Here is a 72089-nt window from a genome sequence, read left to right on the forward strand (position 1 = left end):
AATTGGGGTCATCTGCAAGTCATGATCAATGTACCTATGAAGTGTCATGATCCTAGGCAAAAGCGTTCTTGAGTTATCATCTGAAAATCATTTTACTATTTCGGGTCACCGTGACCTTGACCTTTGACCTTGTGACCTCAAAATCCTAGGGTCATCTGCGAGTCATGATCAAGCTACCTATGAAGTTTCATGATCCTAGGCATATGCGTTCTTGAGATATCATCCGAAAATCACTTTACTATTGCGGGTCACCGTGACCTTGACCTTTGACCTAGTGACCTCAAAATCAATAGGGGTCATCTGTAAGTCATGATCAATCTACCCATGAAGTTTCATGATCCTAGGCGTATGCGTTCTGGAGTTATCATCCAGAAACCATTTTACTATTTCGGGTCACCGTGACCTTGACCTTTGACTTAGTGACCTCAAAATCAATAGGGGTCATCTGCGAGTCATGATCAATCTACACATGAAGTTTCATGATCCTAGGCGTATGCGTTCTTGAGTTATCATCCGGAAACCATTATACTATTTCGGGTCACCGTGACCTTGACCTTTGACCTAGTGACCTCAAAATCAATAGGGGTCATCTGCAAGTCATGATCAATGTACCTATGAAGTTTCATGATCCTAGGCCCAAGCGTTCTTGAGTCATCGTCTGACAACCACCTGGTGGACGGACCGACCGACAGACAGACCGACATGAGCAAAGCAATATACCCCCTCTTCTTCGAAGGGGGGCATAATAAAAAAAATCTTTGATTTCCTTGTTTGTTTCGCAAGATCAGAATGTCCGAACTTTTGTGCATCTGAAAAATGGGCCACAAATCATTCTGCTTGAACACATGGACAAAAACAAAAGAATTCAAATTTAATTATTTTGGCTCCCCTTTCGCTGTCCGTGCGTGTAGTAATATGGGAACATGCAAACTATGAAACATCGATCGTGGCTGTATTCTTCTGATATTTTTGTTAGAGTAAACTTCACCAAACAGTCATTACTATAAAAATCATCGCAAGACCTGAAATTGTTTACACAATGAACATTTCATGTCCACAATGTACTGACGATGGGACCAGCTGTGAATCATTTGAGCGTGAATAACCCGTGTACTTTCAATCGATGATTTCAGTGGTTTATAGCAATTAGTAGGAATTGTCATACCAACCACACTAATCGCTTCCTACGGTGTACTCCACCACGATAAAATCGTGGCAAGATACTTACGAGACTGATGATGGCAACAGGGTGTAATCCTCATGGAAATGGTGCTTTTCATGCATAATATTGTCTAAACATTTTTATTGCATGTTTTCATGGTGTAAAAACCCAGTGATGAAATTAAAAATAAAATTATATTGCGTGTCCAATTTCCATGTTCGTAGAAATATGATGGATAACATGTATAAAGCAACGAGAAGTATAGGGCTGTTACATCCTTATGATGTGATTTATTAACTATGACATTAACAAAACAGAATGCTCCGAGAATGGTGTATAACCAGGTTTTTTCCCCCACTTTTTGGGAAGATAGCCCATGACTTTGGAATTGGGAACTTTATCGGCATTTTCATGAAATTGGGAAAATAAATTCATTAGCCTTTTTTCCACAAGAAAAGTCCACAGATAAGAGAAATACTTAATTTGATATAAGTCTTTATTATCATTCTAATTAAAAGAACAAAATCATATAATACTTTGTTAGATATAATTGAATTAAAATTGAGATAAAATACTCATTAGGCCTAAATTAAAATTGAGTTTGTTTGCCCTTTACCGACCGACCCACTTTTTACCCCCCTACCCCAAAAATTTTATTGTGATTTCTGAAAACGTATTTTTTTATTTTCGTTTTTTTCGACGATCATAAAAGAGCCAACAGCAATATTTATTCGTGCACATATTTATATCCCTGTCTATTATTATCGCCCCTGACCGATCTAGGTCGCTCCGATGTTTGGAATTTCATACGCCCCAGAATAGACAGTAATGCAAGCGTCTATAACCAGAATCGCGATCGGCAGTGTTGCGTGAAAATGGCCGAACTACATCATACTTAACTATTGGTTCGCGAAAGTAGTCGGACATATACGAGTTTACGTTCGTTGTACACATGTTGTTAACGTGATCCAAGATGGCGGACAATTAAAAGAAATAACGATGCTCAGCGAGGACAAATGACTATCGAATTTACGACGCACATCATATAATTAGTATGGATTAATGAAAAGAGCGTGTCATTCTACGATGGAGCAGACGTTTGAGATACAAATAAAACTCATTATTTTTTTGGAAATGTATGAACTGAATGTCACAGAACAAGTGTTTGAAAATTGGAATGCAGTCTACTCGCAAAGAAAAATACATTAAACAGTTACAGGAGTATCGTTTGAAAATGCAAAATAAAAGACAAACATGATTTGATTTATATGCAAGTGGATCTGTGTTTAATCAGATTCATGTGCATATTCTGCTTTATTATGTTTGCCACTCTAAATAGTTTACTGTAATGGCATGTTAGTGAAATGGATATTTAAAGGTAAACTTATTTAATATATTAATGTCTCTTAGCTAAATACATCGACAACACTCAAGTATATATGTTTAAAGCGTTAATATATCCACAAACTGAAACTAACTCCCTTAATTGATATCCCCAAATCAAGTTTTCATGCTTATGTTAGTTGCAATAATACAACTCCCAGCGATTGACTCTCTGAGCTGTACGTATGTACTCATAAAAGCTCAGAGAATTCAAGAAGAAATAATGCTTTATAATAATGTTCAGTTTGCCCTTTTATGAATTTACTTTGCCATGCCGAGACTATGCACTAACCGATCAAACACTTAAAATTGAGGCCTGTAAAAATTTCAACTGGCCTGTGAATTGTTTCTCCTGGTAGGCAAGTCTGGCCTGTAAAATGTGACGGTCTTTCGCCATGTCTGAATTTTTCCATTAAAGGCTTTGGGCTGTCTTTCTACACTCCTTCAATGCTTGTTGCATGCTTATTAAGCACAATTTAAGGGAAAGGTTTAAGTTAAAAATAAAAGCTGTCTGGCTGTTAAATAGTTACAAATGCATTTGAGCAATTAACATCATATAATGAACAAATATTTGATGTAATAACACACAAGCATGCATTTGATATTAATATATGCAAGAAACAGCAAACAAGATAATGTGAAGCTACATAGGGCTTCGTACACTGCAACAGTGCTTTAATACCAGTGTTTTAAATATTAATAGACTATTAGTGTATTAAAAATATAATTTCTCAAATAAAATTAAATAATTTTCCTACCTACCTACCCACCTGTAAAATTTAGGGTCGGTAAAGGGCAAACCAACAATATTTTAATTGTGGCCTTAGACACTTCTTTCTAAAAAAAATTTTTTTTTTTTTGGAAATTGGGAATTTTTTGTCACATTTTGGGAAAAAATATACTTTTTGGGATTGGGAACATAGCCAAATTTCGGGTATAAAATCGGGCAAAAAAAACACCTGAGAACCCTAATGTCGAGGTTAAACAGGCAATCATAATGCATAATAGAAAATAGTATAATTATGTTGAAACCTTACACAAATTTAGTTAATTATTAATTTAAATATTAATGGAATGTGTTTTATTATTTGCAATGTGATATAACAAATATTTAACATCAGTTACTTAGAACTTCGATCTGAAAACAAACCTAAAATAACAATTTAATTTCACGTATTGGCATGTGTGATGACCCAAACAATACGATATAAAAAGTGTCATAATTGTTGGACTCCTTGAAATCTATTCCAACTCCTAGATTTCAAAAGTAAGGACTCCTTACTCAGATTAGTTAGTGTCGAACACTGTGGATAAACAAGTTTTTCCTTGCTTTGGCTGTGTCTTAGGGTCTTTAATTTATTTATCAGTTTTTAACCTTAAATCACTTCACCTGATACAGTCGATTGGTGTATAGCGGATTTTAGTGAGCAACGGATAGATTAAACGTTTTTTGCAAAATACCTTTATTTATGTTAAGATTTATAGTTTTCTATGAATTAGATACAAAAAGCCTATCATTGTTAAGTCGATTCATGTTTTTGTTGACGTGTGTCAATGTTTACAACTGTTTCTTTTTTTCAAAAGCAAAACAAGGTCACGTTATGTACGCACCGTTTTTATGATGACAGGAAAAGTGCAGACGTATTGGTTTCTTGAATTTTGCAGATTTTGTTTGGTAAACATAAAGTTCATTGATGTAATATTTTAGTATTATGTGTCCTTTACAATAGTAAGAATGCTCAGAAACCATATAAAATAAGCATGAAAGCTGCAACTCGGGATTTAGTGAATAACAGACATGTGGTGACCCATATTCAGAAATGTGAGATCGTCTCAAAATAAATATATACACAATTTAAGTTGTCAAATACACATACGGTTAGCGTATGGCTATGATATTTATAAGTGAAATCATTTTTAATGAAAACATAATCAAATTATAACGAAAAATCAATTTCTCTGACAACATATTTTTCACTATCAAATCTATATATATAACAAGGTATTCAACCCAAAATGACCCGAATATAGGATGCATCGCTTGAAACAGCCATTACCTTATCAATTGACCAGTCGCCAAATTATCGATCGCTCCGCCCACATAGTCACGTGGTCTAGTGATTAGAAAACTCCGACAAGCAGATCGCAATTATAGCGGATTACGTGAGGGAAATTCTATACTTGTAATGATGTATTATGCTCTTTTCTATAATATAAATTATTAAAGCCGCACACTTAACTAAACTGCTTTGTAAAACGTTAATACAATCATAAATACTTTAGAGAGAAATGGCGTAATCAAAATAAATGAGTTAACGGCAGACTGTCTATCAGAAACGTTTCTTATACATATTATATAGGGAGTTGATGAAAAATCTGTTGTAAAAATGAGCATTTATTTCATATTGATTTTGAACTTGTATTCAACCGTCTGACAGTGAACCCGGTGGCTAATTCATATATAATTTTGAAAATATTTTTATTAAATGCAAATGACATATCCATATCATGATGGGTTTTTTGTTTATTAAAAATGTTTAGATCTTTGTTTTATTGTGTTATTTTTAAAAAGACACCGATTTTTTTTATTTAGATATAAATTAAATTTTGATTGTAACCATAATTTAATACAGGCCTAATTTCGTGGTTTTATTAACAGACAGTCTAATATGCATTTTATTTCATTTATGTTAATGCGAACCTGTTACATTTCACTATCAAAAAATGAAATGTTGGTGTATTACGGTGCTGTTCACGAACATTCGAATTGAATACATTTAGCATATTATGCATTTGCTTATTTATAACAAGATGGCCCTTATATGTTAATTGAAATTTTCACATTTCTCCCCGTATCAATATATGTTGTATTAGAAATGTTGTTGTTGTATTATAAGCCGTACATTTTACACTTGAAGTCACTTTAAGCTGGCTAAGCCGCATTGAAATCACCTTTTTGTTGTTTTTACTTTAGTTAAAACAATATTTAAGTTAACAATTTATAATGATTTCCCTTGTTTATGATCCACAGAAAATAAATATATAATTGGAAATCATTTAAGTAATTAAATAGTTTTCTTTTCTTGTGTACAGTACCTAACAATGCCTTAATGTTCCTTCATTCTGAGATCCACGCAACATACTGTTATTTATTAATCATCCACAATTACGCTGAGATTAATAAGCACGTGTGGCAATTGTTATGTTGCCCAAACTGCTTAATAATATTGTGCATCAAACGGTATAACACGTTTTATAGAACACACACCTGGCGTGGTTAAACTATTTATTGTGTTTGTTTTCTCATTACTCATTCATATGTTCAAGAAATAAAGATAAAATAATAACCTTTTATAAAGTATGTATAGCACCTACAATTTTGAATAATGATCAAACAGTAATGATCATGCATTTGATATAAAATCTGTGTAAACTCTTAAAAATTACGTCAATTCCATATGTACAACACGCTTTGTTTGTCGGACAAAATGGCGGCCAGATAAGCAACCCATGCGAAAGACATCGGACCTCGGACATTTCTGATAAAATTTGCTGAGGTCCTGTACTATTCTCGACATTGTCGGACCTTGTGTCCGACCATAAATAAATTGTGTGTTTTGGTAAAACAATGAAAACGAAACTTGAATATTAACAAATACCGAGTTCAATGTTCAAAACCCAAATATGACCAGTATTGATGCTAATGTGATTCAGAATTTTATAAACACAAAGTCCGCCATTTTTTGCAAGCGCTTATGAAAAGTGAATTTTTGGGATGGGATCATTCCCATTTAACATGCGTAAATCAAGTGATGCAACGTGCGAGCATATTCATATTCAGTGGTAATATTTGATTTATAACAACCAATCAATGAGCGACTTTAATTTAATTTATAATTCATAAATTTACCTATTTTGTCTATAGTTTCAATGTGTCAATAATATCTCATTGTGTGCATTAATGCCGATATATTTTTTTATTTTAAAATACTACATGTACCGAGTTGCACGTCTATATATAGTTACGGCACATGGTCTGTTTTGACAATCACGCTTAAACCTTGCCATGCGTGGAACTCAACTCTGTCGGCAAAAATTTCGCGCTCTTATTAAAACACAGGCTTTACATGGCATCATGTGTAGTGAATGGTGCAGATGCGTACAAATAGACTTAAGGCCTAACAAAAAAATATGTTTGTTTCCACTGACATGGCCTTAAAAAATAGGGTAGGTAGGTTGGCAAATAATTTTATTTTTAAAAATATTTTTTTCTAGAAAATGTGGTACATGGTGCATCTTCTTCTCATTTTTTGTGTACAACTGTATGTACAATAAATTTGATGATTTATGTAATGTTATATGGCTTTATTTAAATGCTTTAATGAAATAAAAACTTGCTGTTCATTAATTTTGCATTTGTTGCTTTCCTTATTTCCGAGTTTAATGTTGACTTCTGGCAACGGCTTTAATATTTCATTTTATGACCAATAAAAGGCATAACTAAAGTCGCAGTAAGCTTGACCCTCAGCGTCTTTAGGGATTTAGTGTTGTTATACATTCTGTTCCTTTGGGATCATGGACTATATACTATATCATTTATAATTTATAATATATTAAATAGCCCAAAAGCCATGCTAGGGGGACCGCGAGTGGTGTTGCATGTAACATTATCACCATGAACAGCCCCAATCAAACTGGGTGTGCTATAATATTTCTTGGATGCAGTTTATGCTTCCAAAGGACCACATTTTCAGATTATATTATGTACTGGTGTCGTGGGGTCTATCTACCAGGGCTAGCGCTGTCCCAAAATTTCTTTGAGCCAACCAGGTTTTTGTTTTTCGATGCGCGAAAACTGGTTTTGAAATAATTATATATACATTTACTATCAACTTGTTTATATTTCTTTTAATGACAACAAGGGGCATATCACATATCATAATGTAACATACATATTTCAATATAGATATAGTTAGTATGGTACTTGTCAAAGTACAAACATAAGTTATTTTATAGATGTACATTTAATAGGGGTGTCGATTGTTCCAAATTTGAAATCCTGAAAATTAGGCCGGGGCACAGGTGGTTAGCGTGTGGTTATGATATTAATTAGTGAAAACATCATTTTGAATGATAAATAATCATATTATAACGAAAAATTAACTTTTCTGAAAAAAAAAATATTTACCTATCAAATATATATATAACAAGGTATGCAACTCAAAATCAGCCCAAAACGGGGTGCATCGCTTTGAACAGCCATATCTTCATAAATTTTGCAGCGATTTTCACGATCTCGGTCTTATTCAACGCAGAAATGAATTTCCTTTCTGGAAATGTATATGTCTTGCAATATTTTAACAAATGCTGGGTCAACTTTTAAGAAATAACACGATACACAACACGCATGACCCAGTTGACAGTGATCATGCTGTCTTTAAGACTGAAATCTTCACGGAGTAAAGGGCAACTTCCCTACAAAGTTCATGTAGTTCGATACCATAATTCAATAAAACGTATGAAAAAACATTATTACCGTTCTTGTCGTTACATTCTGCATCAAGACTAACTGTCCAGCGCCGTTTGAAACCTTTGTTTACATACATTTCAACTAACTGACATTTTAAACATACGAGTGATTTCATTGGTCCAATGCGGAAGTGTGTCTTTACAACTGGAGATTTCATTCATAAAGAATACATGATCACTGTCAACTGGGTCATGCGTGTTGTGTATCGTGTTATTTCTTAAAAGTTGACCCAGCATTTGTAAAAATATTGCAAGACATATACATTTCCAGAAAGGAAATTCATTTCTGCGTTGAATAAGACCGAGATCGTGAAAATCGCTGCACAATTGATGAAGATATGGCTGTTCAAAGCGATGCACCCCTTTTTGGGCTGATTTTGAGTTGCATACCTTGTTATATATATATTTGATAGTGAAATATTTTTTTTTTCAGAAAAGTTAATTTTTCGTTATAATATGATTATTTATCATTCAAAATGATGTTTTCACTAATTAATATCATAGCCACACGCTAACCACCTGTGGGCCGGGGGTCTTGGAACAGCAGCCGCAGGAATCCAACAGCAATAAAGGGCAGATCCCCCACCCAATCGAGAGCCCTTACTAATTTTTCTTTTTTATAGTCTTTCCAATTGTATTTTCAGGTGAATACAATTTAAAATATTATAAACCACACCGTCGGTATCACTGCATGTGCATTCGTCATTCTTTTCCTTCTAAAAAAAAAACTTCGAAAATAAATTATAATCGACGAAAAATAATGTATCCGAAAACGACAGTCTGAAAAATTGTACGCGTTTGCAACATTAGATAAAATGTGCATATTGTTTGACTGCAGACATTGCAAAACCTAGCAAATATACAATTTGGTTGACATATTGCTTAACAATAGCATTTTTGTGGTTAAAAAAAAACTTAATTATCACCTTTTAATTTCAAACGATAATCGGCAAAAAGGTGTAACATTGTCGAAATAGAAATAATTATTTAATTATCGTCCATTAATTCAGATCGACAGTCGGGAAAAAGGTGTTAAGTAATCAGCTTAGAAATAATTTATTTATTGGTACGCTTCTTTTGATTTGTTAATCTTTCAATACGACGTTTGCCATGGGCCGCTATATTGTTGGCAGACAACAAGATCAACTGACTGTGTATTCCAAGTCTACAGTGTCTGCGCATGAATGACCCAATATTATGTGCGAGCAAACTTATTGCTGATTGGCCAGCTACCATGTGCGATACAATAACAATAAAAATGATATGCCGATAACGTAGACAAGTTTATTGAGCGTCGCCGAAAAATACGCGATCCGATTTTTTTCGAATTTTGGGCTAAAAAAGATTAGGAACGGCGGCCAAAAATTAGGTAGGGTCGGGCCACCGGAAACAAACAATTATTTTTGTTACGCTTAAATAATATTATCACGTGGCTGTAGAAAAATGTGTAATTCAGTTCTAACAAGAGTTCCGCGGTCGGAGATGACCGCATTGAAGCCGGATTTTTGATTTAAATGACAGGAAAGTACCTTTCGGGTTTTTGTCAATGCAATACTTAAATTACTGAAATATTGTTCAAAGGTCAAAATGAAATATAAGTACTTTTCAAGGCATGAGCAAACCTTGTGTTATGTTTTGAATGCATGCATATACATGAACAACAATAACATTTAAGGTCACAAATATGAACTTGAATTGACAATTAGGAAAGTTTGATCTCAATTTTTTTATTAGCAAATCAGTAACATATTGTTTGAAGTTTCCATCAATTTCATTATCAAATGTAAGAAAATAAACTTAGATGAAATAATACCTTCAAATGAATGACCTTGAAATGACCAGTGGTCATCTAAGTGTGCTTGCAAACCTTTACGTCAAGTTTGAGATTCTAGGTCCAAGCATACCAAAGTTATAACAATTTTAACATTTTAACATTGAAGGTCACAGTGACCTTGACCTTCAAATGAATGACATTGAAATGAGCAGTGGTGATCTTCTAGTACTGGCCAACCTTTATGTCAAGTTTGAAGACTCTAGGTACAAGCATACCAAAGTTATAACATGGAATAAGAACTTTAACATTTTTACCTACCAAAGTTATAAGAACTTTAACATTTTTACATTCAAGGTCACAGTGACCTTGACCTTAGAATGAATGACCTTGAAATGACCAGTGGTCATCTAAGTGTGCTTGCAAACCTTCATGTCAAGTTTGAAGACTCTATGTCCAAGCATACCAAAGTTATAACAATTTTAACATTTTAACATTTAAGGTCACAGTGACCTTGACCTTCAAATGAATGACATTGAAATGACCAGTGGTCATCTTCTAGTACTGGCCAATCTTTATTTCAAGTTTGAAGACTCTAGGTACAAGCATACCAAAGTTATAACATGAAATAAGAACTTTAACATTTTTACATTCAAGGTCACAGTGACCTTGACCTTCAAATGAATGACCTTGAAATGTCCAGTGGTTACTTACTAGTTCTGGCCAACCTTCATGTCAAGTTTCAAGACTCTAGGTCCAAGCATACCAAAGTTATAACAACTTTAACATTTTTACATTCAAGGTCACAGTGACCTTGACCTTCAAATGAATGACCTTGAAATGTCCAGTGGTTACTTACTAGTTCTGGCCAACCTTCATGTCAAGTTTCAAGACTCTAGGTCCAAGCATACCAAAGTTATAACAACTTTAACATTTTTATATTGAAGGTCACAGTGACCTTCACCTTCAAATGAATGACCTTGAAATGACCAGTGGTCATCTGTTAATCCTGGCCAACCTTCATGTCAAGTTTGAAGACTCTAGGTCCAAGCATACCAAAGTTATACCATGAAATAAGAACTTTAACATTTTTACATTCAAGGTCACAGTGACCTTGACCTTCAAATGAATGACCTTGAAATGACCAGTGGTTACTAACTAGTTATGGCCAACCTTCATGTCAAGTTTCAAGACTCTAGGTCCAAGCATACCAAAGTTATAACAACTTTAACATTTTTTATATTGAAGGTCACAGTGACCTTGACCTTCAAATGAATGACCTTGAAATGACCAGTGGTCATCTGTTAATCCTGGCCAACCTTCATGTCAAGTTTGAAGACTCTAGGTCCAAGCATACCAAAGTTATACCATGAAATAAGAACTTTAACATTTTCGAGCACGCCGCCACCCTGCCCGCCCGAAAAAAATCCGGCTAAAAATGGACATGATGAAATATACTGCTATTTAAATTAAATTGTTACCGCATGCAATTTGTAACGGGTATTGTTTTCACAACTTACTCGCCATAAGTTATTAATTGCTAACCATTTGCATTTAATTTCTCATAAGGAACAATGATTGTTTAAGTAATTGTTTATGGTAAAAAGGTGCGATGATACCCGACACCGTCTTTCATATACTGTTTAATTACCATTGGATATTGCGTAAATTTTAAAACTGTGATTTTGTGTAAATCAATCTGCGATAAACGCTAACTTCAAGACTGACGTCGATCAAAAATAATGATCGCCATTTATCCCTGCCCTTATGATACACATTCTCGTTACCGATTGGACGCTTTGGCGACTGAAAAGTTACCTTAGAAGTTTTCGTGGTGCATCTTTGTCAGCATACATGGCTGTGTAATGTGACTATTATTCGATATGAGACAACAATATGAGTGCGGATTATCGGACGTCCGAGTGCCTTCCGCCATTTGTTAAAAGGACGCAATACGGACGATTTTTGGCGTAATTTACGGCCGGTAGTGCTGACTAAACAGGCATAAATTTAATTGTTATTTTATTGTATTTAGAGTTGTTAAACATTGTGAACATCATAACGAAAAAAAATATACCATGTATTTTTATTGTTTGTTTAAAGCAGAATAAAGTCCGGTAAAATGCGGTGAGGTCCGGTACATTTTAAAAGTTATCGGACCTCATGTCCGGTAAGATTTTTTTGTCTTTCGCATGGGTTGCAGATAAGCGTTGCTGAGGGGTGTGTGAAAAATCGACATCTGATTGGCTGATCAAAAAATGTGGGCGGAGCGATCGATACTTTGGCGACTGGTCAATTGTGCAGCGATTTCCATGAACTTGGTCTTATTAACCCTTTCCCTGATAGACCTCTTATCTGATCAGCCACTCCAGGCCAATACCAGTCCTGCTGTTCTGATAACAGTAACTCCATATACAGCTGATAAGCCTGACTACACCATCTCAATAGGGTTATTGGGAAAATAATGGAAAAAAATTCTCTGCCACTCCAGGCCAATACCAGTCCTGCTGTTCTGATAACAGTTACTATATAAAGCTGATAAGCCTGACTACACCATCTCAATAGGGTTATTGGGAAAAATTCTCAACTGTTACACCTGTCTTGTTTAGGCTTAATTTTTACTTAGTTCCTTGCATTTCACATCATCTGTGTCAATGTAAATATTGTAGAGAAATAAATTCTCCTTCCAACCATATTCATTTTAAGTCTGTATTCAAATAAATAATACAAGGATATAACAAGTAATACAAGAGTGTGCGAATGCAACAAAAAATGCAGTGAGAACCCAACCTTAAAATATTGAATTGTATACTGAAACATCAGGCGATTAATCGTTTGATTTGTCAGCATTTTGTTTCATTTCAGACTCCATGCAGTTTAGCGATTATAATCTCTGTGCTTTATTACTCAAACTCGTTAGTTTCTGGACACATGTGCTAATAAAAATAGCCACCGCGATTGCGTTTTATGGCCGAAACAAGCACACAGTGTCTAGGACCCGTATTTTTTATCCCTAAATGTTAGATAAGCACGTGCACTAATAATTATCATGTTGGTCAGTACAAAAGGCTTACTGGAAACCACCGACTGCGTCTTTGTTTTATTGCTAAATCAAGCACCAAAAATCCAATATCCTGTGTATTACCAAACACAAACTTTAGATTAGCACGTGTCGTCTGTCAAAACAAGTAGTGTACATGTCAAATAACATCAAAGTAATTCTCGTACATGATGTCGGAAAGGGGACTTGCTTTAAACATTAACAATTACAATATTTTTTTCCATAAGATTTGCTAAAAACAAATGAGAACCAAACAAACAAACACAGACCACACGAAATATAAATAATTATGACAAATTAAATGAAGAAAAAACGGTTTATTTTCGAAAAATCGCTTTTACTTTCTCCCAATTTCCAGAAAATGACTTATACATGTTGCATGAAATCTAAATATAGATGACGTGGTTGTAAAAGAATATGAATTGTACACGTCACTTTGTGTGCAATCAGATACAGTACAATAATTGTTGCAATATTTAACGAACTAAAAGATGATGATGATACAGCGTTTTTGACTTTTATTTTATTCAGGGAAATGTCAAAATTATTTGCAGGGTTTTCATTAGGATTCTTTGTAGCAGGCTTTTGAGTTATTTGAGGAGGCCAACCTGCTAGGGGGGTCCGGGGGTATGCTCCCCCGTAAATTTTTTGAAATAAAGGTGCCAAATCGTGGCTTCTGAGCATTTTTGGGCACATATTTTATATGATTTTCCTCAGTTAAAATAGAGGATATTAATGTGAATTTTTAAGTCATCAGGTTACATCAACTCTCAGGGGTGTCAATTGTCCCAAATTTGAAATCCTGAAAATAAAATCTGGGTGCCGATAGGGAAGCACCTGCAATTTAGCTTATTTGAAACAAAGAAATCGCTTCTCCTGAGCTTTAAGACACCTGTATTTTTAAGAGATTCAAAACAGACAAAAAATACTTTGGCTAGCAAATATCACAATCTATTTTCATGTAGATGCATGGGTCTGAGGTGGAATGTCCCCGTCGGGGGCGAAGGGCCCGGGCCCTAGCTTAATGTATAATTTCTGTGCAGTACATAACATGCATTCTTTACAGTATTAATGAAAATCTGAATTAAACAAACACTGGACATTTTAACATTTTAATAAGTTGTAACTTCCAATAATGTCACAATGACTTTTCAAAATATATTACTAAACCAATTTAAATGACTATTCCACAAGTAGTCATTGCAAATAAGAAGAAACAGTACAAACTGTAAACATCTTTATCACCTGTCAAACAATAACATTCAATATAATTAACCTCTACTTAACACGATCCCATTTTACCAAGAGTATGTGACTAGCAATTCAAATAATATTACCAAAGGAGTAAGTTACCTTAAGAAAAATAAAGTCTGATAAACATCACAATAATTAAAACAATAATACTGAGGCATTTTATGAGCAAATACCTGAACATTTATAAGAAATACTGTGTTAAGAGTACACAATGACTGTCTTTTTCTGAAATAATTGATTATTTAGTTTATAAAGATTGTGTGCCTGTTGACATGAGAATAATTGTTTTTATTTGATTAACTTAGGCATTTTTTTGGAAAAAAATTGGGCATAGGTTGCCCCAGTTGATGCAATCTTAGGATTTAAATATTTTGCTGAGGAAGCTTCTTTGGGCCATTTTTTTCAAATACAAATTTGGACATAGCTTAACATTGCAGTGCCAATTCAATATATTTAGCATTTAAGGCAACCAAGTCCGACCTTAATCATGAAAAAATCAGGAGAGTTTGGTGCTCGAGAGTTTCATTTATCCTTATGAAAGACTCACCCTCCTGTAAAATGTGGTAACAAATAAATCCACTTACCGCTGGGAGGATTAAAACTCCTCGGAGAAACCAAACATCATCGAAATCTGTCCAAAATCGAATAAAAAACGAAATGTAAGTGTAGCAGGAAAGTGCATTTATCCGGAGGTGCCGGTAAATGATAAACGTTAACAAAACTGGAACAAGATAACTTCAACAGCGAACTATCGTTCTTACTCGAAACACAAACGAAAAAGTCGTTTATTTTTCTTTTTTTTGACATATCCAATTGTTGACTTTGTCACAGTTTGTGACCTTGAATCAAAGTCGAACAGTCTCGTTACCCGCTCCGCGATTGGACAATTATATCGATACGACCAATGAGAAAGCAGTTAACATATATCGGTTAAGGTTGTTTACTTCCGTTTCAGACAGTTAGTATATTAACGAATACTAAATACCTCGTCATCGTCGTGAAAATTTGCCGGTGTTTTTTTTTTTAATTTTCTTTCCGAATTTGAGCCGGCCTGAATAACATTTGAGGCGGTCAAATTGGCCGCCGGCCACCTCCTAATGAAAACCCTGCATTTGCCCTGATACTTAAATGGATATTCAATACAAAGCTTATACGTTGTTGTCTGCGCTATGTAGTTTTGGTGTATAAATAAATACACACACGCCTATTTTCGCGCGCTTTTTGTCCAAACAAAGACTTGAAAGGAAAATATCATGGGCATATAAATGTATTCATTTCTGGCTTCATTTCGTAACAGAACATTAACTGTACACGATGGGCGCACACCACATTAAGTTATTTACGCGTGTTTGAATACCCTTGTCCCGATTGGAAACCTATTTCATCAAATCTTTAAATAGAAACATATGCCGAAATTCATTTGATACTTTAGAAAAATGTCCGATGTTTGTTTATGACTTTTCTTGAGCACTTTTGTCGTCAATATCATCAATAAGAATTTGCATTTGAAAATGGACATTGGGATTATACGGGATTATCGAATAATGGATAGAGACGGACAAATTCTCATGTTTGCGGTAATCGATAGAGACGGTAATAAAGGCATGTATCGGGGAATCAATAGACTCGGGAATATACGCATCTATCAGGGAAAGGGTTAAACACAGAAATGAATTTCCTTTTTGGAAATGTGCATATATTGCAATATTTTTTTACAACTGCTGTGTCAAGTTTCAAGAAATAACACTATACACATCTGATAAAGACCTAAGCGATCCGGTAATGGCTGAATCAGTGTACCATAAAATTCGCGCTGTAAACAAATATTTTTTCAGAAATTTAAAACTGCTGGCATGTTTCAATAGTAAAGACATGTGTCTATCTAGGTTTAATGGTTCAATTACTGAATGCATGGTGTTTACGTTGAAATGAGACTCGAAGTCCTTAGCTATCCGTTAAACACCAATCAACTGTAATAAATCTAACATACTTTTAATATTCTCACTTTTACCTGCATTGACTGCGCACCTGTCGAAAATACCGAAAGGGGAGTTAGACAGTATAGATGGATGGATGGATGATGGATAGATAGATAAGTACCACAAGAATATGGGTGAGAGGGACTTGGAACATTCTTACGAAATGTAACTTTTCCAAATCATGATTCATGCTCCCCAAATATTGCAAATCCTGCTTCTATGCAGCTGTATTATTTCTGGTGTACAGCGATGGCAATAAAATAATTAAGTTTTATTTAAAAAATATTTTCATACAGACGAATAATCACTTAAGCAATCCACGAAAATTGCATTGATCCTCGAAAATATGTTGCTTAGTCAAGTAAATGTAACAAACAAGAGATTTTATCAAATAATACGCTTTGATTTCTATCGATTACCAGAATTATTCAGTTTCCGTTTTCTTGCTTTTTTCCCCATTGCTTCTAAATTTGGGAAACTTGGATAAATCACCCAAACAAACTGAAAATCACGTTGAATTTAATCTGATCGTCTGCTTTTTTGGATAGTTCCCGCCATGTGTCATAGCTGCTTCAGCCAGACACCGAAATAATCGAATAAAGGTTAATTACCACTATGATATTTTGACGCTGCAAATTTTGAAGATCAAGCTCAGAAGGCAGACACGAATTAAAGGCATAACAACATCAACAGAAAAATACAAACAACTTAAGTAGAGTCTTAGCCTGTTGGTATTTGACTGACATTTAATGTTCAAAATCAAAACACAAAATTATTGTAAACCCTTTATTTAGCAGCGTCGTAGCCACGCTGAAGCATGACGCGGTAGCTGCCTCGGATTATATTTAAGAACGCAACATTACATTTATATATTTCTCGGACAAACGTATATAAAAAAATGCCAGTTACTGCATACTCAGCGTTTCAAATGGAAGCACATAATAGCAAACTGCGTACTTTGTTTGTTGCGTATGTGTACATGTATATTATCATGTTCGTCTGAATCCGTGTGAACATAAAAAGCAGTCGCCGCTTCTTATATGAATTATCGCAGCAAGAAATTCTCAGAAACGTGATGGGTAATTTGTGCAAACTCCACTTTTTAGTAATATAATAGGTAGCACAACTATTAGGTCTCGGCTCGATCATATTTTCCCAAATGTAGTCCTTTTTAACAAGAAACACGTAATAAGCAATGAATATCGCATGCATTTGTAACTTATCTCAATGTAGATACTGATGATTTCTCAAGACACCAGCTAGAGCTAAATCCTACTCGTGTGAATCATAATAAAAACGTGTTAGTATTTTTTCTTCGAACCTAGGCTACTGCGTAGCTTTTTTTTATTGATTTTATGAACGCCTGCTTTTACCGTGTTCAGTTCCGATATTTTACAAAGCTCCGATGGTGAATCCTAAATAGAATCTAAAGTTGTAGATAAAATTTAAAGGTCACGCAAACCGAAAGTTTAAAGACGTCATATCCTGGCGTTCTTACGTCACATAACGTCGTTTCTATGACATAATTCAATATTGAGAACGATAGAAAACAAATGTCGCTTTATGGTAAAAGGATTTTAACCCCACAAGAACATATGGGGTTGTGGAAAAACATAGTCTGGGTACGATCATAATGTAAAAGTGTTATAATTAGATCTGCTGCTTGGAAACTGGAGTAGAAAATACAGTAAACAAAACAAATAAGAATTGCAATACATGTACTAGTATATTTGAAATTGAAAGTATTACACATGTTTCTTTTATTTTTAAACTGAAAATAACGAGGTGTTGATAAAAGATGGTCACATATCTCATAGCACACACTATAAATGACATCAAACCTATACATACAAATATGTAGTTTATTTACTAACATCGTTTGTCATTCACACTCTTTGTAAATAACGATATCTCAATGAACACATATGTACAATGTATAAGGTTCTTCACACTTAAAAGTATTGATAATCGGCAGTTTGTAGAATGAAATTTCGGTTGGTTTTACGAAACATCATTGGAAAAAGAGAGCTCAGTAAAAAAAACTCGCCATTTATGTTTGTATTGGCAAATTGCATTACTCTGAATTTCAGTGTCTTTTTATGTGTATTAACGTAAGTTAACCAGGTTTTTCAGACATTTTATTATAACGTTTAAAGTGACACACCTATTGTTTTCTTTCCGAAAATACAGAAAAGAATTAAACGATCGATCGATGATATATATTTATTTATTTGCAGTAATAGTATATTGAGTATCGATACAAATATAACTTACGTCAAACTTTCTTGAAAAAAAAATCAAAACACTTAAGTACCGTTAATTAGAGTGTAAATCACGATGTTTCAAATTTATAATGATATCATTTACACAGTTTTTACTGTTACTCCTGCTTACTTGTATATTCCCATGCTCCTTAAAGGGGATTATTTTGATTTGTAAAAATACATATTTTAAGACCACTATATTCAGTGATAATTTATTTTATTACAACTTAATTTTATAATATTGTCACTTTTTAAATGTAATACTGTATCGTCGTCGATTTGCTCGTTTTGTGCCTCGTGCCTTAAATCCATGTAGTATTGACAGTGCACGTTTTATGAAAAAGCCAAAATTGTTGTAAATGTCGACGTCGTTTGATTCTATAAACCACTGCTCAGAAAAATTATAAAAAAGACCGATCAAAGAAGACCAAAATAAGGATAAGCAAAACAACACTTTTCAACATAAACACATAATAGTTTTCATAATGTATTATTCATAGCCTGTCTCCAGAAATCGCAAGAAAGAAAAATGTTAAAAATCACATGTTTCCATGTAAAATAATAAGGAAAATAATGAATGTATGCATATTCAGATGAACACACATATTTACCAAAATAAAATTCAATCATGGACTGGATTAGTTTATTTGATAAATTGAGTGGTTGTGAAAAAAATATGAACCTAAAAAATTATAAGATAAACTCAAATATAGCGGAAAGAACATTGGTAATGTTGTAGAACTGTAAGCGGTACCTTTATCATATTATGTATGCATTGACCAAATAAAAAGATTGATATAATGCCATTATTTGCATTTTTGGAAATATAATTAATAAATTGAAGTAAAGTAATGGATATTCTTAAATGCATTCAAACACAATGCATTTATTACGTCTTTTCTCATCCAGAGGACAAATAACATCAGCCGGAAGCATCGTATAGTAGTCGGTGAAGGTTCCCAAACCTGGCCGTCCGGCCTGCGATAATGGAGCCGACACGAGCTGGACGACTTTATAGCAGACCGCAAGCACACCTTCCTGGGGGCTCGCATTCGACCCACTGTGGTACGTATAAGCGTATAGGTCGCCGTGGGGGAGTGGATATGGTGTTCGCCTAACGACCGCGAGGTTTCGGGTTCGTTCCTCAAATCTGGAAACAATCTTGTACAGTAGTGATCTCCACAAAAGACACCCAGTAGTAGTTCTACCAAGAACACGGACTTGATAACGTTTCAATAAGCCTCGATGCAATCGAGCTGTAATAAAAAGGTTAAAGCTATAAGCGTGTGGATATTAAGTGGAATTATTGCGATGGTGACCGCGGCGGAAGTGGTGGTAGAGATTACAATGCTGGTGGCGGTGGTGATGATAGTGATAGAAGTTGTGATAGTGTTTGTTGTAGAGACGGTGAGGATACTGGCGATAGATCTGGACTGGTCATGGTCGTAGTTTCATTGGTTGATTGATTTCAATTATAACGTCAACAAAACGACGATGAAAACAAGAAGTGGGTGGGTAATAATATTAAACTTACATTGTGTTTTACTCATGGCTTTATAGAATAAATTTTAAGAAGTATCGGTAAATCTTTAATTTTTAATAATAACTAAAAAAAGCATATTCGCTTCATTCAGTTTCTTACTTTAAATCTTATTAGACATTTTTAATTTATTGGATATCAAATATACGAAAAACCAGCTGCGACAGTTAGCCACAAGCCGTTTGAGATTCATATGTCAACCATTATTAAATCATTATTAAAATCGACTTCCAGAAATTGGAATACTGAACCCGTTTTCGCAAGCTTCTTAGGTTACATTGAAGCAAATTTCATGCATTCAAAGGTTATTTTGTGCGTAGGTCTATTATTATTAACATGTTTTAAATAAACAAGTAAATGAATAACATTCATTAAATGTATTTTATTATTTTTTAACCTGGAGAATTTTTGTTCTTAAAGATAATTTCACCTGATCTTTTTTTACCTCAGTCACAAATAAAGACCGATCACCGTCCAATCAGCGGACGACGTATTTTTACGCTCATCGGGCTGGCGCCCGAGTCTCACTTAAAATTTTACACGATGTCGGGCCCAGAAAGGAATCAAATTGAGATCGAAAAACAAAATCGGACTATCAATGTCCAATTATCTCCCGGCGATCGCCCGACATCAGATTCGTTGCACGGATATCGGAAAATTACGGTTTTCCCAGGGACGCCGGACGGAGCTTGTCATGATACACGTACAACGAATCCGATGTCGAACGATCGCCGATCTTCATTCGATCTCAACTCGATTCCTTTCCGGGTCCGAGGTCGGGTTAAATTTTTAAGTGAGTCTTAAAATTACTCCGGACGCCGCCATATGCTACAAAATGAAGCGACAGTGAGATCGGCCGGGCGCCAGCCCGATGATCGAAAAAATTTGTCGTCCGCTGATCGGACTCTATTTGTGACTGAGGTATTAAACTGTGTCATTCATCGGGCGGCAGACGGCTCTGACGTGTCAAGTCTTCCCGATGCCTAGGGATCGGACAATTCGGCCGGCGACCGCATTATTTGTGACTAAGGCAAACGTGCAGCTTAAGTAAAGATTTGTATACGGAGCTTTGTGATTCCATCCCCCTACCAACTCAAACATAGTACGGAGCTTTGTGATTCCGACCCTTTACCAACGCAAATATAGTACGGAGCTTTGTGATTCCGGCCCTCAACCAACTCAAACATAGTACGGAGCTTTGTGATTCCGGCCCTTTGCCAACTCAAACAAAGTACGGAGCTTTGTGATTTCGTCCCTCTACCAACTCAAACATAGTACGGAGCTTTGTGATTCCGACCCTATACCAACTAAAGCATAGTACGGAGCTTTGTGATTCCGACCCTCTACCAACTAAAGCATAGTACGGAGCTTTGTGATTCCGACCCTCTACCAACTCAAACATAGTACGGAGCTGTGTGATTTCGGCCCTTTACCAACCCAAACATAGTACGGAGCTTTGTGATTTCAGCCCTCTACCAACTCTAACATAGTACGGAGCTTTGTGATTCCGGCCCTTTACCAACTCAAACATAGTGCGAAGCTTTGTGATTCCAGCCCTCTACCAACTCAAACAAACTACGGAGCTTTGTGATTCCGATCCTTTACCAACTCAAACATAGTACGAAGCTTTGTTATTCGGCCCTTTACCATCTCAAACATAGTACGGAGCTTTGTGATTCCGGCCCTTAATCAACTCATACATAGTACAGAGCTTTGTTATTCGACCCTTTACCAACGCATACATAGTACGGAGCTTTGTGATTCTGGCCCTTAACCAACTCAAACATAGTACGGAGCTTTGTCATTCCGGCCCTCTACCAACTCAAACATAGAACGGTGCTTTGTGATTTCGGCCTTTTACCAACTCACACATAGTACGGAGCTTTGTGATTCCAACTATTTACCAACTCAAACATAGGCACATAGGCCCAACGACATTTTTCCACATTTTGATTTTGGCTGACGTCATAAAATATTATTAAATATTATTTCTTAATTTATAAAAGATCACGTTTTTTAATAGTTTTTCTTTAGCAAGTATCTAAACCTATCACCTACATCACTGCATATTTTAATACATGCTGATTGTATACCGCATTTTCGCATATTTAACATGCTGACGTCATACCCGTATATTAGATGTGTTCATGTTGTACAACGGTTTAATGTTATGTCCCCTATAGATTGGAAGTGTTCATGATGTACAACGGGTTGATGTAATGTCCCCTATACATGGAATGTGTTCATGTTGTACAACGGGTTGATGTAATGTCCCCTATATTGGATGTGTTCATGTAGTACAACGCCTTGATGTAATGTCCCCTATATTGGATGTGTTCATATTGTACACCGCGTTTAATGTAGTAATGTCCCCTATATAGGATGTGATCATGTTGTATAACGGGTTTAATGGACTGTCCCCTATAGTGGATGAGTTCATGTTGTACAACGCGTTGATGTAATGTCCCCTATATTGGATGTGTTCATGTTGTACAACGCGTTGATTTAATGTCCCCTTTTATTGGATGTGTTCATGTTATACAACGGGTTGACGCTATGTCCCCAATATCGATTGTATTCATATTCTACAACAGGTTGACGTAATGGCGCCTATATCAGTTGTTTTCATATTCTACAACAAGTTGATGCAATGTCCCCTATATCAGATGTATTCATATTCTACAACAGGCTGAAGTATTGTCCCCTATATCGGATGTGTTCATGTTTTTCAACAGGTTGACGTTATGTCCCCTTTATTGGATGTATTCATATTCTACAACAGGTTGACATAAGTCACCTATATCCGATGATTTCATGTCCTTCTACTGATTGAACATAGGCCCATATAAATTGTTTTCATAAACTCATATGGGTTAACGTAATAACCCTCACCCTTTACGACAAATGCGTTCATGTTTTACCATAGGCTGACGTCATACCCCCGTACGAAAGATTTGTCAACCGCGCAGATGGCTATGACGCCAAGACGCATCGTGACGACCGGAAGAGCGTCAACAAGATCGGTTACTCCTTTCATGATGAGGTAAAGCTTCTCTTCTCTTCGACTTTGTGCCCATCCTACGTTTTGTTTATATGAGCATCGCTGTGTAAAAACTGGGGTTTAATGCTTTTGCCAGAATACGCATTTCAGCTCGCACAAGCTAATTAGATGCGACAAATCCCGCTCTTATGATATGTTTCGTTCAATTGAGGTCTATTCTAAAATTAAATTTAAATTAGGCGGGACGTGTCGTTCCTGATTAGCACTTGCGTACTGCGATAAACATATTAACATATTTCATCAACTAAATGACAAGGAGCCGTTTTTCAGGCCATAAATGCCGTCGTCGTTTAATGCTTTCTCAGCAAAACTCAAAATCGTTATTTATTTCGCAGAAAAACAACACTTGTGTGAGCCAAATTTTAACATAACATAACATAACATTTATTAGGCATAAAACAGCATATTGCAAATTTATAGCCTATACACGGTATGTGTTTGTGAGAAAGCAACATGACCTGACAAATAGTTTTAGAGAGTTGTATAGCAGTGCTTTGTCTTGGGACGTCTTGTTGAATTGTAAACGACTATCGGGTAGTTTTACCTTTTGTCATAAACAGGAAAATCAGCAACAATAATGTTAAAATCACAGTTGTATCTAATGGAAAAAAAACCACTCTCTATGTTGTTGATAAAAGTAATTACTGAAAAGTATGCTTATTTTTAAAAACACACCATTTAAGGAGCGGCAGCGAACAGTTTCATTGTTTACTGCGAAACAAGTTTTTAAATGAAAAACTAATTGGTATAGTTGATACGAGAAATCAGCGGATATTTTGCTTAATTTATATAAAAACACATTTTAGGAGTGGAAGCGCACAGTTCCACTACTGTCGTCATCTACATACGGGCACCGCCTGGGCCAGCCCCTCGAGCCCTTTGCCCGTGGCCACGTGCGCGTTGAGAGGGCCGGCAAGGGGTTCTTACACACGAGGGGCACAGGGTTACCTCCCATTGAGAACATATCGTTGAAATGCAAACTTTAGAAGTGTTTTTATTTTCTTATTTTTATTTTTTATTTGCATAATCATAGCTCTTACAAAAGAATCTTGATATTGAACTATGGATGTCAACGAAAAATGTCAAATTGTAATTATTGAATACATTCCCCTTTAAACTAAATAATTAGTTTTGCATTTAACGTTTCTTATCAATGCCACGTTTTAATAGTTTAGCTACTTAAATGAAGTATTCGTTTCTTCAAACTGCTACGTTTCATTTAGTCTTCGTTGTTGTGTTATGTAGTGGCCAGCATTTCTATATTTGTGTATGAAGCCGTTGTTAAAATACACGAATACCTTGCACTGAACAAATTATTCTCATTCCGCCACCTTTTAAAACACCGATTATAGCAAAAACGTTAAGACGCCAGTTATTTGTTTTTCAATTGTGTACAGTAATACATTAAACATAAGCAAACATAAGCAACAAAGTTACACAAAATAATAGTAATTGACGACAATCTTTGCTTTTTGTTTTAATTTTTCGTTAAAACGAAGTTTGTAGTATATATCCGGTTCGGAAAGTGTCGTCCCTGATAAGCCTGTACGGACTGCAGCGTCATGCGATAATGGGTCTTCGGCCATAGCAGACTGCAGCGTCATGCGATAATGGGTCTACGGCCATAGCGGACTGCAGCGTCATGTGATAATGAGTATTCGGACATACACAGCCAACGTAACTGCAGGCTAGCATGTGAACTAGTAATGCGGTCAGGAGCTACGCCGACTATTAAGGAGCCCACGAATTCCTGTGCAACTTCAAAGCGGTAGCTCGCGATTAGCAAGCGGTAGGTTGCGCGATTGTTCACTCTGGTCTTTAGCTATACTCGCCGCATATGGCATAAAACCTATTTTTGCACGTCATTTGATATGTTACACAATGCAAGCAATGAGAACACCTTAATTGAACAGCTGGTCCAACCGTATTTTATCAAAGATAAGCAGAGATTATCAACCATTTTAGCCAATCGATTTTGTTTTCGCTCGTTTATATTTACGGCGTCGCACCACATACATATGACATATTGGTTTATTTATTAATGCATTGCATTTACATTCGTATAGATAAACATGCTTCATCATGAAATCATAAACACACGACAAAGTGCTTTATGGAATTTTGTTGTCAGGTAGTTTTGTTTTATCCTTTGCTTGCTGTTTACGCAAGCTAAAAATATTAATGTGTCTTGATGGAAATTGTTGTAAATGCCGAACACAATTCAGAGTATCGATAACTACACCTTACATTAAAGAGTATGGGTGAGCCATTCTCTGTGAAAAGGAGGTTTAATGCATGTACGTAAAGTGTCGTCCCAGATTAGCCTGTGCGGACTCATGGACGATACTTTCCGCTAAAACTGGATTTTCACTAAGAGAAAAAATACAATGATGGCGGGAAGTGTCGTACCGTACCTGATTAGCCTGTGCGAACTACACTGGCTTATATGAATCGACACTTTACGAACATGAACAAAAACCCATTTTCACAGAGCTCGGCTCATATAATTGCTACAACTATAACGTCGTAATATAATTGCAGTTCATGCAATGTAATTTGACTCAATGTAGCAATGGTCACGTTACACTCCATCCTTTGACAGAAGTTTTGTCATAGGAACATGCAACAACATCTGTCGTAATAACAAAAGAACGCATTTAAGTATTTTACTGATGTAATAAATAGTATAAATTAGTATAAATGCTCTATGTTGTTGACAAACAATGTGCATGACCCAATAAGCTCGGTTACCGAAAGCAACTCAGGAATGCTTTAACCTATTTATGCCTAGTGGACTCTCCCATCCTTCTAAATTGGATCAATTTATTTCCAAAATTAGGGATGTCTAGTGTATTTATTTCTTTATTTAGAATATTTCTTACAGAAATTCCTTTAAGCAAACAGCGCACACCCGGATGAGACGCTGCATCATGCACCCCGGGCATTTATATCAGCAACTGCGTAATATGCAGTAAAAGTGTATTCCTAAAGGATAGAATAAAAGTAATAATATCTTCTGCATCAAATATAACATTATTTTGCATTTTCTAAATGTTTTCATAGGAACACGCAACAACAGCTGTCTTAATAACAAAAGAACGCCATAAAGTATTTGACTGATGTATTACTAGACATCTATTTGGTTAACAAACAATGTTCATTAATCAATAAACTCGATTAACGCAAGCAAGTCAGAAAGGCTTTACCTGTTCAAACATTTTTAAAGTGGTTTGTTCATAAATTGACAAGAAGACATTTTTAAAACTTTTTAAAAAAGAACAAAGTATATTAGGAAGCGAAAATGCAAAAAAGGTGTATGACCATACTAAAATAAATTGTCCTTTAAAGTAATCAAAGGTTATTTTGTTAATGTTGCTACATCAGGCGGGTCTATCACACAAAGTTAGTTCCGGGCATTTATATCAGTAAATGCGTATCATGCAGTAAAAGTGTATTCCTAAAGGATAGAATAAAAGTAATAACATCTTCTGCAACAAATATTGAATTATTTTTGCATTTTTTATAATTTATCTCTTCAAACAAAATGCGTTCCCAGCTGAACTGATATTTATGAACATGAAAAAAATAACAAAGGTAACTGGTACTATGTTGCAATCTACGCATATACACGATTTAACCATACAGACAAGAGGCTAACTAATATGAACATAAAAAAACCCATAAACGTTGAGCCCGTTTGTTGACATATGTTGACTCAGACAGTTAAGAAATGATCGCAGAATATTTTGATTCTCGCAAAGAAACTTTAATCAATCATGTTATCTTTCATTTGGTGGAATATTAGAATAACCGTATATTGAAAAGTCAACACTGTATAACTCTTTGATCACGTCAACAATATCTTTGCTGACGCCATCATACGCTTTTCTTAACGCATTTTCTCGTTGAATTATACGTTCTTCCGACGACAAAGTATACTTGAATATTTCCGCCTAAATTATATCGGATACTTGGGACGTCCGAGTTGTTTCGAAAAGACTCGAACGTGCCTTGTGGATATCCTCGGTCCTCGCGAATATAGCCCTGTAGCCACAATATACTACATTTTTCATTTTGTACAAATGCACTTATTTTCACATGAACAATCTAATAACAACGAATTTTCTTGACGAGCATTCTGAGCTGATTCGAATAAAAAAGATATGTTATTGACAAAGCATAAAAGGAATTAAACAAATCTAAATCGACTGTTTTCACCAATATTTTTCGGCCGTTTTCTAGAGGAATGTAACCTGTTTTCGAGCAATTTTTTTAATATAGCCTGTAACTCCATAATTTTGAAGTGATTACCTAATGAACACCTATGCTAACCTTATCAATACCTTCAAAATATAAAACCAGAACAACTGTCTTAATTGAACAGTATACCTTCGAGTAAAATATGATGATTTTCTGAACGATTATTAAGTATAATTTAACCTGGATCTGGAAAGAGCGCCATATCCTTCGAGTGGCCTCCAGCCATGGCATACACCAGCTTATCTCGGTCGCAGAACTCCGCTCTAGGATTGTGGCCACAATTCCCGGCAAGGATGACTGGATCCGCTTGCCCTCCAGCGTATGCATGATGAAGTTGTATTTTTCTGACGAGACGTTCAGCTTCTGTAATAAGACGCCGATATCGTTTGAAAATGTTTCTTGTTTTACAATGTACTGAGCGTTAACCTCACAAGGTCCGCAAATAGAATAAATCGGTGCCCAGTAATCATCTAAAGATTTGCCTGATTTCGCCTCGTTCAAAATCCATTGCAGAAATTCTTGAAAAGAAACATCAGTTGCGCATTTGTTTATGCTTAGAACAGCGTAATTTGTGTTTATTATAATGGGCAAATATGATTTGTCGATAAAGCCGAGTAAAGCCGAGAATATGGGTCACGTGTCGGGAGAATTGTTGAAACTTTGGCACTCTTCACGTACGTGAATGAGGAAGAAAAAGTGTAACGACCGGCGTGTAGAGACCTGTGTTTCTTTTCCTAAAGCTTCTTTCCAAAATTGACTCCATTGTCAAGAGTTGTGAATAACAATGTCCAAAAAGTGGACCCAACTTTTGGCACTATGCAATATCCGATATTGTTAACCTTAGAATGAAAAAACCGTCCACGTTCCGTTCCCTTATAAGTTGCATTGAGTAAAACGTCCTTAAAGCACGTTGTGCTTAAATGCCTTGACCTCCGTTCCAGTTCATTTAATTGACTGACCATAAGAGTGTCCTTGCTAATAAGAACACTGTTGTCTGAGTTTGTGTGAGAATAACCACCCGGCGAGCCGCCAGATGCAGTTGTAGATGAAGTATGTGGCCTCGTGTTCTGAAATATGGCCGGTTGCGGTGGCCACGGAGGTAGCGAAGCGCCGAGCGTCGGAAGTTGCAAAGACAGGGGGACGGGCGTTGACATAGTCAATGTGTCGTTTCTCGGTCGAGTGTCAGTATGCTGGTGCAAGTGTCTTTAACACCAGAAGAAAAACAAAACGCTTTATTTCACTCCAGATTCAAAACTGAATATTGAAAGTAAAACACACAGGTTCTTTAATGAAGAGGAAAAAACTCTTGCACAATCTGAAAATTTTGGCACCAATAAAGGAAGATTAACATTAGGCTCAGGATATCAAAATGGTAGCGTTTCCTGAAGTTAAACCTTCGGTTTTAAATGTTCTAAAGAAATACAAAAATAAGATCCAAAACATTAACAGTCCCCGCATGGAACTTACTTAATTTGTAAAGCGAATCACAGTAAGCCGGGACATTTATTCTATACATTAATAACTACTGCAATTAGTTATAAATTACAGTGATAATACATACCCGGGGTAAAATATAACGACATCTGTCTACCGGACATGACATAGACGACCATGAGCAACAATGCCACCCCAGTTGACAGTTGTTTCAAATACGGACGTACAACTGATAGGATTCCCATTCTGTAAAGCAAACATTACATTGTTGGTTATATCTGGGGGCTGACGAGGTCAAAGCGTAGTCTGTTTGTCTACGACGTCGGGTTTATGTTTCACTACGAAACGTAGTGTCAAAATACATGCCCTCTAAGTCCAGATTGGTGGAAGAAATGGTGTTTAAACAGGTAAAATTATGCTTTTGTATAACAAAACTCTGAATTTAAGCACAATGACATTTCATAGGTCTGTTACATCAAATAATGTTCCAACATGTGTCAGATTTGTGCGGTTAAACATGAAATAAACCGCTGATTTGTCAAATCAAAGTAGAGTTTCAATTTAAAGGGATCTTTTCACGCTTTGGTAAATTGACAAAATTGAAAAAAGTTGTTTCAGATTCGCAAATTTTCGTTTTAGTTATGATATTTGTGAGGAAACAGTAATACTGAACATTTACCATGGTCTAATATAGCCATTATATGCATCTTTTGACGATTTTAAAACCTAAAAATTATAAAGCGTTGCAACGCGAAACGATTGAATAATTTGGAGAGTTCTGTTTTTGTCGTTAAATTTTGTGAAACTACGAAGATTGCTTATATAAGGTATAAAATACGTGAGGGATGTGTACTCGGCGGAATAGCTCAGTAGGCTAAAGCGTTTTTACTTCAGGACTCTGGCAGGACACCAGGGGTCACTGGTTCGAAACCTGCTCCGGGCAATGTTCTTTTCCTTTTTTTAATTTTATTCTTGATTTTTTACTGGAGCTTTTACGATCCAATGTTTACATTTATCAATATAAAGCATTTAATGAATAAGTTAAAAAATGTCAAAATCTGTGAAAAGGCCCCTTTAACAAATGCAATAAAGGTTTACAACTGTGTTTAATTGACAAAATTTTACAATTTCCATATTGATCTATGTATTGTTACGCCATTTGTATGTTTAGAAATGTGTAGTGTGACCCAGTTATCAGGAATAAAGGCTGAATAGTATTATTAGGCATGACCATGTGTCTGACAGTATACGTATATACGCATGAAACTTCGTTAAGTAACCTATTCATAACATGTGTAGTTCTTTGCACAACCAATACATACTCTGTGCAAAGCATTTGAATGATTAAAATATATGTTCCTAACATGTTTTGTAATTTAAAATGTTTATTGTACAGCGTATCAAAGTAACATGTAGTTTCATTTAGGTTAAGTTACTGTAATTGGCTATTGTAACATAATAACCAACTTATGCATTACTTTAAATCAAAATATTCCGATTTTAGCTCAACATCAATGTTAAGGTTGCTACGCGCATTTGTAATTAGTTTATTATTGAAAATAAGTACCCACCATTACTGGATGTTCCGTTCTCTAATCCATAAATTCCAGAAAAGATGAAACTCGCCTAATTTAGTTGTGTATTGCCATAATGTTTCGTAGTAAAACATATACCCGACGTCGTAGACAAACGGACTACGCTTTGACCTCGTCAGCCCCGAGTGGTTATTGCTGTTGCCCTGTGGTTGGCATTTACCACATGATAAAACACTAATGTACTTATGTATTCATTTCTCAAATATTAGTGATTATATGTTGGTATTTTATGTGTATGTATGTAGTTATTACTTTCGGCAGACAACAGTAAAATTGGACCTTATTATAACATCTTAACTGCTACAACGAGCGATTAGGAGACTCATAATTATTAATTGATGTACTTTTGTAGCGTAATTACGTTATTAATATAGAGATATTATCCAATAATTGAGCCCACTAAACAAACGATAAAACAATACACATAATCAGCGTGGGGGTTTCTGTAGATAACAAATATGGATTTTGGTTTATTCCATCGTGACCAGATTAAACAAATGAACCACCTAAGCGTATTTCTTATGTAGCTCTTGAAATTGATAATCTTTTGAAACTAAACATCTTATGTTTGAATGCTTGTACCAACGAGCATTTGGAGCTATTAACATCGGCTTCAAAACGTTTCTCGAGCATAATGTTTGACATCAAATATATTGTATATTCATCTTGTATACATGTTATGACACTTATTAGGCTATTTTGCATAACGTCTTTGTAGATGCTTTATTTATGGTAAACTTATTTATTAAATATAACTCACCAATTATTGATCTTTAATCAAGTATAGGGAGAAGTAACAGTTTATTTCGACATGTGTTAACTTTAAATTCCTTATGTAGCTAAATAAAATTATTCTCTGACGAAAACGGAAAAGATTAATGATTGCTCGGAAATTAAAGAAGCAATCTTACGACGTCAATCTCAGTATTTAGACGTTCAGAAGGATAAAAATGTTTTGATAAGAGTTTGCATATCAAACAAACTGCGAAACTTAATTGGGAATATCAATCTTCTAAACAGTAGAATAAACGAGGATATCAGTAAAACTGACGGATGCTCCCCGATGATGCTTTGTCGATATATGGGTAAATTGGGTGGAAAAAAGTGTGACCTTGAGAAAATCTATTATTAGCCTCGATGACCTTGACCCCAGACCCCAGTGACCTTAAACCTCATCAAAAGGTAGAGGTCTATGCAAGGCACCTACATGCAAAATATGTCAGAGATCGGTCAAATATTGAAGGCGCTATAAGTAACTGTAACCAAAGTGTGACTTCGAGAAAATGTATTATTAACCTCGTTGACCTTGACCCCAGTGACCTCAAACCAAATCAAAAGGTAGAGGTCCATGCTAGGTACCTACATGCCAAGTATGGAAGAGATCGATAAAATATTGAAGGTGCTATGAGAAACTGTGACACAAGTGTGACTGAACATCTATTATTAGCCTCCGTGACGTTGACCCTAGTGACGTCAAACCTCGTCAAAAGATAGAGGTCCATGCAACGTACCTACATGCCAAATATGTAAGAGATCGGTAAAATATTAAAGGCGCTACGAGAAACTGTAACACAAATGTGGCGGGACATCTATTATTAGCCTTGGTGACCTTGACCCCAGTGAAGTCAAACCTCATCAAAACGTAGTGGTCAATGCAAGGTACCTACATGCCAAATATGTAAGAGATCGGTAGAATATTGAATGTGCTATTAGAAACTGTAACAAAAGTGTGACGGAAAATCTATTATTAATAGCCTCGGTGACATTGACCTTGACCCCAGTGACGTTAAACCGCATGAAAAGGTAGAGGTCTATGCAAGGTACATGCATGCCAAATATGTAAGAGACCGGTAAAATATTGAAGGCGCTATCAGAAACTGTACAAAAAAGTGTGAAGGAAGTACGAACTGGCAACTCATTATATACTAATACATAGTGCCAGTTACGCGGTATCGGTAGTTTTTAGACTATACTTACGAGGTCAATATAAAAAACGGGTCTGTTTACAACGCCGCGTTCTAGGCACCTTTAATTACTATGAGGGGGTGTAGGGGAGGTTATGCAATCAAATGGCACAATAAGGTCTTATATCGAAAACCACAATCACGTCTGAAATTGAAATTTTATATACCTCGCAACTAATGTCGCTTAGATTTCCTTGTATGAGACGTTAAATAAATGAAGTATTTATACATAATACTATATTAGGTACCCCTATATAACTTAATTCGTGTCAATATCGGATAAAAAGGGTATGGAGATACATGTGTTTAAAGTGGGAACCCCATGTCCTATTTTTAAATCAGAGACCCCGTAACTGGCCAATCGAAAATAAGGTCATTATTTCCCAAAATTGCTAGAGGAGTTTCCGAAATTGTAAACATGCAAATTATGTTTTTTTTTATTAGACATATTGGGCATCTCTCAAATAGAAAGCAACGAGCTCTAATATTATTAAGAATGCACCACAATGTGTCTTTAAAAACTTCTGCACAATGAAAAAAAACCCTGTTTCAAAAACTTAAAAAAACACGGTCTTTCCAAAATGAGCAGTTATCGCGCATGAAATTCCCAATTAGAAATGATAGGGCCTCCTAATTTCATTTTGAAAAGCCCCGCAGACAAAACTTTTTCCAACGTAAGTTTTCATTTACCTCTCTTAATCGCGAATAGTTTGCTGTGGAAAGCTTTCTCAAAACTCAACTTATGTTTCACCTCTCTTAATCGTGAATAGTTTGCTGTGGAAAGCTTTCTCAAAACTCAACTGATGTTTTACCTCTCTTAATCGAGAACAGTTAGCTGTGGAAAGCTTTCTCCAAACTCAACTCTTGTTTTACCTCTCTTAATCGAGAATAATAGTCCAACACATCCTTCTCCTTTCCTCGTTTTCTTTGACCTCTTTTAAGCGTGAAAACTAAGTCACGCAACGACTTTTTATAACACAAGTTTACTTTTCCCTCGCTTTATCGTGGCCTTCTTTTCACAATTATGTTTACGTATCGTACCGGTGAATAATATGCCATATACAATTTTTCCCTTATATTGTTAGAATTATAATAATGCTTTTCGATGGGAATTGACTAACAAATAGCAACACTTGCAATTGTGAATGCCTAAATAGAACGAATGGAGAGAATTCGCACATTTTTCATTGTCAATCTGTTAGAAGTCAATAAATTTGATCATGACATGTTTGTGTTCTTTTATAATATGTATTTTTATATTTCTTGCGTGAAGAAATAAACATTGGACAAGTAAAAAATGAAATTTGTCCTGAAGAACATTACAGTGTACGCATTTTCTGTTTCATATATCGTGCGGAATTAGTTTTGTGAAGACGAACACGAGTTGAAATGAAGAACGCCCCGTAAATCATATAACAACATTCAGAAAACATAACCTACATTTGGAAAAGCGACAATTAGTGAATTACTGAAATCTTCAACTGAAAAATGGCGTCCACATTCAGTCTTAGTCACAACTCAACGAAATAATCGAACATAATTAGACTCTATAATGACACGTAACACGCTATTGGGATAATGCAAATATCGATTAAAACTGAAACTCTGCTGTACTTAAGATTGATGCCTCTATTTGTCAAATTGAGCTTTAACATGATTCATCGAACAGCAAAATTAATAGTAAAAGACACACTTACCTCTATGACAACTTTAAACCATATATGACTTTTTAATATAAACCCTTCGCGTCCGAATAGTTGTCTCTAAAAGTCTAGCTTAAACTGGTGGTTTTCGTCACAGAAATTACGTCACATGAACTATGGCATAACTTGCGTAATCAATTGAATGCAAATGCAAATACGGAAAGCTGGTTCTGTAATAAATTTAAGAGAAATAATAAACTACTATGATACGTGCAAATGCCCGCCGCGCAGAAGCGGGTGTCGAACGCTATTTGTATAAGCTTTCTGACTTAAATACATACATAGTATTTAAAATATCTGCAAGACTCGACCAAATTTCTACCCGCGTCATAAATTTTCGCGACGCATTCAAAAAGCACTTGAGCTACATGGACGCTTCGACAAATGCTACATCACTCCAGTATGTGCATACCTCGGGAAAAATACGCTAGGAATGTCATTATTTTGTAGCACATTCTTTTCTATCTTCTTGCATTATAATTTTTACTATCTTAAATTATAGTGCTTATATATATTTACGACTGTGTGCTCTCATTTGATTTGCTTCTTGTTTTCTGATTCCCGTTCTTAAGGGAATAAGCCTTAGTCCCAGACTGGTTAACCACAAATCGCGATAGTATTTTCCAAATATAATTTTGGTAAATTTAACCCGCCTAAAATGCACAGTACATTAGGTAGGTCATATTACTCGAAATAAACTATAAAGTCATCATTTTAGTAAACAAGGCTCAAAATGCTCCTAATTCGCGCAAAAAGGTACCTTGCACCTTCTTGTTTCAATTTCAGATGTTACCGTATTGCACCAAGTGGGGGATTTAACAAAATAACAGGTTACAGTTTTGTAACAAATCAGGCTCAGCACGAACACAATAACGGCACGGCGTTATTTTATTCTAAGCCCGTTATATAAAAAACTATCAGACAGTAACCTGTTATTTTCTTTATGCAGTAATATAATATTCCATACGACAATCGTATATTTTAAGTGTGTTATTTTCCATTAATTTTATATTTATGAGATCACTTACTTAAGGTGTTTTCAGACGATTCCCGGAGTTTAAACTTACTACTTCTCAGAATACCCAACTAAAATATTAATATATTTATAAATTTAAAGGCTAAAAGCCCAAACAAATATAAATTATTATGTTTTAATAAAGAAGACATAACCTAAAATACACATTGATTTATCATTATAAGGAATAATAAATTAATTTTCATGCTCGCACTCCATTATCGAAACTCACCGTCCAAATTTGGTTATTTCATATATTATTTTGAATACGTTTGAAGCGCTCAATTATTTAGCGCAGTATTTGGCTCCCGCATGTAATCCTAACTAAACATTTTACAATTGCTTTGCAGTTGTACCCCACGTTACGAATTAAAGGGCCGGGATACTGGGTTCTCTTTGGATTCCTATCCGTCTGTTGCTGTCTTTCTGCAGACAAACTTGTGCACAGACGTTGCCCTTAACTGTTGAGCGTACAACATTCAAAATTGCAATTTCTTATAACATCATTCTATGGCTTCATGAATTTAAATATTAACTATTAGCAAAATAACTTCCTTAGAAACGGAATGCCCACATGAGTTATATTTGGTCTTTTACCTCGTGTAGTAGTCATTTATGAAGTTTTGTTATCTTATCCCAATGGGGTTAACAGTGGCCACGCCCTGGGGCAAAACAAGGTAATAAAGACTGATATAGAAAAGTAGCTTAACATATCTTTTTATCTGAAACCAAAACTATTGATATTTAATTTGGGGTGTGTAACGTCGTATTTCTTCAACACAAGTTGTTCAAGTTATGCCCATATGGCTCAAGATGACCACTTCCCGGGGGTCATGTGATTAATATAGCTTCATTTTTATCAGAGTAAAAATTGTTTAAATCGCGGGAACATACCTGTAATTTTTGGTATATAAAATTGTGCACTAGTCCTTTGCAAGGTTATCTCAAAACATACATCTTATGTCAAAACTGTCCGCGCTAACGGGGATGAATTTAAATTACATATGTTGTGTTGCTGTTTGTGTACTCTATACACTCATATTATTGAACAGTCCATGAACACTCTTGTGAGCTTGATTTTATTTCCACTGAATCACGGGCAGTCCCGGATTACCCATTAGGCAGAGTTGGCAACTGCCTTTGGGCCCCACGACTGTTTGGGGCCCATTGAGACCGCGACAAAAGATTGTTAATTTTCTTAAGCTTATTAAATGAATTGACATTTATCAATTGTATGTTCCGTTTAAAGGTTTGACATTTTCTAACCAAGTAACAATCATCTATTATTAGCAAACCGTATTGTTTTCTTAAATTCTTCATTCAATAATTATTATGTTGTATTGGCATTCCGGTATTTAAGTGAGATGTTTTACCTAAACAATGGAGTTGTCTTTCTTATATCTTGCCCGTTTTGGGACTGGTAGGCTTATTTAAACGAGTGAAGTTTTCTTTAAGACTTACTTTAAGCAATATGCCGGATAAGGGCCTGTGGCGTGGACCCCAAACGTTTCACTGCCTATGTGCCTGAACGGCTTAATCGATTCCACTGAAGAAGGGAGTCCAAAAGAATATTAAATTCATTCTGTCCGTCCATCCACAGATAATTTTATAGGTAAAATGGAATATAATTGTGTGAACAAAAGACTGATGGGTAAATGGCATGACAATTTCTACAACAACACCTTAAAAACGTGTTCTTTATAACCACAAGGCCAAACTTGTAAAACCGGTTTAAATCCACTTTTTATAGCTGTGTATTAATAATTGCAATATAATTCATCAACATTATTTAGTTAAGTTGTGTTTCGATTATTTATTTCACAACATTAAATTGTCGTCGCCTGATTTTGCTACAGGGAAATTTAAAATTGAATGAAAAAAAATCATGTATTACATATTTAGATTTTGTAATATATTTTATCGTGTGTTTAACAGTTCTTCGAATACAAGATTAACGCGTTTTTTTATAAGTCGTTTTAAAAGAAATGTTCGACCAATGGCAGATCTGATAATTTTCTACAATTTCATTGAAATGACATTAATTGTATTCGTATTATTAAGCGACATATACATCTATTGTATAAGTGTATTGCACAAATGTTTAAAATAACACTAACATAAAGGATCTGTTTCCTTTCGAATGTTTGAACTGACTGCTGACAGTTCTACTAAATACTATACCGAATACTGGGTATGTTCATTTATTTGTGTTGTACTTTCTTCTTGTACTAAATACTATACCGAATACTAGGTATTTTCATTTATTTGTGTTGTACTTTCTTCTTGTACTAAATACTATACCGAATACTCGGTATTTTTATTTATTTGTGTTGTACTTGCTTCTTGTATTAAATACTATACCGGATACTGGGTATTTTCATTTATTTGTGTTGTACTTGCTTCATGTATATGTTGATCGATGTAAATCAGTATGTCGATATTATTTCAATTGTATGAGCCGCGTTCTGAGAAAAATTGGCTTAATGCATGTGCGTAAAGTGTCGTCCCAGATTAGCCTGTGTAGTCCGCACAGGCTAATCAGGGACAACACTTTCCGCCTAAACTTGATTTTCGGTAAGGAGGGACTTCTTTGAAACCAGAAATACCATAAAAGCGGAAAGTGTCGTCCCTGATTAGCCTGTGCGGACTGCACAGGTTTATCGGGGGCGACACTTTACGCCCAAACATTATGCCCAGATTTCTCAGAACGCGACTCGTATAATTTAAACTTAATTGGCAATCAGGGGATATTAAACTACACGTATTTGCTGTAAAATTACTTTTTTTCTGTTGATTGTGGAAAAAACGGACACATTGCATTATCAATATTAATAGATTTTATGATTCTGGTGATGATGATGTTGTTGTTGATTATTATTATGTTTATCATTATTGTGATGAAATACAATAGTGTTGGTAGTAGTAGTGTGGAGTAGGTTGAGGCTATGATGACTTTGGCAATGGTGTAGCGTATCAGTTCTTAATTGAGTGCATACCCAATAGCCATGTAAATAGAGCATAATACGCTAAATAGTCTGTATGTAACGCTGACCATAATTTAAACCCCTGGCCAAAACTAGATCTGCCCGACAGGCAGCAAAAGGAAGTTCAGCTTGCATTAGGTCGCTTCTGGGGGATAACTCTTGTTTGTCCGACATTGGCCCTTAAAGGTGCATACCCAATAGCCATGTAAATAGAGCATAATACGCTAAATAAGATGTATTTGACGCCGAGCCTTATTCAACCCCGGGCCGGAACTAAATCAGCCCGACAGGTAGCAAACAGGAGTTCAGCGTGCAATTAGGTCACTTCCGGTAGATAAGTCTTGTTTGTCCGAAAGGGTTACTTAAAATTGCATACTCACTCGCCGCTTTGTAAATAAATAGAGCTTAATAAGCTAAATAGGCTGTATGTAACGCTGGCCATAATTAAAACTCCGGGCAAAAACTAGATCAGCCCGACAGGCAGCAAAAGGGTGATCAGCTTGCATTTAGTCGCTTCCGGGAGATAACTCTTGTTTGTCCGATATTGGCCCTTAAAGATGTATACCCAATGGCCATATAAATAGAGCATTATACGCTAAATAAGATGTATTTGACGCCGAACCTTATTCAACCACGGGCCGGAACTAGATCAGCCCGACAGGCAGCAAACAGGAGTTCAGCGTGCACTAGGTTACTTCCGGGAAATAAGTCTTGTTTGTCCGAAAGGGTTCCTTAAAATTGCAAACTCACTCGCCTTGTAAATAAATAGAGCTTAATACGTTAAATAGGCTGTAGATGACGCCGATTCTAATTAAAACCCCGGGCCGAAACTAGATCAGCCCGACAGGCAGCCTACGGCAGCTCAGCGTGCAAGAGGTCGCTTTCGGGGGAAAACTCTTGTTTGTCCGAAAGGGCCCCGCAAAGGGGCATACCCACTCACCATGGGAATAATGCACACACGGATAATATATTCTTCGACTATGCACCAAACTTACATAATTGGCTAAGTAGGCTAAATAAGCTTAATATTTCAGCTAAATAGGTAAAATATGCTAAAAGGATGTATGCATCAACCTTTGTACTTAACCGACTTAATAGGCTGAATAGGCTAAATAGGCTGAATTTTCTATATAGGCTAAATCGCTATCATGTTTGATAACACCGTTAAAACTAGTTTCACATCTGAAAATATACAAATACAACATTTAAATAAAACATGAGCCAGGCCTTTTTTAACTCTAATAGACATATAGTAATACACGTACTAAATCTTCCTTCTTTGAAAAGCATGGTTTAAGCATGTGCCCCGATCAATTCGCAAGTTTGGTCAGTATTATCGAAATATCTGGATCATTACGTTTCACATATGTCTCCGGAAAGTTTGTGGGATTGTATCTTCAAGTAGAAAACACGACATCTAGATAGATGGCATTAACGGTATTTGAACAAATGCTCGACCCGATCATTCGCGAATCCGTAAATTGTTTAACCGAACATTATCCCATGTGTAAAATGCATCACTTCCGGACAAAGACTCAAACGCGATGCTCAAAACGCGACTAAATTATTTATATGAGTAGAAACTTACAATTACTGTTGTAGTATAAATTGGTACGAATACGAAAAATGTTAACTTGTTCACAATTAAGTTCTTTAAAGGAACTTGTTCAAAGATTTTCGTGTTTTTGAAAATGTCTAATATATATGCACTTAACGAAATGAATGTGATATTTGATGCATTATCAGGGGCGTAGGTAATGTGGCAACAGTGCGTTGGCCGCCGCCCCAATATTTTGGCTTGTCGTCGTTAAATAAATAAAACGCAAAATCCCCCAAAAATCACTTAACTCTAGCATGTTTTGAGCGGTCTCTTACGGCTATGGCATTAAAAGAAAATTGAGGAATACAGAGTAAAAGCTGGTGTGAATATGTGTTCAGAGAAAATCCCGTAGGCAGAAAGTGTCGTCTCTAATAAGCCTGTGCGTGTTGCGTATAGCACAGGCTTATCTGTGACGTTAATTTACACACAGTCTTTAAGCCCCGTTTCCACCGAGCGCCGCTCAAATGTGTCTCGTACGAAACTATAAAGCTCTGTAAAATGATCAGGAAAACTATGGACAACCAGCCTAGATTGCTTTATCATAACACGTGACTGATCTCATCAAAAAACACACACAGGTAATACAAAAATCTATTTATTATTTAAATAATTTTCTTATCACAACTTACATGTACATTCCAAACTGCACCCTTCTTGTCAAAAGATCTGCAGCACTTGGCTCGAACAAAGCATCCCCTAGGATGGACTTTCACTGAAATAAAATTATAAAATATTTAACGTACATAAACACACATTCGTGTGTCCATAACACTTTAAACAGTAAAACAGTGAAAAATTATATTCAACAAGTGTCCATGTCGTTAGTACCTAAGTCAATATCTTTTGCCCGAGGCCAAGGACTATAGTCATGAAATAAAAATGCATTAAATTGTTTTAATCAAACGTCAAACAGAATGTTAACAAGAAAATACAATCTTACAGATTTTCAAATAGTGTAAACAATCTCCAACAGAAAATCGTCGGTCGATCTATATTTATCAATGTCACAATGACCTGTCACGGTTAGTTGAGATTTTGACATGTGTGTTTACCTTCGATACCGTGCACATGGTGTCCGAAAAAATGCCTGTATCCTCTATCTAGATGCTTGCTTGGAACCTTTGAGTGTTTGTTTATAATTTCCTGCACTTCTCCCATAGAAATATTTGGAATTGGTTTCAGATTTCGGGTCCAACCAACATCACTTAATCCTTGTTTTGCCGTCGCCATTTTTTTTCTGAGCACGGACCGTGTTAATCAACCATGCGTTATCAGCCTCGTTTTGAGATAATCGATACCGAGGCGTGAATAAAGTCTATAAGCCTGTGCGTATTGCGTATTGCACAGGCTTATCTGGGACTTCAATTTACACACACTCATTAAGCCCCATTTCCACAGAGCGCCGCTCAAATGTGTCTCGTACGAAACTGTAAAGCTCTGTAAAATGATCAGGAAAACTATGGACAACCAACCTAGATTCCTTTATCATAACACGTGACTGGTATCGTCTGGGAATAGGCTCACGACGGACAGTCGACTTCCGGGAGTTAAAATATCATATTATTCGGCTTTTCAAAGCACTGGAATCGTGGTCACGTGGTAAGAAATGTGCGTCTTAGTAGACGCGCGTGCGTTAGTTTCGACAAGTTGACAAATCCGTTTTGTTCATTCGGAAGTTCTATCTAATCGCTGTTAAATCGACGTATTACATGTATGTACCAACAATATCATGTTTGTAGCCTGTATTGAAAAGTTATGTTTAGCGCAGTGCTCGTGGTGCAATACCGGTGTATACACAATGCTATTCACTAAATTGTACGACTAGTATTAAAAATACGCTGTGATGTATAACGGATCGATTTCATTAATCGATACCAAGCGATATTAACACGTGTGCGGTAGTACCCTCATTAATTCTGGATGATTTAATGAGCCCCGTTATAGGGAAACGGAGCTTTATGCATGTGCGTAAAGTGTCCGCACGTGTTAATATGGAACGTCACTTCGCTTAAACAACATTTCCGCCAATAAGAGAAACCATTTAAGCGACGCCAACATGCGTTACGACCGTTTTCGCAAAACACGGCTCTTATGCTTCTTGTTTTCGCAAAATACTCATGTTTAAATGTTTGTCTTTACGTTTTAGGATTGCTCAATATGTAAATATCTCAATATGTACATCATAGATTACATGTCTTAATAGTTGTATATGTTTTATATATAAATATATAAATGTACTTAGAAATATGCTTGAATATATCATATATGATACAAATATGTGTGCGATGGATTCATATTGTATTAACGTTAAAAATAAAACGTGAAATTTATTTATTAAAATTAGCAGAACTATTTTATGAAAAAACCTTGTCATTGTTTTATTCTAAATATCATCAGTAAGGATTCAAAATTCATATGGATATTTACAAGAACAGCCGTGTCGCGTGCAAGCGATACATTTACGTAAGGGAGACAAACGCGCTTGCAGTTAACAACATGCATACAGCAAGTGGTCTCCATTCTTCAAGCAGAAAAGTGAATGTCTAGTGAACAAAAATGTTTTTTCTTACCGCATGCACACAAACGTATTCAAAATTAAAGTCACAGCAAGTACCCCTACTGAGATTTAGTCTTCAAATGAATAGTTTTAATTGTAGAGAGTGTAGAATTGAACACCAAAAATATTTAAAATACCTTAACTTGAACTAGACAGTAGCTGGAAAAAGCATTATTGTTGTCCTAAACTTATTTTGAATGTAAACAGCACTATTTTGACAGATATATCAAAACCTCTTTTGTATGAATTTTTTGCTCTTCGTTCAAATATATTGTTCTTGACTGTGATTAAAATAATATAATGGAATAACATATGTTTGTTATCATATATTGGAAGAAATAATTTATTCATGCACAGCTGTACAAATTAAAGTCTAACAGTTAAAGGAAATTACAAATTAAGCACTTTACATAAAACTCTACATAATAAACATTTTAAATTTAATATTTCACATTCTACCGTTCACATTGAACTATTGTTTCGTTTACAATAACAAGTTTACATTAAACATTTCACTCGAAATATAACCATTCAATGTTTCACATTTAACTTGTCATATATACCTTTTCACAGTCAAATGTTCATTTAAACCATCGTTTCCTTCACAAGACCCGTTTTTATTTCGGATGTTTTCGGAGAAAATCCGAGGTATTGTCAAAAGCCAGCTCGTCGTGTCGTGTCGTGTCTTTCCGCCGTCCGCCATACTAAAATCTTAACATTGTCTCTAACATCAAAGTGCCTCCACTTCAACTTTAAAACTTCATATGTAGATGCACCTTGATGAGTTCTACACGCCATACCCATTTTGGAGTCACTAGGTCAAAGGCCAAGGTCACTGTTACCTCTAAAAAACATTCTTACAAGCTTTCATGTATTCAAAACTGCACCAGCAGCCGAGCGTTGGCACCCGTTATGTGGTGTTCTTGTTTAGTTAAACGTTAATGTCGCGCCCATTTTTGGGGCCAGATAGAAGCCCAGGCTTTCCTCCAGATCATCAAGGGAGACAACGGAAGGGATTCCTGGTCAATGACGATAATCTGGTGACAATGATCGTGTTCAAGTAGCGGTTCTTTGGGGTCGACCGGTATGAAAATTGTAGTTGTATGATGGGGGGGATCTATTCAGATTGCGCATCAGTATCAAATGGTGAAAATTAGGCCTTTTAGAATTCAACATACCAAGAAAGGTCTTCAAATTAACTTGATTCAATAGGGAACTACAAACACGTCAACATGTATCCATATTTATGACAAAAAAACAAAAAGAATATATAATTCACGGATAAAATACATTATAAACTATTTGATACATCAACTGCAAAATTAAGCTTCAACAACAAAATGGGTAAAAAGGAAAATCTATACTAACTGTATTATTAAATTCTTAGTAAATTTGCGTAAAAGATTTTCAAGCGCACACAATTACCACATATACAATTCAGCAGTCAGATTCATGAAATCGTATCTCGACAATAACATTTCAGTTTGACATATGAAGCAACATCTTAACGAAATGCATGTGCAGACGTTTGATCAAAGAACACAATTCTTCTTAACATATTGTCAACCCTTTTATCTCGAAATGAACATCGTCATGACACACATGTACAAGCTAATGAAGAGCATGCTTAAAGGGTGCATCGTTTCGTGGTATCGATGAAATGTCCCCAAAATTACTTTTAATTAGAAAGTACAAAAACACATCATTATACTTAATGGAGAAAGATTGGCATGTTGTTCTCTTATATTGACACACATATTAAACCTGCTTGCACATTTAACGTTATCTTGATTGGGTTACAACTCGTGCATTAAGGCATGTCAAACAAAACACATATGGACATAGTTTAAGACCCTAGATAGCATGCAACATGGGGATACAATTATACTTGTTTGAAAATTATTTTATCTTGAAATGTTATCAATGTTTTAAATCAGCACTTCATCATCGTTTCGTCGTTTCATATACATTATAGGAACAATAAATTTTCACAATTTAATATGAACTGTTTTGTTCATGAAGTGTACATTTCCAATGTATTCTGCCAAACAATACATATCAATTATCAACAGACGATAATTTCTTACATCTATATATGTGAGTTTTAAGTGCAAGTCAAATGGCTTTTGATATGTGTACTCGTTTTACATCAACATACTTTCCCATACATTGTAAGGATCATTTTCTCGACCCCCTTCCATAATGATCCTCATCATAACTTCTCTCGAAATCTCAAGCTGACGTCTGCCTAGTGCCTGTATAATAGCATCCCTCTCTACATCCATGCCAAGGAAGAATCTGTTCGTCAATATCAGCTCCAGCAACTCCAGCTCTATTTTCCTCTCGCTGTACCATCGTAGTGGCTCAGGGTGAGCAATAAGAGCTTGTCGTATCTTCGGTAGTCTCAATATGATCCTATGTCCTTCTTTCATCATTTCATCAATAGTGGCTATCCAAGAAAGTTTTTGTTCATGCTCCAGAGCACAGGCTGCCATCAGATTTCGCTCTGGAATCATGTAATAGGGCAGCTCTTTCGTATCTATAGCAACTCTTAGCGCATATAATCCTTCATGCAGCCAGTGAAACAAACTTCTTTCATGAAACAATGACTGCGGATTATTTTCTGCTATCCATAATACAATGTTCTTCACCGTGAACGATGTAACCTCTTTCTTTTGTGGTTTTAGTACATCATTTTTCACCATTTTTAATAGAACATACAGTTTCACTTGAGTGTCATGGAGATTGTTTACCAGTACGTTTTCTCCGGTGTTGAAACACATTCTCCATTCAACATGTTCATAATCGCTGCCTTTAACTCCAACAGGAGAAACAAATGCTCCTAGTGATTCAACCTCCTGAACGACGGCAGGTGATGGCCAGTTGCGGGGTCTTGTCGCCCATCTTGTTAGGATGCTGGGGCAGTAAAAATGTAGTGCATACACATGATCTTCGTGTCCATTACCACCAACTGTATATGGCGTTGACGGTCCGGCACGCTTATGTTGTACTGTGCCGTCAACAGGTTTAAGGTTCGAACACTGATCTACATATAGGTCGCTGCTTAAGAGTCCGCGACCATTTCCATCATCACACAAGGCATTGTACACTACAGTAGGAATACGTGTACCGTATCTCTCAAGTAGCAGACTACAATGTCTAGGGTAACTAATACGACTGCATGATCTGAATATGTTCGTCTCGCCAGGAACGTTACTTGAATCAACTCCTTCTTCTAAACAGATGACACGTTTTGTTACACACATGTAGTCTCTATCACTCTCCAGGTAGCTGGTCAGACCCTCAGCCTTGCTACCCGTGGTGATCCACGTTACACTACCACGCGCCCTTGCAGTAAAAATCTTGTCATGCACCTTGTATGCGTCTCTTCGCGCCTGTCGGATGTGAGTCCCATAGCCCAGAACATTCATCAAAGTACACGTCTCTGCTGAGGCAAATTCGAATCGAAACTGAAATGTGTTTTATACAAAGTGATATTCATGTTTATAAATAGCATGTTACTGTCACATTTTATAATACAGTAAGTGAGGCTAAGAAACAAAATAACGGCGAGCCTTGCACAGCCGATGTTTTATTTGTTCTGAGCCTGATATATTACAAAACGATTGGAAAGTAACCTGGTTTTCTGTGTTCCATACATCCATGCCCACATCATACAATAAATGATAACATATAATTACTTACTACGGTTTATTTCTAAGCGGGCATTCACTTGCAGCATGACGTCATACGTCATGAGATTCAGGGCTTATCATTATAAGATAAGATTTATGTCTATGTTTATTTTGTTTAAAAAATTTATAAATTCTTGGGTCGACAGGTTTATTTTATTTTATGTTTCAGATTTGCAAAGCGTCGCTGCAGTTATGTTACGTATGAGGAAAACCCTGAAATCATAAAGCATTGCAAACGCGAAACGATTGAATAATGTTGAGAGTTCTGTTGTTGCGTGGTCGTGCGTGGATTACATAAATAAAGTATAACATACACAACTAACTACATAAGCATGAATGACAGAGTGGTTTAAGTACTAGACTTAAAGTCACAGGGTAGGTGGTTAGAGCTCATATGTGGATTTTTTAAATTTGATTCTCGTTTGATGCTTAAACTCTTTTGTTTTGATATTTACATTTATCAATTTAAAGCATGTAAATGCAAATTTCAAAACATAGCTAAATCTATGAACAAGTCCTATTTTAACATTATGTGATGAAATAAAAGAAATATACTTATAATTGCGATATTTTAAACCATAGAATGTGTTAATATATCAATTCAAGTATTTATCGTTTTAATAGAATTAATCTTAACGCGATGGACCACCTTACCAGATCGTGACCGCTTGACACACTGCCCTGTCTAAGGACCCATCCTGGTACATCACGTCTGGTACCTCCATCAGCCATTTATACAGTGCTGCAGTTAGATTCGATATGCCACATAGCAGATGAGTTTACATCACAATCATGTATAAAGAGATCTGTTGACCGTATATCCATACTAATGTCTGCACAAATATACAGGTGTTTGACAGGAAATCAAGAGTGTTAAATAGAACAAATACGATCATGAATATCATAATAATATGTAAACTGATCCGCATGGACATGTCTGCACCATCAAATCAGTGGCAATGAAATGAGCGAAGTATTGTAATATTAATGCAAATGCATTTGGTGTTGTATTTACGTAATATTTCGTTAAAACGTGCGAATTTGGATTCATCCGCTCATTACCTTACTATGTAATATCGGTAAAAAGTTTAATTATAACTTAAAATATAAGAATATATTCGTCGGGATATTGCATTATAAAATTATTGGCTATCTGATGCGATTAAAAAATATATATGTTTAATTGGCTGCATACCTCTTAAATACGTTTGTTTGTCAATTCATGTTTAATATTTTTGAATTCATGTGTTTATAGGTTATGTTGACATATACGATTATTTCAGAATAATATTATGAATAATACAGAAAGTAAGAAAATACATTACCACGTGCGAGGCCTAAATATACGAGCGTCCGTTTTTGGTCCAAGAATTTTTTCTCGCACGTGAACTTTACTTAAATGACCGTGGCTTAAATAGCGGCTGTTATGATTGCCTTCTTTCAGACGGCCAAATATATAGGATACTTAGACAATAACCCACTTCAGAGCTTGGCCAGTCGTCTAGACTATATCATTTTTATTACGTGCAGATTAATACTTAAGATACATGTTGGCACATGTGTCCATGCACCAGTAAACTTATTTATTTTAGCATGCGGATGTGCATGGTATAATAATCCAAATAGTTTTCCAAACAGTTTCATTTTATGAAGAGAAGACTATTATATCCAGTATTCAACACTTAATACAACTCATGTGATCGTTGTTTGCTCAGGAACTACTTAAAAGTTCACCGGATATTCTGTAAGAATACACAAAGTATCCGTGGTATGGAACATATACTAAAAAGTAGCCCGAAGTATGGCTGATGACTTTTAGCGTATATCCATACCTGGGGTACATTGCAGCATATACAAGAGTACCCGGGGTACTTTTAGGTAGTACCTGAGTCGACAACAAAAATTGAGCCGTAACAAATAAGGCCGGTAAAAATTGAAGCAGACAATCTTGCAGTTAGGTAGATTTACACGTAGTTTGAATGCCCGTGAAGCTATATTAATTATGAATTCTTACTTTTCGTATTCGGCGCTTGATAATAACGACCACAATGTGGTCGCTACTCAAAAGACACAGGAAGATTTCTTGCAAACAATGTTTGTTTTATTCGACTGTTTTGCCCCATGAATATATCATCTCTTAATAATGGTTAAGTGCTTAAATAGACAATCCCATATTCGATAGATTGACTGCCATATTGGCTATCACGTGAACCGTCGCCTTTACGGTACTGAAGAAATTGGCAGATTACAACTTTATCATACTCTACTCCCGCTTCTTATTAATAAACAGCATTTAAGGAATTATCACACTAAGACAGAATACAAGTGAAACATGAAACAAAGTTTCGATATGAATCACGTCGTTAATCCATTAGTTAATTAACAAATAAACACGATATATTAATAAAATATATGTCACCGCAATACTATTCAGTGACAACACGTATTGTTAACGGCTGAGTTACCTGTTTAAGCACATATTTCAGCATTGCCTTTGCCTACATTGTGTTCTATAATTATACAGGTTATATCAATGTCTAAAGTCTGAAGCAAACGTTGAGCTTTATGCGTATATAGTGCCGGAGATATTAATTTCGAATCTTTAAAAATTTAAGGCCGCGGTAGACAATTTAATTGAAAAGTAGATATATGCCTTTTTTAACCTGTATTATTTCTTTATAAATGCCGTTCTTATATGGTTCCGAAAATAATTAATAATCAGTATTAATTATTGTAAGATTCAAGACTTTTTCATTGAATGGTACATATCTTTGTTTGTCTGAACAAGAGGTCGCACGGGTTCGATCGCCACTGTGGGAGCGTTCTTAAGATATTCCCCATAGACACCAAGTACTGAATCTAGTCACAGGACTCGAGGGCGTTTCAAATAAGCCTTAAGCTTTTTAGGCAATCGAGCTAAAATAAATAGGTTTAAAAACGGAATTTTATTTCGTTTTTAATATTTCCGTGTTTAAGTGTAATTTTAAATATCATATACAAATCTATAAACGAAATGAAATTTTTGATTTTAACTAAAACTGGTCCGGAAATATTTATTATCGAAACTCGCAACTTTTTTATCAATATTATGTATCTAGTAATGTCTTTAACTAATTTAAAATTATAGTTATAGGCAATAGCTGATATACACTTTTCAATAAAAAAACGTCTGCTATCTTACACTATTTTGCTAATTAATACTTGTTCATTTAAAATCACACAATTTATTTCCGGCTAGAGATTTGTGTATTAGCTTAAGAGCAATCAAGACATGATATTAATGAAAACGCACATTGTTTTCTTTATAAAACAAACAACAAAACAAACCGTCCTGTCGTTTTAGATTTTCAAAAAGTGTACTTGAGTGAACCATCTTCGCTGTTATAATCATGTGTAGTCTATCAACCATTCTTCTTAAACATAATCACAAGTCAATGGGCACAGGCACACATTACATTTTTCATCGTATGTAATGCGACTTGGTACTCGTTTAAAACGAAAAATCGTAAGAAAAACGCAAGCAATTAACTGCGAAATCACGATTTTCGTAAAACATTTACACACCACGTAAACATTCTTCTACGAAAACGGCCGCTATATTTAACGACAGTTAAGACGTTTTGCATCGAGTCAAATTCAAACAATTATATCTAAGCTTAACATGGAAACTATCTCCCTTTTAAATCTACAACTACAATACATAGTTTCACGATAATCTTATAAAAATCGAATCAATATTTAAGTCACCCTACTTCTTTTTTATCAGTTGCAAAGTAGCATTACCGAAACGACTAATGGCCCTAAAAACAATGAAGCCAACTGAACTATTAATAAGCGAATTTTTCTGAGGGCTGCTCCGCATTTTAATACTCAAAAGGTTTGTGTCCATATCGTCTGTCCAGTTTTGATATAGATTTTTAAATAAATCCAACGAAAACGGTAGTGTATAGAATTATTCAATAAAACAACGTTAAGTGGTCCTTGTCAAATTTCCATCAAAGAATGAAAGTTTACTGAAAAAAGCTCCGTAAAAACAAGGGTACATGGTTGTACATTTTAAGGTAAATGCACATGTTAAAGCAAGTTTAAATGGACCTCAGTGTGTTTTTTTATGCCGAGCCATTAGAGCCTCCTTAAACTGCTCGTGAAACTTTCCGTAGAAAAAAAAACACTTATCATATATATTGGCGGTTTTGCTGATCTATTGGGTCTTTAAAAATAAGAAAATGGTCGTTTATTCTTGTCATTTATTAACAAAATAAATCCAAACTAATGATTCACTTTTAAAATGGCTTCAAAATATGATGATATGTCTTAATGTTTCATTTAAATACATTTACGATAGGTATAGATTTGGTATATTCCCAATGTATGAACATGCTGGAATTTTCAAATTTCTGCGATCTTTAATTATATATATTGTGATTTATGTTATCGTTGAAGACAATACATACATTATGTTTCATCAACGAACTCGTAAAGGCATTGTACATTAAATGCGCCTGCATAAATATACGTATTTTGTAACCGATAAAATAAGTGACGCAGTCTGAAAAAAAAACGTAATTTTAACGCGATCCGTCAGCAGTCGTAAGCATTAGTGAGTCTTCAAAATTCATTCTAACATTTTGAGATTGTAATATTTATAACTTTAATAAGTATACGATATAATTATTAATTGAAATGCATATGATATGAATGCGTTCGTATAATTTTTTTTGTGAAATTTAACAATATGATTCATTATCTAGCTACACTAAGTACACACAAATAACATTACAAAATATCGCACAGTCCTGCCATTGCTTTTGATTGGGGAGAAACGTTATAGAAAATGGGGTGATGCTTAAGTGTGGCGAATTTTTACATAAGTGTTTACAACCCATAAATCATATATATTACACCTCGGAGATATTGGGCCTTCTATATCTTTATGACCGGTTTCAGTCTGTAAAATGCGATAGAGAAACCTGAGAGTATATGGACCGGTCACTATTTTTGTATATGGACCGTTCGGGGTTACACACCACTAAATGTGCACTGTGTTGAAGCGTTTTATTAAACATCATTGACACTAATTTAGATTTAACAAGAGTAAAAAACAACAACTTAATTTAGAATAAACGACACGCTGACCTCAATGCAACGTTAACATCCAATGTTTATAACAATAAAGTCAAAACGATATTCACTTCCTTTTTCTATCATTTCATCCCCGTATTGAAACTTATTTTAAATCACACTATTTTATTGTATTCATATTGAAGTTTACATTATGCATGATAAACACACAATCCGAAATACGTTTTGTATTCGTTCGATTACACAAACAACTAACTGTTAAAAAAAAAACACGTCCGATATATCCTTAACATCCAGAGAATTTAGCTCCAACTGGACTGTTTCGTCAGAGAAGCTACGTCACACGATGCACGTCATCGTTTGCGCATTCAGTTGCATACAAAATAAAAGTACGGAAAGCCGGTACAACAATGTACACTGATACAGGAGACACTCTTCGTTGTAATATAAGAAATAGTAAACTCCACTTCGGTCCCAATGGTATTATAATGACCAGCCAGGCAGCCAAAAACTGTATATGGACCTCAGCCTACGGCTTGGGTCCATATACGGTTTATGGCTGCCTGGCTTATAACTAAAAGGCCAAAAGGACCTCAATGGGGTTTACTATTTCTTAAATATATGCTGTTAATAATGATTATGACAGCTATCAAGGTGATGATGATGATGATGATGATGGTGATTATGTTGATATAATGATGATGATGATGATGATGACGACGATGACGACGGCGACGACGATGAAGATGTAGACGACGTGGAAGACGATGACGATCATGAACATGATGATGATGTTGATGATGATGTGGATGAGAAGGAGGAGTTGGAGTAGGAGGAAGACGAGGAGGAGGAAGAGGTTCATTTTAACTCAAAACGGTCTTCAATCTTTTGTATATGGGGTATTGCAATGGGAAACGAATATCCTGTGCGAAGTCAGACAAAGTGAGCACAAAAATCTTCGACATATGTTAACTGTGCGTCTCAATTTATGTTATATAGCAGCAATTATTAGTTTATATGATCAAATGTACAATTTAAATTTATATTCGATATGAATACATCAAAAAGGAAGTTGTCTGCGTAATGTTAAATTTCCATTTTAGTTTCGATTCAAATTTAAGATTGTTTATAAGTGAATGTAAAACTCTATTTCTGCGAATGAAAGCTAAAATAAATAAAATGTCTGCACAACATTAATATATTTTAAGCTTACATTTAGTTTCACTGTTAAAACAATTTTTAAACTTCTTCAGACAGATACCTTAACTTAAGCGTTGATTCATTTGTAACACGATTACAGTTATGTCTAAATCGAAGCAGGTTTTACCATGATTACTGCAATGTCAATCACGCATTAAAATCGCATCAATATAGCAAGTATAGTAAGCATTTCTTTCCTTGTTTTATTGAACCCAACGTTTACCAATACACACTTTCATGAACCTTAGCTTAGAGAAACAGTCGAATACCTTAATATTTGAATGCGGAACAATTCACATTTAATTGAAAGAATTGTAAAGAAGTGGCGTCAAATTTCAACGACCTAAATACAGTTGCTTTCAAACACAGTACTTGTAGATCGGCTTCGGTAGATTACTGAATTTCGTCAGTCGATGATGCATTCCGTATGGGATCTTCTATTCACATTCATTCATACCTAAATATGTAGTTATTCATTAGATGTTCGGTAAAATGTGTTGACGACAATTTTTACATAAAATCTACCGACACATATCGAAATTTCTGACACATATCGACATTTTTAGTGTCGAGTAGTGTGTGTGTATTTGTATAAATACTTCAATTGTTTTAGTATATACTCCGACATCTTTACGGTATACAATTCTTAACACGATTGAAACATTTGAAGTTTATTTGGTAAGTATTTCGTTATATAATTAAAAACAACTTGACTATTCGTTATTAAATAAACATATACATCAGAAAAGGCACGAATTAAAATGATATTTTATTAGGACAAGTGTCTATCTCTTGCATAAAATGAGGATGACTATGGAAAATGTATCCAGATATACACATACAAATCTTTTCGAACAGAAATATGGACGAAAAAAAACATATTGTGAATATTTACTCCCGTATCATGCCAGTATAATTCAGAATCATGTATACATAATTAGCTATAAATATTCACTATGAATCAATATACCATGACATACAGGATTAAATAACATATACAAAACTGTCCCAAGACGGCACGCTCTACTATTCTTCCGCTTTGCTTTTAATGTATAGTTTGTGTCAGTAACCTTATATAAGACCACAAATACATATTTGAAGTTGATAATCTATAGTTATTGTATAACATAGCTATATCATGCCAAAATCTGTCAACAAGTCCCTTATTAACATTATGTGATAACAGGAAAAAAATAACTATAATTACAATATACTTAACCATAGACTGCGTTTATATATCAAACCAATTATCGTTTAAATAGAAACACTCTTAACTCGAAAACATATCTTACAAGATCATGACTAGCGGACACTCTGCCCTGTGTAGGGAACCCTCTTAGTACATCACGTATTAAGCCTCCATCAATCATGTTTACAGTGCTGTAGTCAGATTCGTGACATCAGAGAACAGATGACTTTGCATCATAATCATGTGTAAATAGTAATATGTTGACGGTATATGCATAATAATGCATGCTCAAATATGCAGTTGTTTAACATGAAATCAGGAGTGTTAAATTTAACAAATACGATCATAATATATCATATAAATATGTGAACAGATCTTCATTTACATGTCTCCACCACCAAATCAGTGGACATGAAATAAGCGAACTACCGTTATTATACTTAAAAATGGCTGTTGTGTTTAAGTAATATTTCCTTGAAACGTGCGAATATGAATGCATCCGCTCCTTTCTTAACAACGTTCTATCTGCAGAAATGTATATTTTCAAGTTAGATAATAAGTATATATTTATAAGGATATTGCGTGCTTAAATTTGTGACTATCTGATGCGATCAATAGAATAAATGTTTAATTGACTGCATGCCTCTTTAATTCGTGTGTTTATCAATTCAGGCTGAATTTGTTGGTTTAAACACTATTTATTTAGTTCATTGAAAGTACATATAAGCAATACAATACAAACATACATATTATATTTGAGCAATATGCTAGGCAGGTAGACTTGCAGTATTGCTTTACATAAAGGCTGTAGAATACAATTGGACAGAATTGAGAAGTAAGCTCGAGGCTTATACTATGTCTCTCTTCTGTCAGTTAGAAGCGCTGCTGTAATGGTGTAAACAACCAAACGTATAACAACTATTTAAAGACATGTCAAAATTACGAACAATATATTACAGTGATAGATTATTGCATACTGGTTAGAAATGTAAAATTAATATAAACTATAATACAAAAATTATAACAGAGTAATGTAGATAGCATAAGAGCTAATAAGTGGAGAAGGAAAGGGATAGCAGTGGAAGAGTAAAGTTTCAGAATTAGAGAAGTTGCGGTAAGAAAGGAAGCAGTTGCGGGAACGGGGCATCGTTAGCAGAATATGGTTTGTTCCTGAGATAGAAATGGGTTAGAATCTATGGCTATCTCGGATGTAAGACTGAACATGTTTGAATATTAATGAATTTACTTCATATGAGCCGTCTTTAACACCGAAAAGAAGAAGTTGCAAAGTTATGGGTAAGAATCTAGACAGATTGTTAAAAAGGATAACTCTTTTTTCTGCATAAATGGGGCAATTGAAGAAAAAGTGATATGTGTCTTCAATCGCACCACATTGACAATATGGACTTTGTACAATGTTTTTTGAGTACAAATGTTCATTTAAACTGCTACAATGCATTCGTAAACGCGCATGTAGAATATTAGATGTCCGCTCCCCATCGTAGAAATGCTGGGGAATTATTTTCTTATCTTTACTAAGATTTGCTTTGAAAGCAGTGAGAGAAGGAGCCGTTCTCACCGATTCCGGTAAATTGTTCCATAAGTTTATAGTTGATGGTAGGAAAGATCGAGTAAAAAGTTGTGATTTGCATTGGATACTGCGAATGTTGTTAGAGTTACGAAGTGAATAAGCAGATCTTTCTCCCACGCTAGAGGGGATAAGTGTGCACAAGTATGGGGGTGCTAGTGAATTATACATTTTATAGAAGTGGGTAAGTTTATGTTTTGTTCTCCTATTTTTTAATGGTTCGAGAGCAGTTTCATTGTATAGGTTTTGCAAGGATGCCAAACGTGTCCCCCCGCTGATTATCCTTGCTGCTTCCTGTTGAATCTTCTCAAGTTCTATTTCATCTTGTGTATTAATGTTATCCCAGACTTTATCAGCGTATTCAAGAATTGGTCTAATAAATGTTGTGTAAATCGATAGAAGAGACTTTCTATCGAGCGTAAACTTGAACGTTCGCATTACATTGAGTCTTTGCCATGCTTTCTTCATGACTGATTCAATATGGTCATGCCAGGAACATGTATCAGAAAAAGTTAAGCCAAGATGCTTGTGAGACGAAACCTCAGTGATTTGGCAGTCGTTGAAAAAGAGAGGGGGATGGATTGGGCGGTTGATTTTTCTAGATACAACCAAAGATTCGGTTTTGGATGGATTGAAGGTTACCAACCACTTATCAGCCCAGGAATGAATTTTTGCAAGATCAGTGTTAAGATGATTAGCCGCATCAACAGGGTTGTCGACGATGATATATAGCGTGGTGTCGTCTGCAAATTGGCGAATTGGACAGTGAATATCTCGTACAATGTCATTTATATAAATGAGAAAGAGGAGGGGCCCTAATATAGACCCTTGAGGGACACCAGCGTTTATGGGTAATGGGTCAGATTGGCAGCCAGAGATTACAACACACTGGGTCCTCTCATGTAGGTAGTCTTTTAACCAAGATAGAAGATTGCCCGAGATACCACTAAGTCGGAGCTTGTGGATAAGTCCTTCATGCCATACTCTGTCGAAGGCCTTAGAAATGTCGCAAAAAACGGCTCGAACCTCTTTACCTTCGTCAAGGGTTTTACAAAAGGAGTGATACACAGAGACTAATTGGTTGACGGTGGAATCTTTTGGAATGAAGCCTGATTGAGATGGGGTTATAAATTCAATAGCCCTTAAATGGTTAAAGATATATTTGTGGAGAATTCTCTCGAGACATTTACTTAAAACACTTAAAAGAGAGATCGGTCTGTAATTTTCAACATCCTGAGGATCAGACTTTTTGTGAAGTGCACAAACAGTTGCTTCTTTCCAGCTCCGTGGGACCCTACCATTACTAATAGAAAAATTAAAAAGATTTTGTAGGGGACCTGAAATCTCGGATGCAATTTGCTTTAGAACTTGACTATTTATTTGGTCTGGACCTGATGCCTTTCCCGTTTTCATCACTTTAATGGAATCCAAGACATCTTGACGGGAAATAATTAGATCTTCAAGGACGGGGTAATCTGGCTCTTCGGAATGTAGGTTGTGCATATGCGTATTTGGTGTAGTTAAAGTAGATTGAGATTGGAAGAATGAATTAAGAATATTTGCTTTATCAAGGGGTGACTCATATATGGTGCCATTATGAATTAAGGGAGGCAACTCGTTTTGTGTGGTGTTTTTATTTGTGAATTTCTTTATTATTTTCCAGAAGTCGGATGATGAGTGTTGATTTTCACGTATAAGTTTAGCGAGATTTTCAAAGTGCACTTTTTTCGCTGATCTGACAAGATTATTAACAATATTACGTTGTTGGCGAAAGATGTGCCAGTGTCGGTCTAAATTAGTAGCCTTGGCTTTTTTGTATGCTCGTTTGCGGCGTCGGATTTCCTTACGAATATTAGTATGTAGCCATGGAGGATCGGCTGTTCTTATTGTAACTATTTTGTTCGGGATTGTAGCTTCGCAGAGACTGATAAGTTGACGTGTGAAATTTGAAGTGTATATGTCAATATTATTATCACAACAACTGTTCCAATCGAAATTCTGCACAAGTTGTCTTAGATTAGTGTAGTCCCCATATTTATATAACCATATTTTACGTTTAAAATTAGATCCAGCTATTCTATTGAAGTTTATGACGCAGTAGACTGGGCAATGAAATCGAAGTTGCTGGTTAAGAAAGGGTTCTCCAACGCCGCTTTTAAGCACTTTCAAGGAAGGTGTTACTATAAAAAGGTCAAGAATGGAATTCGAGGTTTCAGTAAAATGAGTAGGTTCTTTAATAATCTGTTTGAGATTATACTGTAAAAGAAGGGTCTCCATTTTGATCCTGCACTGTGGTTTATTCATGTCAAGATTAAAATCACCTGTGATAACAATGTTCTCAATACCGGTGTCAACGGCTAGTGAGATCGAATCGTTTATGCATTCTAGTAGATAAGGAGAAGAGTTTGGTGGTCTGTAGAAAGAGCCAGATAAAAGACGCCTTCCCTTTATACGTAGTTCGACCCATAGACATTCTAGATCATCAATTTGTAGGTCAGGTCGCTCAATGGCAAAGAGATCGGATTTTACGTATACTAGAATACCTCCATGAGGATCGTTTCTTCTATCCCGTCTGAACGGCTTATGATAAGAAGGAAAAAGTAGGTCGTCAGTGTCAACTGTTGAGCTGAGCCAAGTTTCAGTAAACACTATAATATCAAAATTGTTGAGATCGGCATACAGAATATCTTTCTTTGCGAGGAAGCTCTGAACGTTGTAATGAACAATTTTTAGATTATGTGCAAATGCATCATTTATTGAAGATGAGAAAGATGTACCCGAAGAAGAGGATGACATATCAAGGGAGCTGTCGGGTCCAGGATTTGGATGGACATCGCCTCCTCTAAGAAGAAGGATTGCCAGCCAGCAAACTAACTCGAACATATTCATGTGTTGAAGCCCTTTACTTTTCATAGTCCGAGAGTGGAACAAACCTATCCTCATCCTGTACACTCCTATGTCAGTGTACATCGTTTAATGCTGAGTTAAAAAAATAATTGGATGAGGAAAAAGCTATCGTGCGCCCGGCCCGCAAGAAGTGAAAGAAGGAAGGAGGAATAATGAGAAGAGAAGAATAACAAAAATAAACAAAAAATTTGGTCATGTTGATGTTATAAAGAGATGTTAAAACCTCAATTGATAAATTTATATTATGGGCTGTATAAATGATACAGAAAGTGGAGCTTATATTGAATGATCGCGTAGTAACATAATAGTACAAGGATCTACGCAACATGGGCTTAGCACTTGGGCAAACCAAAAAATGACAGCTTTTTACAAAGCTTGAATTATATGCTACTGCGGCGTGTTAACGGGATAGTCTGTGTTTGTACAATGTGCACGATTTCCGCTAGCTGAAAGAATACATGTGCACTAAGTGTGTGGCGAAAGATTGTAGATTACTATTTAGGCACAAGTTAGGAGTGAGTGATCGTGTTAATTGTGTTATTTTTTTCTTAATACGAGTTGACAAGTAACTTCAGGTGAAATTGATGTCGAAAAGTGCATCTTATTGGGTGATTTTTAATGAAATGTGTGTGGTTGCATTTTCAAAATAAAATAGAAAAGGATGTGTGTTTTCACCATAGTGTTTATATTCATTTTCCGAGCTTGTGGATTTATTTATTCGTTGATGGATTACCAGTTGATGTGGGCTTTATTGCACACCACAGTTGAAGGCAACATTTGGACATATATTTACAAGAAGCAAGTCTGGTAAGATCTTACAAATCATAGTAGAAAGTATATGTTTGCTATTTGATATGTTGGATAACTGCTTGATTAATTGACCTAGCATATGGATTTACTTGCAATCAGTCAATCTGACAACACAATAGGTCTAAACAAATACCCTAACAAGCAAGATAAGCTATCTGGCAGCTGAGCTTCGAAATATATGAGTGGTTGTGAGTACACAAAAGGTTTAGTTGCTGTACATCAAAAGATAAATCAACCAATAGCTGGAGTTCAAATATGTAAGTGTTGAGATTTCAAAAGTAGTAATTAATTATGTTGATGTACAAATATAAAATTGGTCATCCAGTATGTGGGGTTAAACTGTATAAAAGCAAGAGAGTACATAGGTACATAATTTGTAAGTTGCTGTACAAAGTGAGATAACTCAGTCACCCAGGAACTGTTCAAGTTCATATTTGATTGATAGCAAACAGTCAATACACACATGCATAACATATTGTCAATTGACTTATAAAACATATCCATTTATCATATACACCTGAAATATATGTTAAGTAAGTTAACACCTATATTATGTTTAACTATAAGTGCAAGAAAATACACAATCAATACACACATGCATAACACATTATTAAGTGACTTGAACATCATTACCATTTACTGGGTACATATAAATTTCCAATAATATTTAATTAAAGAGGTATCTGAAACATTTACCAGTTTTATGTTAAAAAATAAATGCTTGGGAATAATCAATACAGAAACATGCATGCATAACATATTGTCGAGTGACTTGTACAACATTACCATGTGTCATATACACCATGAAAGATTTATCATATAATATACATACTATGTACATAATTACCATTTGTTATCAACTACTGATAATCATCATTTACCTAACACAACTTAAATATGCACCATTTTTATGCATCATTTGCATACACCATTGTCATAGATTATTATTTTCTAACATGATGTCATCTGTTATGTACTCCAGTACACTATTAGCATTTATTTTCTATTAACCTCAGGCTTATAGAAGCAAGATACATAATTGTCAATGTGGATAGCTACTCAATTGATTTGATAAATAATTTGTTTTTAATTTATGCACATTTTGAATGTAATTATTGTAGTATCAGTACCTATTTTCAGTTTTGAGTTGTTTTTTATTCATTGTGTGCAGTGAGATAATTAGATGACTCACTTTTGTCATAATCTTGTAATGTTACAAGAGAATGGAAGTGGGTCAATGCTGTTTTGAGATAGAAAAACAGTAATATCAAACAATCTTAGAAATTGAAAGCGAAAATGTCCAAGATTATTTGAATTGTTTATTAGGTAGTGATTTATTTATTTTTTGTAAAGATGCTAGCTTATAATAATGTTATCGGATTGAGTTCAAAGCTTGTGATTGCATTTTTATAAGATGTGCATAGCCACAGATTAATTTTAGAAATCTATGGATCTAGATAAATCTTGTATCAACAATGAGGTAAAAAACAAGTTACCTGCCATGTATAATGGATTTGTTCGAAATCATGTACTTTAAGTTAATGTTGACATATAAAATTATTTTATAATACTATTATGTTTAATACATGAAATAAAATACCGTGACCGATTCCTAGAGATTAGAGCGTCAGTTTGTGGGCCGATGCTTTTTGTCTCGCACGTGACCTTTAAATAAATTGTCGGTGGCTTACCTAGAAGCTGTTATGATTGCTTTCTTTCAGACGGCAAAAATATAGGATACTAAAAAATGAATTTAAAAAAATGTCCATTGCTTGAAATGTTATATAAAACCAAAAAGACCGATGTGAAATCAGCAATAGAGACACTTAACAGCAAGTGGCTCTTTTGTTAATGGCCAAACATTAATATACAAACGTGCAAAATGATTAAACACGGGACATTGGAAATTACGGTATATATTTTTCAATAGATCAACATTTTGTGTGCGTCATTTGAAGAGTACAATAGGTCATAAACATACGTCACACAGCGCGCACAGCATGCATGGTTGTTACCGAGGATGAATGAATCGTGAGCTCACCCAAGGTTATATTGTCTTTGAAATCAATAAGAAAAAAGGACAAAAATTGTATACGAACTCATGATATCCGTAAGTTTTCTAAGTGCGTGTTGATGTGTGGCTTTTAACCTTTTCCAGAGAAGTTTGCAAATATGCACACATGTTTTTAGTCACTATCTAATCTCAAATAAATTCATGTCTTGATACGAGATGGTGTAATTAAATTGAGCAGTATCACACATCGTCATTATACCCCTTAAGAAACATAAAAGCGCACGCACAAAGCTGACTGAAAGAAGATCCTTCTCGTCACCATAAGGATCTGTGCGAATGTGCAAAAAGTAGATTTATATCAGATATAAAAACACTACTACAGTAACCTATTTTGTTTGTGTCAGTACACATGAATGGCTGATTGTATTGCTTAGCTTTATATGATAATTACTCAATTGTAAGGTATTTATAACACATATAATCCTTCCAAAATGCACGTTTACATGTGTGTCTTATATTGGGTGATTAATTCAGTAAGGTAATCGGTTAGGCAGAAAGGTAAGTGGCGTGACGAACGATCGAACTCATATGATAATGATATCATATTGGGAAAATTATTGTAGTTGAATTGTGTTTAAAATAAGTCAATCAATATCAAGTTGGTATTAAATACAAAATGCTTGAGACACGATTGAAGTGATTAAAAATGGATACATTGTATGAAGCGGATAACCTTGTCATAACTATTTTGTTTGGCTATCATTTACGTTTATCGATTGTATAAACGCTAAAAACCGAACACGTGCTATTTAGACAATCTGGTATCTTCTGGAGACGAGTCAGATAAATTGAAGTACATCAATACATTATCCTAAAATACATATTTTCAAACGTGTTTTCATATAAAAATATTTTCAAAATATACTATTTTTATTGCGTAGTAAACTACCACAACAACCATTTACATAATTTATTCTTGCGTAGTTATATCGGATCGGATTTTGACCGTTCTTAAAATATTTCATTCCATCATTAAAAGGGCCGTCCATAAGATTTTGGCATGTATTGAAGCTTGTCATTAAACACTTTATATGGATAAATTTAAACATTTGAACAAAAAATATCCACAAGAATACAATTAAAAATAAACAAAAATGTAACACTGAACAGGGCTTGCACCACTAACCCCTGGAGCCTGGAGTAAAAAGTCTCCCGCCTAAACCACTCGACCATCCATGCTCTTTCTTAGAGCGGATGTATTATTTTCGGCGTAGCTGTATAGCCCAGCTTTTCACCTTACCTGACCTTTGTAATTGTCCAATAGCATTGAAATAAAATTTCTCGCGGCTAGACACGAATGAATACACTTCATTTATTCCATTGGCTGATTTGCGCATACCAGCAGAACATTGGAAACATGTCCGCGTCTTTGTAACACTGTTTTACTGCATGTTCAGCATGAAACAATTTTATCTCTACTGAATCGGCTTGATAGATAGAACAGTTTTACACTCAACTCTTGACATCAAAACAGTTTGTGCGTGCACCTTTTATTTTCAGACGCCAGCGCCAAAGCGTTTGTACTGAAAGGTTGTGTTCTAATATTTAGTAATTTCTTATATATTCCTGTCTGTGTACTAGTACATGGAATTTTAAACAAGCCGTGGTTCCAGCATTGGAGTCGTGACCTCACTTTAAAGCATTACATTCCAAGCCGCAATGTACCAGGGTCAGTTCGCGGTCAGTACAGGGATCATTATATAATATAGACGGTATCGCATGAACTTGGTGAACTGGAATTTTATTTAGACCAGATGTTAAATGAAGATATTCGTCGATATTATTATGGTATCTCAATAATAGATTCTAAATGTGTTTTCAACAAAACCACGATACATATTACTTTTGGTTAATTTAACAAGAATTATTCCACCATATTGACCAATGTATTGAGCATGAGCAAGATGATTCCCGATACTGTAAATAATCGAATCAAATGGCAATGCCCGACACACCACTAAACAAACCACTAAACTGGTTTGTCCGAAGAACGCGCAGATACTTCGCGTGTGGCCGGTTGACTCACATGTTTTAATTTCACATCGATTCTTTTCTTTTTGTATCTATAGATATATGATAAGAATTATGTAATAATATGAAATAAACCGCGAAAACTACGCGTAACATCCCGTACTGCGTGAAATGCATCTATGAACTGCACAGACAAAGACATATGCTATCTTTGATTTCATTCATTAAACTCTTTATCTTTCACCAACCACAATCAACGCCGTATATCTTTTTTAAAGATATTTCTTGTTACTTATATAAGCAATCCTTGTGGTGTCCCAAAATAAAAGACAACAAAATAACTTTCCAAATTATTCAATCATTTTGCGTCGCACGACGCTGTATAATTTTCAGGTTTTCAAATCATCAAAAGATGCATATAATAGATATTGAAGAGCATGGTAAATGGTAAGTATTACTATTTCCTCAAAAATATCATAAATAAAACGAAAATTGAATGAAAATGAAAGTACGGACAACTGGTTCGGTATTTTTGGGAAGGAAAAAATAGGATTATTTATAATAAAAACAATGACACACGGTAGAACTGGATCGGGCGTTTATAATTGGCCCTAGACGCATATGTCGCCCATGACTCGATCCACACCCTGAAGCTTTCTATTTCGTTTATACACGACATACTGGCTTTATGTAGAAAATGGGGCTTAAATTCACTCAATAAGCCTCAGCTTTTAGATAAATACAAGCTGATACAAATATGTATCCCTGTTAATTGTCTCAATGCAAGTATAGTTGCATTAGTTGTACATCTGGATATCCGTGTGCAAACATTTGTGTTTGTGATATTGCATTGTCTTAAACAAATAGTTTTGATCTGATTTGCAACCTACTAAAGTTAGTTGTTCAGTATTTTTGGTGTAATCTATGCAATGATTTTAACTTAAGGATCGGACTAGATCTTTTAAATAGTGGGTATATTTAGAACTGCAGTCAAAATGGTACACCACGACCCAGTTATTTAATTTATTATTGTGACAGTCTATGTAGTATGTATTATGCAAAACCATTACCCGAGGCGACGTATACATTGTCCTTATATTGGTAATTGAAAATGGCTAACCAAAAATACAGTGGTAATTGGTCCATGAACGTTTAGTTCGGTACGCTAATAACGTTCTGGTAAACTCTCGTACTCAGTGTATTTTCAGCCATTAAATGCACACTCAGAAAACACCTTGCGAGTGACGATATCTCGAATCCTGATAAGACATATGCATTCTATTTCTTTTACGCGTACATACGTACAGCACAAAGTTCTTCCTCGTAAAGGCAAAACAAAATTAAGTTCAAAAATACTTATCACCTTTGATTGGGTACGAAAACAGATTAGGTTACGAAAAACAATTTGGGTAGGAAAAAATGGGTACGAAAAAAACATATTTGGGTAGGAGGAAAAATTTGGGTATGAAAAAACATTGGGTACGAAAAATGTAGGGTACGAAAAAAAATTGGGGTACGGGGAAGTAGTACCCGTGGGGGACTTGATCCATTCAGCGAAACTTGGAGGGGGATTCCATTCTCGATCAAATATAACAAGAAATATCTTTAAAAAGATATTCGACGTGTATTGTCTGTACCACTTATCTTAAAAAAACGTTCTGTTACAGTAAAACGTTTGTGGGTTATAACATTACGTTTCAGCAAATCAGTTCAAAACTTGATATGCTCTTTAATTCCACCATGCTCTTTAATTTCACATGTATATCATACCACACTTTATATTTCGTTGTTTCCTTTCCTAAGTTAATGATGCTATGTGTACGGACGTGATTTCACATGCCCATGTGCATAACATATAATTTTTCTCTTTTGATTATTTTTTTTTCTCCAATTCAATAAGCTTAGGCATGTTTGTTCGTTAAGTACGGCAATAATTTCATGATGATTCCCGAACGTAGGTATGAGCACATAGTCGTAAGAGCACTTGAATACGTGAGTTCGCCCATGAACACATGGTACGGTTAACTAAATCTCCGCGATAAGACCTAATATGTTTTTAAAACAGCAAACAATATCCAACAAACGAAATAATTATCAAACATAGTATGTGCATTGATGTGGCTCTGTAATTTATGTTTGAAAAGTTTATTAAATATGCAAAATGAGAAAGCACGCTGAAGAGCGAGTTTCACAGATGTCTTACGGCTATTATGTTGTTTATATAATATAGTCGCTACAACGTTTACAAATGGCAGGTTCGAAATAATTCGGTTTCTTTACACTCATGATCGCGTTGAAAGTTTATTATACACGTTTTAATTCGCAATTTATTTACTGAATCACAACAAATGTCAAATAGAATACAGAAAATGCACAGTTGTTTCATTGATCTATAAACATATTATAGATTAAACTATAACTGATTTAAAATTAACGTTTTCAAACTATTATGAAATCTTTTCCCCAGAATATGCTGTCCTATTTATAGCTGAGCTTCATATACCTTTATCAATGATAATCAGCGAGGTATGCCGATTAGAAAAATCGAGCTATCTCAATAGGACTGACTCGGTCTTTTACATAGGTCGCCATTGTGAAGAATTGTTTCATGGTATGATAACTTAGACGAGCTGCTTCGCAGCATCGTCAACAAAAGCAATAACCCGGTATCAACTGTTCGATCATACTTAAGCTTAACACGTTGCCATCAATATCAATCATAATGGTATACGTTTTGACTTTGAGATGTTGCGGGCTCTATCCACACCCTGATACTTTCTATTTCAAATATACACGACATACTGGCTTTTTGTAGAAAATTGGGGCTTAGATTAACTCAATAAGCGTCAGCTTTTGGATACATACAAGCTGATACAAATATGTTCAGACTAAGTCACGGCCGCTCTATATTGCACTACCCGTTTAATTGTTTTGTCAGGTACATACATGATCACCAAGAATCAATTAAAGGATCATCCATAGTGTCTGTACTTGCATGCACACATATGATTGGTTTGCGGTGTGGCAGTACTCAGATGGAAAATCCAGTTGACAAGCATCCAGTTGTGCTCAATGAAGTGAGGCAAAGTGTCGAGGGAAATTAAAAGGTCTTAAAAGTGTTTGGTAAATAGTTATCATAGTGCAAAAACAGAACTTGCAGTTAAGCATGAATTATTTGTGGAAAATTATCTGCAATTTCATCATATAACAAATCGCACCAAAGATATATGGCAGTTTGCATCTGAAAAGGTACATCGCATAAGCTAATAAAGTAGGATTCATATGCGAATTATAGGTCGCAAAAATAAGTCCAGTGTCCGACAAATCCATTGCCCGGAGCCCGGGGGCTACCGAAATTTTTCATCGGGCTACTGAAATTTTCCAGCTGACGCCCGCCGGGCTACTTTAAATTTATAAGAGCGGTAGCCCGGTTTATTGACAGACATGCGTAGAATAAACACGCTGACCGTGTGTTTGTACACTGTGTATTGCTTATAATCCGATAACAAAGTGCAATCAATTATCCGATCAGTCACCGATCACTTGCGGTAATGTCTTAAACAGTAACAGTGTATTTTAATCATCCAATCAGAATCACCATTTGTTGTCTGCTAATAATATAATGAGAGCCGGTTGGATAGTTGGCGCACATGATGCAACATCATTTCGCAGTTTGGAATTCTTTGTTAACCACAACAATGAGCAATAGCGACAACGTTTTTGATGTCGTTAAATATCCAAGGACGCCAAACATTAAATAAATCAAAACAATAGCGGATTCTTCAAAACGGTAACGAAACCGAAAATGAATATTAATGACAACTTTGTGAATGCGGTTAACACATGCTAGTTAGTTTGCATTGTCAATTAATAATTGGATTAATCGACTGTTAATCAATAATCCCATATATGCCCGATTTATATTTTTAAAACCAAATTATGGGTGGGTAATATCGACGATAAGAATCATAAACACAAACGTTTGAAATTTTCTAAAGTGTCAAATGAATTTCGGCATATGGTTCTATTTAAAGATATGATGAAATAAGCTCCCAATCGACCGTTGTATTGCAACATGCGTAATTAACCTGCCACGGTTTGCACGCGTTGTGTACAGCTATTTTAGATTACAAAATTCTACGTTTAAGAAATGAATTTCTTTGTCCTGATAAAAAGCGCGCGAAAATTGGCGTGGGTGTATTTATTTGTAAATAAAAAATTTCGTAGCGGGTACAACATTGAGATCATTTAATTTCCATTAAAAGTTTCGTTGTGAATTTCAACTAAAGTACCGGGGTATCTCGCGAATTCTTTGGCATTGACATTTTCTCTTAATAAAATATCATGTAAACACGCTGTATCGTTACCGTTACACTGTATCAGTTCCTTCATTATTGAAACAATTATTGTATTGTATACTGACTGCACACAAGTGTCGTAACACAGGGATGCAATACGTAAATTCGGACTGTACTTAAAGTCGGACACAAGTAAATAAATGATTGAATACTCTTGATTTCTTGAAACTCGGTATTTGTTGTTAAAAAGGGCAATTGCATTGATTAACACCATACGAGTCAATCGTATTGATCATCTTAACGCTTATTTTACGTTTACGACTTAACGTGCTGTCCGAATTTAAGTACACATACATGTGCACATACATGTAATATCTACATGTAGTATATGATTTTCTTTGGTACATTTACATTTAAGTACTCGGTGCCTGTACTGTAACATTAATTTACGATATTGACTGTGTACATCAGACTACTTGCTGTTTTATGTATATGTATGTATACATATTATGTTTGTGTAAATGAAGAAATAAAATGAGGATGAAAACCTGCCTCTTATCATTTGTATAGGAAAATTTTATGGGCTACCAAATATTTTTATTGGTAGCCCAGTGGGCTACCTGAAAAAAAAGAAATTTGTCGGACACTGTAAGTCATTCAGAATAATCTTATCACACAACTGCAAACAAAACATGTGAATTGTAATGGAAGATGTGAACAAACAGACAGTTATTATATTGAAATTTATGTTGATAGATAATGTCATTGCTATAATCGTGATGGAAGTCAAACAAAGAGCGTAGTCGTTGTCGTCATGGTATCGGGCAGCCAAGGGTTTGCGTGATCGGGTTTCGCTTCTAAGGGGATCTCAAGCCTACCATTCTACGAAAATAGTGCGTGGACTGAAATAATATAATACTCCAGTGTGGTGTATGGGGTATATTTGTTTAACACATGCCGGGCAGGGGAATATTGGAGTCAATCTGTCGGTCGGTTTGATGGATGCTAATTACTTTGTCTTCTTATATTGTTCTACGTTTACGGAGCAAACTTCTTCTACATTTTTCAAGCGATTGAATTAAAACTTCAAATTTCTTGTTATGAAATGTAGAGATTACATTCCTAAGTTATTTTCCCACAAGCATATATGACAAAAGGATACATGGGTATTAGACACGTTTGATACAAAGTTGTGGCTTGTTCATACTTTATCGAATTATGTTTACCACGAGTTGTACTCCAGTGCGAGACATATGGGCGTCTTTCAATAAAGGCAATTTTGTCTTAAATAGTACTTCTAAGACATTCAGCATTTAAACTAGAATGGATTGTCTCTTATGACGCATTATCAATTATTATGTTTTACTGTAAATTCTCTCCAAACTTAATAGCTTAAAGCGATTGTTATCTTATTTTTTTGTACACTGTTTTGGCTGTCTATTACAAAAGACAAAACAATTTTGTTTTTGCACGTCAATTTCTGCTTTTTTTTTAACTTGCTCTGTATTTCTTTCTTAAATTTGCATTTCGTCGCAGTTTTAATATTTTGTCATTTCTGGAATAAACTATATCGTACAATAATGCCAAGCATATGAAATACATGAATATTGTTTAACGATCATGTATATAAATATAATATTTGTTCTTCTCATATTAAGCGCAGTTTAGGTAATAATTCTACCCTCTTGGTAATTTCTGGACAGATACGTGCAACCTTAACTTTCCTACGAGCAGTTTGCTGGGCAGACAACTCCAGGCATTCGAACAGAATCATCCAGAGTTCAGATTGCTGCCCTATCCAATGAGACTGGCTGCATATGACATAAGGTGGTGAAACCCATGTGGAAATATTTATCTAATTCTTTTTTGGAGGTTATTTGAAATAAATGCAGTTTGAACATTTAATTAAGAAATATCTTGCTGTAAAATTTAAAAACAAATGCGTCTTTGTAATTATATAAGTCTTATAATGGGTAGTAGTTTTGAATTTACCCCATAGACTTCAAAGAGGCATAAGAATATTAAACAAATTTAATAAAAAGTTTAATAATGCGTTTAAATAAGTTGATTGTTTTCTTAATAATAAGTAAATTTGAATGTCAACCACTGCGATTACGTATCCGATTCTCCCTTCTTCTAAATGTACATTGAATTTGTAAGTGTTCTTCTTGGTTAATGCAACTCGTTACAATTGCATATTTTAGACTCGACCCTGCAAAGCATGATATTAAATACAACATTAACGCTGTTTTCGAACCCATTGTAAGAATATTTATTATATACCTGTTTAATGCTTTTAACAAAATACAGGTTGTATCAATCGTTGAAATAAAAAAAACGTATTACGCTACTCGCTGTTTCTAATTCCGTATTACCATACTAGCCGAACTACTTCGACCCATTTAATGACGTCAAATCACGCGCACCGAAAATATACATATCTATATCACGAAATATATTACGTAGGACATGGCGTGACGCCATTTCTGTGACGAAATACAATAGTTTTATCTAAACTCTGTCGGACGTGGTGTTTTTTAACAGTCTTTACTATTTGTTAAAAACATCGAACGAATTCAACACGTATTTTGGAGTGTGTGTTTATCATGCATAAATGTAAATTTCGATAGGAATGCAATAAAATAGTGTGGTTTAAACTAAGTTTCGATAAAGACATGGAAGATAGAAATGGAAGTGCATATTGTTTCAACGTTTTTGTTATAAACATCGGATTTAAGTTGTCAACTTATTTGTTATAAACATCGGATTAACGATGGCATTAAGGTAAGCGTGTCGGAAACCTTTGTTTTCCCGGTTCGAATGTTTACACGTTAAGTAACATAAACTGTATTCATACGCGTCTTAAATAAACTATGGCGTACCGTTTTAGTCATTGTTTTGTCAGTTTTGTTAAAGTAAAAAATACAATGTTCGTTGGTTGTTGTATATAATAAAAGGAATTTGACGCTAGTCAATTGTTCCAAGAGTTTGTATAACTCTCGCGGCTTGTGCTATTTCGCATCACACTCGAGGCTCCGCCTCTCGCGTGATACGTCATCACACACGCCACTCGAGTGATACAAACTCTTGGAACAATTGACTGCGTAATATTCCGTATGTTTATTATCGATCATGATCGCTTAGTGTGTAATATCGGCAAGGTTTTGAATAGTGCTCGTTACCATCAGAATAATACGAGTTTCACGTGCACAGAAGTTGATTGCTTTTTGAGGCAATATGGATGAACAGAGATTGATAAACTCGCATCACCTGAACACACTTTATCGGTAAAAGATAAATTTTCTAACCAACTTACCGCACTTTTCGATATGTCACCGTGTACCTTTTAATTGCCACCAAGCATGTATAGTTGTACTAGCTGTACATCTGGATATCCGTGTGCGTACTTGTGTGTTTTGTGATATAACATGGTCTGAAAAAATAGTTCTGATCTCATATTATACATTATAAAGTTAGTTATTCAGTATTTTAGGTGTAATATATATAATTATTTAAAATAAGGGATTGGATTGGATGTTTTTAATTGTGGGTAGAATTTAAAATGCATTCAAAATGGTGCAACACTATCATTTGTTATTGTGAAAGTCCATGTTTAGGTATTATGAAAAATCATTACCCGACATATAAAATGTCCTTATATTGATAATTGAACATGATTATCCGGAATCACCATATAAATTGGTCCATGACATTTTATTCTGGTAACGTAACGGTAAACTCTCGTACTCAGTGTATTTGTGCAATGCCATGCACCCATTATATGGTAAAAACGAACGATTCCTCGAATCCTGATAGAGATATAAGTTTTTCGTGAATGGTTTTAGTTTATACGAGTACATATGTACAGCTCAATAGTCTTCCCCCTAAAGGCAAAAACCATGTACGCAAATATGTATCAGCTATGTTTATCAAATCGAGTTCAATCGACCTAATACATCGTCACAAACACAATACCTGTTACCATCGACATCAATATTCTGTGGAGAAAATGCTAATAGCAAAAACTTGTTTAAAACTGTTATAAAACCGAAAGAAAAAGTTTTGATTTGACGATGCAATCTATCTTACAGAGACTCCGGAGATAGTTAGTAAATGTATCATTTTTTTGGATAAAACACTGGATCTATTTTTCGGAGGATTCCGTAGATATCGCAATTCAGCGAGCACACCATATCACGTACGTTGTTTAATTTGCACTTTCGGGATATATGTATGTAATGTTTGTGTTTAGTTTTGCAAGGAAAAAGTGTATGTGGCTACTATTACCGCTGAAATTGCCGTCTGGATTCCAGGAGTCGAGTTTACATGAAAAAAAGCCTTTAAGAGGCGCAACTTCCGGCAGCGCGGTTGGTAAGTAGCTTTGACTTGGATTGTTGCAACTATATATATATAATATGTATATATTTGTGTGTGTGTGTGTGCGGGTGCTCGCGTGTGGGAATGTGCGTTGGTTTTCCTACCACACCGAGAAAATTCATTGGAAAACACACGCACTTATTGAGGTACCAAAACAACCGAGGTACTTTTTCCCATTACTCTGGTATGTGAATCTCGTAAAAAGCGTAAATATACATATAATGTGTTATATGGGAGGTATCGGGATACCTCGAAATAACGTTGTTCTGCCGGTGTACCTCGGAAAGGGTGGTTACTTCAGTATGTTGTCTGTATATCGGTGTGTGGATCCGGATGTATATTAACAGACAGACGGGCACACACACACACCACAATCACCACAATCGGTCTGTGTACCTCTGTAGGCTATTATTACCGGTGGGCCTGTGTGTGTGTACATTTCAGTGTATATCTTACGGGGACAGTACAGATACATTAGCATTTGAACCTAGATCTGGCTATGTTTAAAACAACAAAATGTCTCACTGTAACAGTATTCGTTATTGCTGAGGTATTCAGTTCATGTTAACTAAAATAATCCAAACGGGTCTATGCATAATGCCATGTTATTCACAAAACAACTTTACTTTATGTTTGTGCATAAAATGTGCAGTCTTTACAGGGTAATCAGTGACAACATTTACCGCTTGTATGGGATACTTGGTTCAATAGAAGTCTCTTCTATGGACAAAGCATGTTTAGGCAGAACGTGTTTTACCTGAAAGTGCGGACTGTACAGGTTT

General features: G+C 35.3%; 3 protein-coding genes and 1 long non-coding RNA gene across 5 annotated transcripts in view; 1 reads left to right on the plus strand and 3 right to left on the minus strand.

Annotated features, from left to right (window-relative positions):
* Positions 1-16710, minus strand: part of LOC127838353 (uncharacterized) — a 145342-nt gene extending 128632 nt beyond the window's left edge. The window contains exon 1 of the mRNA XM_052366056.1: positions 16559-16710. Within this exon, the coding sequence (XP_052222016.1) occupies positions 16559-16598 (40 nt within the window). The 5' untranslated portion in view covers positions 16599-16710. The remainder of the gene's footprint in view (positions 1-16558) is intronic.
* A 964-nt stretch (positions 16711-17674) lies between these two features.
* Positions 17675-25114, plus strand: LOC127838365 (uncharacterized protein C5orf49 homolog). The gene is made up of 3 exons (XM_052366082.1): positions 17675-17761; positions 22870-22986; positions 23811-25114. Exons 1-3 carry the CDS (start codon positions 17693-17695, stop codon positions 23988-23990), a joined length of 366 nt encoding a protein of 121 aa, XP_052222042.1. The 5' UTR covers positions 17675-17692; the 3' UTR covers positions 23991-25114.
* Positions 25115-27480: 2366 nt separating this feature from the next.
* Positions 27481-41303, minus strand: LOC127838369 (uncharacterized). Of its 2 annotated transcripts, XR_008029789.1 has the most exons (4): positions 40612-41303; positions 40189-40271; positions 28826-28944; positions 27481-27627 (listed from the first exon to the last, which is right to left on the minus strand). It is a non-coding gene; the product is annotated as an uncharacterized LOC127838369 (long non-coding RNA). The 2 variants fall into 2 exon arrangements; XR_008029788.1 differs by lacking the exons at positions 40189-40271; positions 40612-41303 and adding an exon at positions 33955-34025.
* Positions 41304-43043: 1740 nt separating this feature from the next.
* On the minus strand, positions 43044-48170 carry LOC127838171 (uncharacterized). Its single transcript, XM_052365750.1, has 3 exons — positions 46466-48170; positions 44275-45586; positions 43044-43135 (listed from the first exon to the last, which is right to left on the minus strand). Exons 1-3 carry the CDS (start codon positions 46541-46543, stop codon positions 43044-43046), a joined length of 1482 nt encoding a protein of 493 aa, XP_052221710.1. The 5' UTR covers positions 46544-48170.
* Between the last annotated feature and the right edge of the window lie 23919 nt (positions 48171-72089).

The sequence above is a fragment of the Dreissena polymorpha genome, chromosome 7, assembly GCF_020536995.1.
Source record: "Dreissena polymorpha isolate Duluth1 chromosome 7, UMN_Dpol_1.0, whole genome shotgun sequence".
In the NCBI taxonomy this organism is placed as follows: domain Eukaryota; kingdom Metazoa; phylum Mollusca; class Bivalvia; order Myida; family Dreissenidae; genus Dreissena; species Dreissena polymorpha.

Coding starts and splice junctions, on each gene's coding strand:
- LOC127838365 (XM_052366082.1), top strand. CDS start 17,693: ATGTCGCTTTATGGTAAAAGGATTTTAACCCCACAAGAACATATGGGG. Junction 17,762..22,869: donor TGTGGAAAAACATAGTCTGG/GTACGATCATAA, acceptor GTTTTACCATAG/GCTGACGTCATACCCCCGTA. Junction 22,987..23,810: donor GTTACTCCTTTCATGATGAG/GTAAAGCTTCTC, acceptor AACACATTTTAG/GAGTGGAAGCGCACAGTTCC.
- LOC127838171 (XM_052365750.1), bottom strand. CDS start 46,543: ATGGCTGATGGAGGTACCAGACGTGATGTACCAGGATGGGTCCTTAGA. Junction 45,587..46,465: donor TGTCAAGCGGTCACGATCTG/GTAAGGTGGTCC, acceptor AACACATTTCAG/TTTCGATTCGAATTTGCCTC. Junction 43,136..44,274: donor TCCTTACAATGTATGGGAAA/GTATGTTGATGT, acceptor GTCATTGACCAG/GAATCCCTTCCGTTGTCTCC.